The sequence below is a fragment of the Homarus americanus genome, unplaced genomic scaffold, assembly GCF_018991925.1.
Source record: "Homarus americanus isolate GMGI-L3 unplaced genomic scaffold, GMGI_Hamer_2.0 scaffold15611, whole genome shotgun sequence".
Lineage (NCBI taxonomy): Eukaryota > Metazoa > Arthropoda > Malacostraca > Decapoda > Nephropidae > Homarus > Homarus americanus.
The window spans coordinates 356-72444 of record NW_024713033.1 but is presented as its reverse complement, the minus strand read 5'-3'; the positions used below and the strand labels follow the sequence as shown (position 1 = coordinate 72444).

Genomic DNA, 72089 nt, shown 5'->3' with positions numbered 1-72089 from the left:
GGTGGGGAGTGTGGTGTAGTTGTGTTGCTGGTGGTGGGGAGGGTGTAGTTGTGTTGCTGTGGTGGGGAGTGTGGTGTAGTTGTGCTGCTGGTGGTGGGAGGTGGTAGTTGTGTTGCTGGTGGTGGAGAGAGTGGTAGTTGTTGTTGGTGGTGGTGAGTGTGGTGTAGTTGTGTTGCTGGTGGTGGGGAGAGTGGTGTAGTTGTGTTGCTGGTGGTGGGGAGTGTGGTGTAGTTGTGTTGCTGGTGGTGGGGAGGTGGGTGTAGTTGTGTTGCTGGTGGGGAGAGTGGTGTAGTTGTGTTGCTGGTGGTGGGGAGTGTGGTAGTTGTGTTGCTGGTGGTGGGGAGGTGTGTGTGGCTGGTTGTTGGGGGAGGTGGTGTAGTTGTGTTGCTGGTGGTGGGAGTGGTGTAGTTGTGTTGCTGGTGGTGGGGAGTGGTGTAGTTGTGTTGCTGGTGGTGGGGAGGTGGTGTAGTTGTGTTGCTGGTGGTGGGGAGTGTGGTGTAGTTGTGTTGCTGGTGGTGGGGAGTGTGGTGTAGTTGTGTTGCTGGTGGTGGGGAGTGTGGTGTAGTTGTGTTGGTGGTGGGGAGGTGGTGGTTGTGTTGCTGGTGGGGAGTGTGGTGTAGTTGTGTTGCTGTGATGGGAGAGAGTGGTGTAGTTGTGTTGCTGGTGGTGGGGAGTGTGGTGTAGTTGTGTTGCTTGTTGTTGTTTTGAAATGTTGATTGGTTTGTAGTGATGAAGAGCGTTGGTTTAGGTTGTGATGATATGGTAGTGATGATGATAATGATGATCATGTTGATTGTAGTGGAGATGATGGTGATAATAATGATGGTTGTGGTGATAGTGACAATGTTTTTATTATTGGTAGTTTTTGTGAATGATATTACTGCATAGGTAATGGTGGTAGTTGTGGTTGTGGAGATCGTGGTCGCTACTGCTGGTGTTGTTGACGATCATACTTGAGGCTGGTCTAGTGAGGAGCTGATGGTGAAGGTGTCAGGATTAAGAAATAAAGATTATAGTGGCAGTATGGTCGCTACTACACATACATATACTCCTGCCATTCACCTCTACGTCTTCCCCACAACACACATATGTCCCTTTAACTTGCAAATAACATATAGGCTTTCCTCCAGGTGTGAACGAGAAACCTCCATTAGCACTCCACAGGTAACTTCTTGCCCCTTTAAACCACCTATAAAAGTAACATGGCGTCGTTTGTTTTGGTCATGGGACATAAGTGGAGGAAAGTCAAATGTTGGTGTGACAAATGACAGTCTCGTTGATCCCGCTGCGCCGCTACCAGAACCCTCTTATATTCTGCTCCCTGGTATTGATTTCATATTAAGAATATTCGGAAACTTTATCGCAAAGATTGTTTATATAACACAGCCCCCCCGATGGAGAGGGGAAGGAGAGGTATTGTAATCGGTTTTCGTGTGTGAGTTATCGGTGCGTTTGTTACACGCTGCTTGGTATGATTTTCATGTAAAGAGGATTCTGGAACTTTATCATGAGGGTAGAATGTATTGTTCCCATACAGAGAAGGGAGCTTGCGTGCTCAGGGTTATACGTCAATGGGAGCGCACATACTGTGTATGAATTCTTACACTCCCATGCGTCTCCTGCAATAAACATACTCATCGACCCAACACACACACACACACACACACACCCTCTCTCTCTCTCTCTCTCTCTCTCTCTCTCTCTCTCTCAAATGAGGAGAAAATGAACCCCGGTCACAGGATAACATGGAGCAGGGCAGAAGACCTCCGTCAGCACCAACACTCCCAGGCCCCATCTTCTGACCACCCACAACCCCTACACTCACAGGGCTTCATCCTTGAAAAATACGAGACGAGGCGAAAAAAATCCTTTTGATAGACTTGCAAGATATGTTTTATTTCTGAATGCCGGTTTACCAGGCTTTGTCAAGTCCTCGTGGATTTTCCCAGTTTGTGGAAGACTCATATTTTTCCCTGTTATAGTCCAGCTGAAATAAACCGTAATGGACTCAAATAATTCACTTAAGGACTCCGTACGTTAACTTACTGTCATTGAAAACTTAGGACCAGAATTAAGAGTGGTTGAGTTAACAGAATGTCACCTCCCGCCTCACCTGTTGGGCTGTCACACAACACCACCACCCGTATAGGGAAGTGCAGTACGTGGCCTCTGTGTGGTAATGTAGAAGATTCTTCCTCTGGGTCGGTGTCGTCTGCCACACACACACGAGCCAGGTACACAGGCCATCTCCGCTTACCTTTTTAAGCTAGTGGTTTTATTCCGGGTATAAATAGCAACAGGAGCATCAGCCATGAAGCTCTAGTGCCGAGGTGGGACCAGGTCAGGCCAGGGTGATGTGTGCCCTCCATTAGCGACGATTAATGATTTAACATCCATGACGCTGTGACTTATACTCTAATGGTTTATGTACACAATATATGTATATAAAGATGATAATGATATTTATTAATAAACAACTTTGTGTCCAAGTGAGACGACATAAATAATAAACAAAGAAATAATAATATCTATCTAAATATATCTATCTAAAGACATTTCCGAAGTCTCTTCCCTAAAGTATCTTGTCTCCTTCTGCCCGAACACGTGTTCTAAATTTTGGTCATGTTTAGGTGTAGGTGATATAGGCCTTTCGCATGGGCCCAAATCTATTCTAACTTCATGTGATTTGCCCGAACTTAACCATTCTTGCTCTAAATTTATTCAGTGTATTTACAACTTATAAAAAATTGTAAGTGTGTATGTATTTGCCACTCTGATAATATTTGTGGACTTGTATCTATAAAATTTCAGACCTGTTAACCTTTATACAATAATATTGTTACCCTTCATATTGTTACATTTTCTTTGATCAGTAATATTATTGAGAGAAAACGTTACCGTCTGTGATCATCAGAGAAAACGGAAATATATCTAATCCAAGAAGTTCATTACCATTGATTAAAATTATTGACGGTATAGTGATGGCCATTCATGAGGTAATTATTGACCATATGATATAGTGAGGGGCCAGTGATTAGGTGATTATTGACCATATGATTATAGAGGTGACTGTTGATAAGGTGTTTATTGACCGTATGATATAGTGAGGGGCCATTGATACAGAAATCACTGAGGATATGTAGAAGTTTATTTAAGACATTTAGTAGGGAACAGAAACGTATTACAAAGGTCTGGGCTTTATATTTATTTTCTTTAGAAGTAATAAATCGGTTCAAAAAAAAAAAACTTTCTATGTACAACAGTGGACACAATTCCCGAGACACTTGTTGGTATCTGGCAGTGAAAATACTTGATGATTTTTCTTTGCTTTCAGGAGTTTTCTGTTTGTTTATCTTGCGCTTCCGAGATAATGTGTGATCAGCAGCTAATTATATATAACCCAACCATATATGTGACCCGGAAGTAGATGTTGGATATTGCCAAATGTTTAGGAAATTTTGTGGTTAGTGTTCAGGGAATTTTATGATTACAGTGGCATGGTGTACAGTGCTGTAGTACAGTACATAGTGACATAACTCGTATATAATAATGATAATAGTAACAAGAACATAATATCTCGATTCTTATATTTGCGTAGTGTGTGTGTTGACTGGCGCTTTCACTGGTCAAAAAATATCAGGTTTCCTCAGTGTGTGTGTGTGTGTGTGTGTGTGTGTGCGCGCGCGCGCGCGCAGGTGTAGGTAGTGGCGCCAGGATTGTCTGTCGGTAATTGGTCGCAGTTGTGTGATTGTTGATGGTGGCGAACAAGAGTTGTTTTGGCAACATCCGTAATGGATTAAAATGTTTCGGTTATCAGTTTTTATTTGTGTGTGGAATGTTGATAATACTCTCTCTCTCTCTCTCCATTAGTCATACGTTAAGAAATACTGGTAATAAATATATCCTCTTCATCTTAATTATCTGGAATTCTCGCCTAAGGTTTATTTGTGTTATATAAATTACCCCAAATTTGTGTTAATCTTCAAACATATATTTTTTTATATATAAAAGTGTCATCAGTTAAGATAAGTGTCATTAGTAAAAACAGGACGTAAGGAAACAATATTTATAGTAGTAAATGTAACGTGTTTTTTTTTTTACGAGTTACCGCTCCTACGTGCTCTCTCTCTAGATTCGACAAATAAGATTACGTTTTCTGTTACAGATGACGGTGACGAGGTGACGCTGATGTACGCCAAACATGAGGTAAGTCAAGAGCTCATTTTTCTTGTCCGAGAAATTGAGAGCTTCCTTAATTAACCATGATCAATGCCGCCAATATTGGTTTTCAGGAATAAGGTACGAACTGTGGTTTTAGAATTTACCTTTAAGAAAAAATAATTGGGATTTGTTGTCAGCAATACAGGTACCAGAATTGTATACTATTAAGTAAAAGCATTTCAATTCTCTTGAGAAATATAGAACGGTGTGATCGATCGATATAATATGAACATTAACCCATAAATGGAATCAAACGAAAAATTGACGACCACCCTTGGTATCACCCTCTCGGTATACTGTATACATAAGTTATATCTACGAGTTATTACACTTCAATACGTATACAGGGAATGGTAGTGACTTACATGTGTACATTCATATATACAGACATAAACAGAAAAATAAAATCATCCTTAAAGAAATCATAACTGTCATTCAATAGCATTATATTTTACGATTACAACAACAATTAGGAAGAATAGAATAAGTTGAATTGGTATCGACTTGTTCACCTGATCACTACCCCTTACCTGTATTATTTACCTACCTGTCACCTTTATCACGACTTACTCTCGCGTCACTTCATCTCCGTCTTAACATATATCTTTAATTTTACTTATATTCCATCTTTATCACACTTCATTCCGTAAATTCCTCCTTCACATATTTCCAGTCTTTACTCTTGTCATATTTAATATTTACCTTCTCACCCTCAGCCACTTTCCAGCCTTCAGGCGGTTGACTGCTGCCTCCGGGTACCAACTCGCTCTTTCCCTTCCTCTTCTTCTTATACCTTCCTCCTCCTCTGTCCCCCCTCCCTCCTCCTCCTCTTTCCCCCTCCCTCCTTCTCCCCTTCCCCATCCTTCCTCCTCCTTATACCTCCTTCCTCCTACCCTACACCTACTCTACTTCCTCCTCTTACCCCCTCTTCCTCCTATTTCCCTCTCCTCCTCCTAACCCTTCCTCCGTCCTCCTATCCCCTCCTCCCTCCATCCCCCCTCCTTCTCCCTCCTGCTCCTTCACACCCTGAATTTATAGGGATAATTCCTCACTCATGTGTCACTCTACTCCGTGATGTAACTAATGCATCAATAACTCACCTGAATGACGTGATATATGGTCGGTTTGTGCCACTCGTATAAACTCTCCCATGAGGCGAGGATTTTGATTTTACTATTTGTTCCTGGCCGCCACAACACCCGGGGACCTTGACAGCTTCTCGAGTCATGTTTGATTTTCTCCAACACACACACACACACACACACACACACACACACACACACACCACAGGTTCCAGATAAATCGACGTCCTTGGCTGATCTCTTGGTGCCCTCCATTTGTGTTGGCCTGTCCTCGACTCATTTGCCTCAATCACTACAAAACTTCCCCCTCTGAATTCATGTAAGTTTGCCCGATAGTTTGAGAGGGCTGTGAGGTGACGTGAGCCTGGGAGCAGCAGCAGCAGTGTAATAACCTTGTTGTCTACATACACTCTCCTACCATCAACTTAACTTTGCCACTTTTGAGACGGTACATTTGCATATAGTGGAAAGTCACCTGCCTCGTCGACACACACACACACACACACACACACTTTCTCTCTCTCTCTCTCTCTCTCTCTCTCTCTCTCTCTCTCTCTCTCTCTCTCTCTCTCTCTCTCTCTCTCTCTCTCTCTCTCTCCCTCTCTCTCTCTCTCTCTCTCTCTCTCTCTCTCTCTCTCTCTCTCTCTCTCTCTCTCTCTCTCTCTCTCTCTCTCTCTCTCTCTCTCTCTCTCTCTCTCTCTCTCTCTCTCTCTCTCTCTCTCTCTCTCTCTCTCTCTCTCTCTCTCTCTCTCTCTCTCTCTCTCTCTCTCTCTCTCTCTCTCTCTCTCTCTCTCTCTCTCTCTCTCTCTCTCTCTCTCTCTCTCTCTCTCTCTCTCTCTCTCTCTGTACGTCTTCACCAACCGTTGACAGAGGAGTTAGCCTCACGTGCTAGGCCTCGCTGGAGCAGATACCGTACCCATTCCACCCAACACATTCTTACATCACCGACACGTGTCAACAGACTGACACAATCCTACGACGACATGTGTGCGTATATATGTATCTACCACAAGGTGTGCGAGGTAGTAATACATTTACCAAAACCCAGCTATTAGCATGACATTGATTAATTGATTGATAATTATAGTACTCAGATTCATACCTTCATACATCACTCTTGTTTTCCATATGAACAAGGATGGTGTACAATGAAAGACAAAGGTTGTGTCGTGAAATTTGGTGAAAACATATGCCGAAGGGCATATGGTGCGCTCTGCCTTGTGGTTGGAGCTCTCATAATGCTTCGCGAGTTATACTTAATCTTCGGATAAAACCGCGACACTTTTGTCTTTGACTGTACAAGCGGTAACAAACAACACGTTAATTCAAACCATTAATAGTTTAAGTGAGCCATTACACACTTAAGCTTCCACTGTAAGGACACGCTGGCTAGGTGCAGGTGGCATGATTAATCACTTGCAATAAACCAGCAAATTAGATAAATTAATTTATCAGACAAACACTATGTTAAATATACATTACACTCTTAACTGGGTGAGAGAGTTAAGGCTTTCAGTGGTAAAACACAAAATCAGAAATACAACAAGTGTCTTCAAGATTCTGTATAACACACTATGATACAGCGGACGAGGAATTTTAACACCCTACCGAGACAACAGGAGTCAGTGTGTTCATTTTGAAATTTATCGGACCCTCCGTAAAGATATTTTTGGGGCTAGTTATACACCGTGAAAATATCCCGTTATACAACACTTTAACTTGTGATTCGAACTAACATAAAGTAGTTTAAGTTTGGTTTAATTTTGTTTTAAATTTGGAAATTTTTTGACTGAATTGCTATAGATGAAAACGCGCACACGATAGATTACACTTATATAATGTAAATATAATATAATGCAATTTGAATGTTGACGTGATAGTAATATGTTTTACGCTTGTAGAATACTATGGAAAATAAAACAAAAATATCATAACTTACCAGCTTAAAGGAAGTCCTCTGAGAAATACCGTAGTCACCCAGCAAAGCGCTCTACTTCTGCATTTTCTCTGTTGCCTTTAGAAACATTGAGCCGTGTGGGACAAACTCGTATATTTCGTCAAAGTCGATTCTGTAGTCTTGTATTTTATTTATTTTTATCATTTTGACGTTGTTTTGTTTTGTTTTGTTAATGTTATTTCAGTAAGACAACGTATGCAAATTATTCTTGCCGACAAACGTAAGTAACCAATTATAAATTTAAAAGGTTGTTTTTTATCTTGTTAAATTTCCAGTGCATAGGTATTAGATAAGAATAGGACAGCCAGAAGTAATGGAGTCAGTGTCTTATTAACGTTGTGTCGTGCCCAGGTAGAGGACCGCGTAAACTAAGGATAGTCGATTCATTACTTAAGGATGAATTTTAAATTTTTGGTCATATAACTAACCTTCAACCTGTAACCAACGGTAAAACTTAGTATAATTTGCGTAATTGTAGAATAATTGTCAATTTGACTGACCGACCAATCAGTTTAACTTCCTGTAATGGCTGCTGGTTTGATCTTGCGATGGCGATTTCGCTCACATGATTATTCAGTTTGCTTTCATTGTTTAATGATTTGCATATCGTTATATTACCGGAGTTGGAATTCTTCTTATAATAAAATAGACGACATGATTGATAAGAACAGTTCGACTGAGTAGTAGTAGTTGAGCCGCATTTGTAAATTAACCATTATCAAATTATTTTTCGAGTCGTTTATTTACAGTCCCGAGACCGATGTTCAGTCGACCTTTACTTAGAGAGAGAGAGAGAGAGAGAGAGAGAGAGCACACAAACGGGGTGTCTTGCCATGTTACGTAATGACCACCCAAACTACAGGCGGCCATGCTCAGGGAAGGCGAGTGGCCTTTGTAGGATCCCCCCCGTTGTTCTTGATAGTCTTGTCTTGGTTTAATTTGAGGCCCTGTACCATTCTCGACTCCACAACATGAGCTGCTAGACTGTTCAATAGCCTTACCACTCTCTGTATAAAGAAGTATTTCCTTATATTCTTCCTGTGAGCTTGGAGTTATGGCCCCTCGTGGTGCATGACATCACGAGAAAACAAACAAAAGCATTGGATAGTTCACGTTTTCTACCAATTTAAGAGGTCTTGAAAGGAACATTTGTCGTAGTTCAGTGAAGAATTCCCAGTTGAAGATCATACCTGGAGCTGCAAGAGTATACAGGCACTCCAAGATGTGAACCAATCAGGCAAGAAGCGGCATGAGTCTCTCGTTTAAGCTGGGGGAGAGGGTTTTGGCGTTGGGTGGAGGAGAGAAGAGGAGAGAGAATGAGAGATGAGAGAGGAGGAGAGAGAGAGAGAGAAAGAGGGAGGGGAGAGACATATATGCTCTTCCGTGTCGTTTAGAACTTTCAATGTATTACAAATGGCAAACCCGCAGCATTGCTTTAGATTGGACGCATTACTATCAACAAAACGTGTTAATTTTGCTTGCATATTGTAGCAGTTTTCTCGTTCCCGGCGTGGACCTCTCATATCATTTATCCGTTGTTGTCCATTGACTGGTATACTAAATCACCTGTACACCCAGAACTCCGTACATACATATACTTCCACACTACACCCCGAAGCCACACTACTGCTACTACACCCCGAAGCCACACTACTGCTACTACACCCCGAAGCCACACTACTGCTACCTCACCCCGAAGCCACACTACTGCTACTACACCCCGAAGCCACACTACTGCTATTACACCCCGAACCCACACTACTACACCCCATACGAGAAAGATATACACACCCTCCATGAAACATACCAAGTCGAGCCTGAGTGTAATTCATCCACACCAAACGTCCGTATGTCTCTCTTGTACCCATGTATCCTCTTCCCCATTATCCTCACCCATACACCTCCCTAACACAGTCCTCGGCACCCATTTACTATACCCTTAACAACACCAGTACCAACATATATCAGTGTTATATCCCCATAATTCACCCGGAAACACCCACCCAACCACCCACCCATTCAACACTTTCCGGCGCTTGATAGACAAAACATCACCTCTCTCTCTCTCTCTCATGCATCTTCCATCACCGCCCCTCCCACCCATGCATCCTCCAACACCGCCCTCTACATTGCATCATCCAACGCCGCCCCTCCCACCCATGCATCGCCCCTCATACCCATACACCCCCGCCCATCACCACCCCCTCCCATGTACAGCCTCCGGAACACCCCCCCCTCCCCTCCCATTCCTCTCCTTGGTCCCGCCTGGCCGTGGTTTGACACAGTGGCAACCTCTACGTGGGGACTATTGATCTGACCCAGTTCCCGCGGCTGCTGTTTTTGATGTGGGTGACACTGTGGGGCGGGGAGTGAGGGCGACCACGTGGTCTCTCTCTCTCTCTCTCTCTCTCTCTCTCTCTCTCTCTCTCTCTCTCTCCTCTCTCTCTCTCTCTCTCTCTCTCTCTCTCTCTCTCTCTCTCTCTCTCTCTTTTGTGGTATGTGTGCTTGTGTGTACATGTCTCCCGTCTTTTTGTTTTGGTATGAGCGAGTATACGAGATAGTGTACATTCCTGCGTGTCTTATAGCCTATTCTCGTACGCATGTTCTGTTTTCCTTTTCGTGAGTAGACATGCGTAATACGTGTACCTACTGTACTGTGTGTGTGTAGGTTTCCTTAATGCGTAGCGTAAATGCGTGAACAGTATTTCTCGGGCCAGCTTCCCTTTTCCTTGTTAAATGTATGTGGATAAGTTTTTACATTCAACTACATACAGTATATGGGGTGTATTTTCACGCACGTTTGCATCTTTCTCGCATGTATGTATGTATGTATGTATGTATGTATGTATGTATGTATGTATTCTCTTCGAATGTTTTTTGTTTGTTTCATTGTTAATTCTTTCTCTCGTTAACTTCTTTTTATCGTTCCCTCTTCGTTTGTATGACAAGTTTTATAAATCCTTTGAGTGTTGAGTTTTATGAGTTTCGTTTATCGTTGTCATGTACTTGTCTGCTGTTGTGTTTGTTTTGTGTACGTGCTGTTGTGTTTGTTTGTTTGTTCGTGGTATGATGTTTGTGTACGTGTTTGTTGTGTTTGTGGGAGTAGTCCTGTGTGTATCATGCATATGTATATACCCAAGCTAAAGTGTGCATTTGCATGTGTATGTATGTATATGTATTCATGTTCATATATTAGTGAGCCTTATAATGTTGAATTATCTGTTCAGCCTTACAATATCAGGCCATAAACCACTCCTCCCCGTGGTTAGGTTAGGTTAGGTTACATTTACTTTATCAGATCGTTCCTCATGTAAACTCACTCCCACCCGCATGTTACTGATCTTGATAATACTCCCAGCTGGTCACTCCTCTTAACACTCCCAGCTGGTCACTCCTCTTAACACTCCCAGCTGGTCACTCCTCTTGACAACACTCCCAGCTGGTCACTCCTCTTAACACTCCCAGCTGGTCACTCCTCTTGACAACACTCCCAGCTGGTCACTCCTCTTGGCAACACTCCCAGCTGGTCACTCCTCTTGACAACACTCCCAGCTAGTCACTCCTCTTGGCAACACTCCCAGCTGGTCACTCCTCTTGGCAACACTCCCAGCTGGTCACTCCTCTTATCAACACTCCCAGCTGGTCACTCCTCTTGACAGCTGGTAAAATAAACTGAACTTCCGGGGTCCGGTTGGAGAGTGGCAGGCAGTGCGTAGAGAGGCGTTGACCGACCTACACCTCACGTCGACCTTAGGTTAGGTTAGGTTAGGTTAGGTTAGGTTGGGTTAGGTTACTTTAGGTTAGGTTACTTTAGGTTAGGTTAGGTTAGGTTAGGTTAGGTTAGGTTAGGTTAGGTTAGGTTAGGTTTGGTTTGGTTAGGTTAGGTTTGGTTAGGTTTGACACAATTCAGAGGTGTGTGTGTGTGTGTTCGTAATGACCTAACGATTCTGAACCTTCATTTTTAATTAGACTTTCAAATGTTATCCTTTGTAGAAACTTGGATCTACTGTACAGTGGACAAAGCTATATTACCCAGGTTAATTGGAACACCTAAATATAACAACCACAGCACACCCAACCCTACCCCACCCTGCCCTACCCCACACCTATCACCCTGCCCTATCACCTGCCCTACTCCACCCCACCCCACCCCACCCCTACCCTACCCTGCCCTGCCCTACCCCTACCCTCCCTACTACCCTGCAACCAGCCCCCCAGTCCCAAGCCTTTAAATAAAATTATAAGTCAAATGTTTTCTTTATGTAACAGTGATGTTGAGGTGATGGTGAGGTGATTGTTGAGGCGATGGTGATGGTGAGGTGATTGTTGAGCGATGGTGATGGTGGGTGATTGTTGAGGGTGATGGTGATGGTGAGGTGATTGTTAAGGTGATGGTGAGGTGATTGTTGAGGTGATGGTGAGGTGATTGTTGAGGTGATGGTGAGGTGATTGTTGAGGTGATGGTGATGGTGATGTGATTGTTGAGGTGATGGTGAGGTGATGGTGATGGTGAGGTGATGGTGAGGTGATGGTGATGTTGAGGTGATGGTGAGGTGATTGTTGAGGTCACTCATTCAGGTTAAACCACTTGTTGACTGCTCGCTCACTAACCCCATAAGGTTCAGTACAATATTGTAACGTATTAGAGAACTTAGATAACGTATGTGTGTGTGTGTTTTACATGACCAGAGTTAGTGAAACATGGGTGGTAAAGACCGTAGACTTTCTCGATAATATTCTTCGCCTATGCATAGAAGGTTTGTGCGTGTGTGTTTGTGTGTGTGTTTCTTCTCATTTACATATTACTTAATTTCTCTAACATGTTGGTTGACCTCCTTAGTAACTACAAGCAGCAGTTGTACCCATTTGGTTATTAGAAGGGAGGGTGATGGGGGAGTGAAAGAAGGGTGATGGGGGAGATGGAAAGTGATGTGGGAGGTGAGGGAGAGTGATGGGAGGTGAGAGAGATTGAAATGGGTGTGAGGGAAAGTGATAAGGGAGGAGATGGAAAGTGATGGGGCAGATGAGGGAGAAATGCGTGGAGGAAGGCAGGAGGGGAAGGGACGCAGTGGTGAGCGGCGCTGATAGTAACCCACGTCTTTTATACATCACTGGATACACCGTGGGCGTTCTCCTGGCGTGTGGATGGGTGGCTTTGGGCGCTGGGAGGGCTGCAGAAAGATGGGATGGGTAGCTGCGGAGGGGGCGGGCGGGTTTTGGTTTGGGGTGGCGGGAGGAAGAGGCGGGTGGTGAGGGAGGGACCAAGCAGGCGGGCGGGCTGGCGGGCGGGTGGGCGGGCGGGCGGGTGGGCGGGCAGGCGGGCGGGCGGTGGGAGTTGTAGAAAGCCAAAATCTTGTCGATCAGGACCGAGTCGACCCCATTTCCCTCAACTCCCTTCCCCCTCAACTCCCCTTCCCCCTCCACTTCGTCCTCCCTCTACCCTCGCCTGGGAATCACAATGGACTAGGGTTGTCAGCCACGTGTGACCTGTACATGTACGTGGGACCTGGTTTTGTGTGTTCATGTGCCCTGGTATATATGTGCATGTGACCCGGTGTACGCTTACATGTGACCCAGTGTACATGTGCGTATGACCTGGTGTACATATACTGTACAGCCTCTTAAGCAATGTATACACGATCTGGGGGAAGAGTATTCACACCGGTTTCCTTAACTATCACAGCCTGTGTGTGTGTGTGTGTGTGTGTGCACGCGCCACACACACGGTGGGCGGTAACCATCAACACGACCGAGGCGTGTGATCTAACGCGGGTGTCTTGCCTTGTACTGGGGTCCTTCTCTTCCTCGTCTTCCTCCTCGTCTTCGTCTTCTTTCTCCTCCTTTCTTCCTCGTCCTCTTCCTCCTCCCCCTCTCCGCCTCTTTCTTCCTCCTCTCTTCGCCTTCCTTTTCCTCATCCTCCTCTTCCTCCTCCCTCATTACGGCTTTAATTCCAGCAGCTGTGTGGCCTTCCTCCCTCCCTCTCCTGAGGCCTCTACCTACACTGCCTTTCACCTTGTACGTTAACGGAACTTTCCTAACACGCTCGCGTCCACAACCCCGCCCGCTTTTCCACACGCCCTTGTATCACGCCCACCAGCAGCATCCACACCTTAGATCTCACGGTGTTTGATTGAATGGTCAGCCTCTGCCTCTGTTGCTCTCGTTCCTTCCTTTACTCCCGGCGGTGAGGCTGGGGGGAAGAGGGGGGCGGAGAAGAGAGGAGGAGGACGGAGGAGAGAGGAAGAGGACGGAGGAGAGAGGAAGAGGAGGAGGATGAAGACAAAGAGGAAGACAGAAGATGATCATGAGGAGGAAGAGGTTGAGGGTATGGAGGAAGAAGATATGGAAGAGAAGGGAAAGAGGAGGAGGGCAAACTGTCAAGGGGGGGGCGCAACAGCGAAGTGGTTGGGCTATGGGTCCATCCCGCCCACACCACGCCCACGTTAACCCTCCCTACCTCACGCCCATGTAACCCTTCCTACATCACGCCCATGTAACCCTTCCTACATCACGCCCATGTAACCCTTCCTACATCACGCCCATGTAACCCTTCCTACATCATGCCTACCCTCCCTACATCACGCCCATGTAATCCTTCCTACATCACGCCCATGTAACCCTTCCTACATCACGCCCGCGTAACCCTCCTACATCACACCACGTTAACCCTTCACCACATCACGCCCTCGTAACCTTCTTATATCACGCCCACGTAACCCTCCCTACATCACACCCACGTTAACCCTTCCTACATCACGCCCTCGTAACCCTTCTTATATCACGCCCACGTAACCCTCCTACATCACACCCACGTTAACCCTTCCTGCATCACGCCCTCGTAACCCTTCTTATATCACGCCCACGTAACCCACTCCTACATCACACCCACGTTAACCTTCCTACATCACGCCCACGTAACCCTTCCACCATCATTTTCCCTCCCTACATCACGCCCATGTAACCCTTCCTACATCACGCCCTCGTAACCCCTCTGACGGCCCAATAACTTCACCTTAAAAGCTGCCTGGTTTACCCCGCCCACAACCCACCTGTTTGCATTTGCCTACAGCCCCCCATTTTAATCCGCCCACAGCCACGCCCATTTTCAACCGCCCACAGCCCTACTATTTGAGATTGTCAAACTCTCCGTTTTGGCAGTTTGCCCTCTCCTTCTTTTACCTCCTCCTCTTCCCCTTTTTCTCCTTCTCCTCCTCCACCCTCCTCCTCCACCCTCCTCCTCCTCCTCCACCCTCCTTCTCCTCCTCCACCCTCCTTCTCCTCCACCCTCCTTCTCTTCCTCCTCCCCCCCTTTTCTCCTCCCTCCTCCTCCCCTTTCCTCCTCCTCCTCCTCCTTTCCTTCTTCTCCTCCTTTCCTTCTCCTCCTCCCCTCCTTTTCCTTCTCCTTTTCTCCACCTCCTTCTTTCCATCTCCTCCTTCTCTCCTCCTCCTCCTAATTTCCTTCTCCTTTCCCCTCTCTCTAAAACACACAGACACACAGTAATGTCAGGGCTTATATCTAGGGCATTGAGAGGGAGTCCTTGATCATCAACACTCTTACTTACCGACCAATAACGTGCTAAGGATACTAAAACATCATGACGTCACGAGCTATGATTGGTCAGTCATCTGCCTTCCGACCAATGGCGTGCACGATAACATAAACACCTCATGACGTAGCGTGTCACTAGCTATGATGGTCAGTTAGCAGTCAGTGATAAAAGGGAAAGGTATTTATTGTTTATTTTGTGGTACAGAACACCAATTCTTTACTGGTATATTTATTTTTCCTGGGATTATGATGGAGAATAACGGGTATCAGCCGCAGATAATACTGGGAATTCATTGGTCAGTGACGTCATAGATGCTGGAGGATGAGTCAGCGGAGATGAAAGAAAACGTTTGTGAGGGGAAACTTGTCCAAATCTGACTTTTATTTTTGTATCTTGCCCCTGACGTTAGGTTAGGCCACGTTTGGTCAGGTCAGGTCGGGTTGGGTTGGGTTGGGTTAGATTAGATTAGATTAGGTTAGGCCAGGCTGGGTCAGGTTAGTTTTGGTTAGGTTACGTTAGGTTCTTTCTGTCTCCAATTTTCTTTAGGTTAGGTTATGTTACACCAGGTCAGGTTAGGTTAGGTTATGTTACACCAGGTCAGGTTAGGTTAGGTTATGTTACACCAGGTCAGGTTAGGTTATGTTACACCAGGTCAGGTTAGGTTATGTTACACCAGGTCAGGTTAGGTTAGGTTCTTTCTCCCAGTCTCCAATTTTCTTCAGGGAGCGAATTTAAGGCTAGAAGTTTTACGAATCCAAGACCAGATTAATACCGATCTTGTTAACCCTCTGGCCAGGTGAGAGGAAATTTGGGTCTTAGAAACGCTGCGACGATTACCTGTGACGTTAGGTCAGGTCAGGTCAGGTCAGGTCAGGTCAGGTCAGGTCAGGTCTGGTCTCAGGAACGCTGCAAGGAAGAGTAGAAATAAGATAAAGAGATGGAGAAAACTTGGAATAACAGAAGAGGTAACAAAGGACTGATGATTGTGGAGGAAGAGGAGGAAGAGGAAGACCCGGGGGTGACTAGCGAAAAGAGAAGAGAACTGGAATGAGAGAAAGGGGAGAGGGCAGGGTAATGAGGAGAGGGCAAGGTAATGAGGAGAGGGCAAGGTAATGAGGAGAGTGCAAGGTAATGAGGAGAGGGCAAGGTAATAGGAGAGGGGCAGGTAATGAGAGAGGGCAAGGTAATGAGGAGAGTGCAAGGTAATGAGGGAGGTGCAGGTAATGAGGAGGGCAGGTTATGAGAGGGGCAAGGTAATGAGGAGAGGGCAGGTAATGAGGAGGGCAAGGTAATGAGGAGAGTGCAAGGTAATGAGGAGAGGTGCAAGGTTATGAGGAGAGGGCAAGGTTATGAGGAGAGGGCAAGGTAATGAGGAGAGTGCAAGGTAATGAGGAGAGGGCAGGTATGAGGAGAGGGCAGGTAATGAGGAGAGTGCAAGGTAATGAGGAGAGGGCAAGGTAATGAGGAGAGTGCAAGGTAATGAGGAGGGCAAGGTAATGAGGAGAGGGCAAGGTAATGAGGGAGGGAGAGGTAATGAGGGAGAGGGCAAGGTAATGAGGAGAGGGCAAGGTAATGAGGAGAGGGCAAGGTAATGAGGAGAGGGCAAGGTGAGGTGAGGGCAAGGTAATGAGGGAGAGAAAGGTAATGACGAGAGGGAAGGATGGCGTTGAAGAAATGAACAGACTATGGTAATGAAGAGGACGATGACTACAAAGCGGTATTACTCAACAAGCTTCAGAATGAGGTCAGAGCAATAGCCTCGGTGTGTGTGTGTGTGTGTGTGTGTGTGTGTGTGTGTGTGTGTGTGTGTGTGTGTGTGTGAGGGATGAAAACAGACTTAGGAACATAGACTTGGGAAAACACTTGGAAACTTTTAAAGGCATCGTTCAAGGAAGTTATCTCTCTCTCTCTCTCTCTCTCTCTCTCCCTCTCTCTCTCACGCGCACACACACGCACACACAATATAGCTCCGTCACTGGTACAATCTCCCCGTTGTAGGAACAGTCTTGTCCAGGGTTACGGCGGGCTCAAGTTTGTACATTGAAACAGTCGCGAGGGCCGTTTGGAACACAGGTGATGTCCCAAGGCTGTGTTTAGGCTGTGTTTAATGAGGCTCTTGCTTCATGAGTCACTAAGTCTGATCGGGAGTCATTTGGGAGTCGGTCATTTTGAGTTACTTGTGAGGTTATGAGTCACTTGTGAGTTATTCTGTGAGGTTATGAGTCACTTGTGAGTTATTCTATGAATTGCTGTGAGTTACATTGCGAGTCGTTGTGAGTTACTTGCGAGTCGTTGTGAGTTACTTGCGGTCGTTGTGAGTTACTTGCAAGTCGTTGTGAGTTACTTGCGAGTCGTTGTGAGTTTCTTGCGAGTCGTTCCGAGTTACTTACGAGTCGTTCCGAGTTACTGCGAGTCGTTCCGAGTTACGAGTCGTTGCGAGTTACTGGCGAGTCGTTGCGAGTTACTGGCGAGTCGTTCGAGTTACTGGCGAGTCGTTGCGAGTTACTGAGTCGGCGACTGGCGGTCGTTGCGAGTTACTGGCGAGTCGTTGCGAGTTGGCGGCCGGAGTTACTGGCGAGTCGCTCCGAGTTACGGTCGGGTCGCTCCGGAGTTACTGAGTCGCTCCGAGTTTCGCGAGTCGCTCGAGTTACTGGCGAGTCGCTCCCGAGTTACTGGCGAGTCGCTCCAGTTACTGGCGAGTCGCTCCGAGTTACTGGCAGGTCTTCCGAGTTACTCGTGAGTCGTTCCATGAGTCATTGTCAGGCTCAGTCCCTCTCGTGTGTGGGTAGTGAGAAGGTTTATATGACCACCATTTCTGCAGTTCCTGATGTTTATGACACCAGAATATGGCCGGACGAAGAGGGGAATTAAGAGACAGAAGCTAAACTAGAGAGAGAGTAAAGGAAAAGAAACGAGGAATCAATAAAGAAAATATTGAGAGAGAGAGAGTGTAAACACAAGGTACAGAAAGTGATGAACACAAGGGGGGTAGGGAGGATTTTTCTCATTTGCCCTCGGAAGATATACACCTCTATTTACAACGTGTCCTCTTACCTTTCTCCCTCCTCCTATTCTTCCTCCATCTCCTCCTCCTCTTCCTCCTCCTCCCTACTACTCCTCCTCCTGCTCCTCCCTTCTTTTCTCCTCCTCCTCCTCCTCCTCCAACTCCTCCTCCTCCTCCTCCTTAGTTCAACCCTCTTCCATATCTAAATTCACCCACTTTTCTAACCCCTTCTTTTCCTCCTCTTCCTTCTCCTCCTCCTCTCACTTAAATCCTCCATTTCTCTTCTCCTAACCTCTTCCTCCTCTCCGTTTATTATTCCTCCCCCCCTCATCCTCCTTCCTCCTCCTCCTCCTCCTCCTCCCCTCTACCCCTGTGCTCCTCAAAGTTGATAAAAAACCCCAGAACCTCCATTTCTCCACCGCCATTGTTGTGTTGGTTCTGTGGTTTGTTGCTTGTGTTGTGTTGGGTCTCTCTCTCTCTCTCTCTCTCTCTCTCAGTAGGAGAAACGACCCGTCCAACTCAAAAGCAACAAACAGAGCCATCTATACCCAGTGCCACCCGGCCTTCTTCTACTTCTGCATTACGTGTTCTTCCACGCCCCTCGTGACACCAGACCACGCGTGTCACGATACCTCACTTGACACGACACCTCCACACGACACCTCACTTGACACGACACCTCACTTGTCACGACAACCTCAATTGGCGGCACCTATCTGACTTGTCACGACGCCTCACTTGTCACGAAACTGACAGCCCACGCCCTCCACACCTCACGGAACACCTGCTGGACACTTGCCGTGGTTGGACACTCCGCGCAGAACTACACTCACCGTCACGCCACAACAAGAAGAACCACTCACCGTCACGCCACAACAAGAAGAACACTCACCGTCACGCCACAACAACAAGAACACTCACCGTCACGCCACAACAACAAGAACACTCACCGTCACGCCACAACAACAACACCACTCACCGTCACGCCACAACAAGAAGAACACTCACCGTCACGCCACAACAAGAAGAACACTCACCGTCACGCCACAACAAGAACACCTCACCGTCGCCACAACAACAACACTCCCGTCACGCCACAACAACAAAAGAACACTACCGTCACGCCACAACAACAACCTCACCGTCACGCCACAACAACAAGAACACTCACCGTCACGCCAACAACCACCACTCACCGTCACGCCACAACAAGAAGAACACTCACCGTCACGCCACAACAAGAACAACACTCACCGTCACGCCACAACAAGAAGAACACTCACCGTCACGCCACAACAACAAGAACACTCACCGTCACGCCACAACAAGAAGAACACTCCCGTCACGCCACAACAAGAAGAACACTCACCGTCACGCCACAAAAGAAGAACACTCACCGTCACGCCACAACAACAAGAACACTCACCGTCACGCCACAACAACAGAACACTCACCGTCACGCCACAACAAAGAAGAACACTCACCGTCACGCCACAACAAGAAGAACACTCACCGTCACGCCACAACAAGAAGAACACTCACCGTCACGCCACAACAACAACACCACTCACCGTCACGCCACAACAAGAAGAACACTCACCGTCACGCCACAACAACAACACTCACCGTCACGCCACAACAACAACCTCACCGTCACGCCACAACAACAACACTCACCGTCACGCCACAACAACAAGAACACTCACCGTCACGCCACAACAACAACACTCACCGTCGCCACAACAACAACACTCACCGTCACGCCACAACAACAACACTCACCGTCACGCCACAACAACAACACTCACCGTCATCACAACAACAACACTCACCGTCACGCCACAACAACAACACTCACCGTCACGCCACAACAACAACACTCACCGTCACGCCACAACAACAACAACACTCACCGTCACGCCACAACAACAACACTCACCGTCACGCCACAACAACAACACTCACCGTCACGCCACAACAACAACACTCACCGTCACGCCACAACAACAACACTCACCGTCACGCCAACAACAACACTCACCGTCACGCCACAACAACAACACTCACCGTCACGCCACAACAACACTCACCGTCCGCCACAACCTACTCACCGTCACGCCACAACAACCTCACCGTCACGCCACAACAACAACACTCACCGTCACGCCACAACAACAACACTCACCGTCACGCCACAACAACAACACTCACCGTCACGCCACAACAACAACACTCACCGTCACGCCACAACAACAACACTCACCGTCACGCCACAACAACAACACTCACCGTCACGCCACAACAACAACACTCACCGTCACGCCACAACAACAACACTCACCGTCACGCCACAACAACAAGACGACGTTTCATCCTCCACAGTTTTCATGCACGTTCCTCAGCTTGTCATTGTCCTCCCATAGTGTCCGTCAGCCTTGGCCTTCCTCAGGGAAGTAAATAAATTCAAAAGACTTTAACATTTATTCAATAGAAATGGTTCATCTCTCCTCTACCCCACCTCACCCCCTACCCTTCCCCCCACCCCCCTCCCCCTCATCCACCCCTACCCCTCCCCCACCCCCCTACCCCCTCCCCACCCCTACCCCTCCCCCCACCCCTACCCCTCCCCCACCCCTACCCCCTCCCCACCCCCTACCCCTCCCCCCACCCCTACCCCTCCCCACCGTCTCCTTTCATGATTATCTTAAGAGTGTTCGGCTTATGGTGGCAACTATCTGACCTATGTATTCTGGTACGTGTTTTCCAGGTAGTATTATAATCACCTGTCTTAATTACACCTCTCTTGCACCCGCGTCTTCAGTATGCAGAGGTTCATCGTCGCCTCTCACATACACACTCACTCACTCATTCACTCACTCTGGTTATCTTACGGGGTCTCCAGGGGCTTCCCACGCCCTGTAAATGTCTGCAGATATTCGGAACTCCCCGTCAACGACCCGACCTGAGGGTGTCCATCTTGGGTCTCGCAGGTCTTGGCTCACTTCCCACTCAGGATAAAACAATCCCTTTTTTGCTCAAATTATATTATCATTTTAGATATTTCATTATTATGTAGCTGTAATTATTATTGATTTGGTTTAAAACTACTTTGTATCGAGTAGTTTCCCATGTATATTGTTGCTTTGTTTTAGTTTGGGGTAAAATTTGTGGTTATATTATAAATTATTAATTATGTGGTTATTGTTAATTTGGGTTAAAGTGATTTTGTATCCATGTGATTGTTGATTATTTCTGTATAGAGTTGCTTACCGTCATACACACTCGAGACCCCTGACAGTAAACCACCGCTCTCTCCTCAAATACCTGTTTTCATCATTCTCATTTGCACCTTCTCATCCATCACCATAAACTGCTCTCATGTGACGGTGGGGGCAGTCATGGACGTGCGCTGGTACTTATAAACCTCATAATTAGTGTGGGAGTTACTCACAAAGTTACATATGTATACAGCTACCCCCTCGTTAACTCTCCTTAATGAACTTATTAACCTCGCGGGCTCCACTCTACCTGCCCACGCCTGCAAATTTCGGCAATATTCGTCTGTGTACAGTAGTAGGACCCGCCGGCAGGTGTGTATTAGGACCCGCCGGCAGGTGTGTATTAGTACCCAACGGCAGGTGTGTAGTAGGATCCCAAGGCAGGTGTGAATCATTACCCAATGACAGGTGTCTCGGGACCAAATAATAGGTGTGTATACGGACCCAACAACAAGTGTATAAGAGATAAAATAGATGATATTTAAGTTACAATGGATAACGGGAACTTATTGTCAGGTAACCACACAGTACACAACCATCTAAGACCTGTGCAGTGTTTATTGTTGTCTGGGATGTAGTGTAAGATACCTCGATAAAATGTCTCCAGTGTCCGTAATTTGATACCATTACTTTACACATGGTATATCCACCAGGCGGCGTCGGAACAGCGTTAAGAAGAGCGCCACGGAACTGAAACACGATAATAAAACTCCTCTCTCTCTCTCTCCTCTCTCTCTCTCTCTCTCTCTCTCTCTCTCATCCTTTCCACCACCCCACCCCCCTCACCCATCCTTTCCCTCCCCTACCTCCCCATTGTCCCTTCCTGTCTCTCCCTCCTCTCATCCCTACCCCTCTCCCCACTCCCTCACCCCATGATTACCACGAGCTACATTTTATCTACATGTGGTAATGTAATTGGTACCTGGTGGAGGTGAAAATTGCTGAAACTGATGATGGCTCTATTTACACCAACTTTATATTTCTTATTGGAAAATCGTTAATAAAAAAAAGTAACTATTTATTTGTGTTTTTATCCGACTCTAACACTCACAAGACCTGAATTCGCCAGCCAGGTGTTCTTCGTTGGTGATCTCTCTCTCTCTCTCTCTCTCTCTCTCTCCCCCCCCCCCCCCCCCCCCCCCTCTCTCTCTCTCTCTCTCTCTCTCTCTCTCTCTCTCTCTCTCTCCACGAATTCTGATTAACCTCCGCTCCTCCTCACGACCCCTGAGGTGTTTCCTGAAGGAGTTGGGTTTGTGTGTTCTGGATCAAGGTTGGGTTAGCAGCATACGCCAGTTTTTATGTCGGCATGCTCGCCTCGCAAGCGTGCGGACCCAGGTTCGATCCCGGGCAGAGTGAAACTATGGGCAAGTTTCTTTACGCCATTTGCCGCAGTAATTGGGAACCTGGATGTTAATTGATTTGTGGCTCGTATTCCGGTCTCCTCGGACTATTCCTTGACACTGGGTCCTGCAGCTCGTTAACTTAGGGTGTGGTTGTTGTGTTGGCGACAGCTTCTACACCTTAAAAAAATTCACGCCTAGGTGGTCCTTGGGCCGGCCATCCTTGTTACACTTGGGGCAACCATTATTTATTATAGGGTTTAAAGGTGTCGTAGATGGCAGATGACGTGTTGTGTGGAGCAACAGGGATGAAGGATTGATATATGGGGGTGGTGTTGTGGAAGAAGAACACTATTGTAGAGCACATCTGTAACAGCATACGTGTCTCACCTCCAGCACACCCACATTCTACACACTTGTAACTTTCAGACAATGTGAGAAACCACAGCGGGGAACCATGCCGGGCACCACAACTTAACCATGTACATTATGGTGTTCTTGGCCATCTTCTGTAGTACCGTAAACACACTTCTTCCTGAGCGTGCGTGCGTGCGTGCGTGCGTGCGTGCGTGCGTGCGTGCGTGCGTGCGTGTGTGTGTGTCGTAACCAAAGTGTACACACGGCCACACTGTGCATAAGTTGACGTCCCAGACATTGTGACCTCACCTGAGTCCTGACATTCCCTCGTGTTATAACAGTTCAATCTCGGAATGTTAAGTGAAAGGTGTACTCAGGCAGCCACGTACCCTGACACGTGTCCTGCAACAATACTTCCATTTAGACATGGTTCACGGTGGAGCGTCTCTCACCCGGCCATTTTCCACTCCAATTCCGTCTCGACTTTGTATCTAATGCCGCCCCAGAAGCTGCTGCCAGGGGTTGAGATTCTCTTGCCTCCCTCCCTCCCTCCCTCCCTCCTTCCCTCCCTCCTTCCTTCCCTCCCTCCCTTCCCTTCCCTCCCTCCCTTCCCTTCCCTCCCTTCCCTCCTTCCTTCCCTTCCTCCCCCCTTCCGTCCTTCCCTCCCTCCCTCCATCCATCCTTCCCTCACTCCCTCAGAACATCAGAGTATTCTCACACACAGGCATTTCTCACTCCCTTCCTCACACCAACGTCTCCATTAAAGTAATAAAAGTTTCACCTGACTTAACTAACAAACCTTACGTTCCGTAGTACAAACTTATGCTAATGCTGTTATCATGTTTTGTTACGGAGCATTTCAACTTATGATAAAGATTTTGGAAATTTCTTGAAAAATTTTGGTGTTGTCTTAAAGCCGAACCATAAATCCTGGCCAGATTAGTCCTGGTAAGGTCGTTATCCTTTCTTATTTACACCATTACCTGCGAGGAACACGTCTCCCTCGCTCGCACACACACACACACACACACACACACACACACATTGTTTCTAATTCTGTTTCTCAGTCTGTCCATCAACCTCAATTTGGTGATGGATGATAATTTGATCCATATATCAAGTAGCCTCAATGACACTTGTTAAAAATGTCCATCTAATTCTAAATCAAAATCTCGGACGATTTTTGCTGGAGAAAAGTTATTGAACTTGTGTGATGACTCGGAAGTAATCAGAAAATATCGAGAATACTGATGCAGTGGGGACCGCAACCTGATGAAGCGGGAACCTCAGTCTAATGAAACGGGAACCTCAACATGATGAAGCGGGAACCTCAGCCTCATGAAGCGGGAACCTCAGCCTCATGAAGCGGGAACCTCAGCCTCATGAAGCGGGAACCTCAGCCTGATGAAGCGGGAACCTCAGTCTAATGAAACGGGAACCTCAACCTGATGCAGTGGGGACCTCAACCTGATGAAGCGGGAACCTCAGTCTAATGAAACGGGAACCTCAACATGATGAAGCGGGAACCTCAGCCTCATGAAGCGGGAACCTCAGCTTGATGAAGCGGGAACCTCAACCTGATGCAGTGGGGACCTCAACCTGATGAAGCGGGAACCTCAACCTGATGCAGTGGGGACCTCAGCCTGATGAAACAGGGACCTCCTGACGCCTGTGATGAAGCCCAGGGACCTCGGGCTGATGAAAGCGGGACCTCAGGCTGATGAAGCGGGGACCTCAGGGTGATGCAGTGGGAACCTCAACCTGATGAAACGGTAACCTCAGGCAGAAAAGCGGTAACCTCGAGCTGATGACGGAACCTCGGGCTGAGTGAAGCGGGACCTCAGGCTGATGAAGCAGGAACCTCGGGGTGATGCAGTGGGAACCTCAACCTGATGAAACGGTAACCTCGGGCTGATGAAGCAGGAACCTCAGGCTGATGAAGAAAGCGGGAACCTCGGGCTGATGAGCTGGGAGCCTCGAGCTGATGAAGCAGGAGCCTCGGCTGTTGATGACGATGACTGAAAATTAAAATCGTGGTAGTTATTATTATTTTTTTTTTTTTGAAGTTGGGTTACTGTATGATGGTGTGAGATAGAGGCTCCAGTGTGTGTGTGTATTTCTGATCAAAGTGAATGGCGTGATTCGGTTTTATACATACATATACACACACACACACACACACACACACACACACACACACACACACACACCATTCTAACCCCCATCTGTATTCATTCATCCACTCCCTCGACTTCTCTCTCTCTCTCTCTCTCTCTCTCTCTCTCTCTCTCTCTCTCTCTCTCTCACCTCTTTACTCTCATTAATTTTATCTCTCTCTCACCATTTATACTCACTTTTACAGTTCACCCCACTCATGAAAACTTGCCCTACTCCTTCCCTCTCCACCGACTCCCCTTCCTTTCACCCCCACTCCCTTCCTCTCACCCCCACTCCCTTCCTCCTCACCCCACTCCCTTCCTCTCACCCTGCTCCCTTCCTCTCCCCCAAACTCCTTCCTCCTCACCCTCACTCCTTCCCTCTCACCCCCTCTCCGTCCCTCTCACCCCCAAACTCCCCATTTCATCCCACTCATTCCGGTTCAACCCTACTAGACTCCTAACCCACTTCCTCTTCGCCTCACTCCCTCTCACTCCTGCTTCCTCTCACCATACTCCCTTCCTCTCATCCCCACTCCCTCTCACCCCCACTCCCTGCCACTCACCCCACTCTGACAACCTCCCTAATCTAATCATCGCGACAGTGGAGTGGGTAATCAGGCAATCTTTGTCACCAAATTAACGCCGCTATCAAACTTGGAGAAATGTTTAGCTCTCGTTAGCTGGCGTGTAAAGCAGCTAACTTCACCAGAGTCCAGCTAACTTCTGCAGCTATACGCTCTTCCTCGCCCTTGTTGAGACTTGCGTTACTGTATTATGAATTTATATAATGTGACTGTATCGAGATAATTAGTCTTTGTATTACTCTATGTAATCTACAGTATTACCTGCGTGTATTACCTGACTGTATACTTGATTGTATTCTTGACCATTCCTGACTGTGTACTGTATACCTGTCTACAGTATATCTGACTGTGTATACTTGACCTTCTATACATATGACACTTTATACTTGTCTTCATACCCACGTGTGTGTATACTTGTATTTTCGAGTTATGTAAAGTGAATTATCTGTATATGTTCGGAGACAGAATGGAAAAGTTTAAGTTAGTTTTGAGGTGAGTACAGCAGGAGGTGGTGTGGAGAGGACCTAGGTGTTGTGTAGGTAGTGTTCTCGTCCTGGTGGTTGATGGTAGCTGTGTCGTGATACGGGTCCCTCCACCCCTCTTTCCCTTCCTCATTTTCCTTTTCCCTCTTCCTGTTTCCCCTCTTCCTCTTCTCTCTCTCCCCCTCTTCCTCTTCTCTCTCTTCCATCTTCTCCTTTTCCCCGTCCCTTCTCTCTCCCTTCTTCCCCCCCCCATCACCTCCCATACGATGCCCCTACCCAACTGTTGCTGGTATACATACAGTATATGTGTGTGATGTATATACCTGAATATATGTATATGTATACCCGAACACACACAAAACCAACCAACCAACTCATTGTTACACATCAATTTCCTTGTTAATGGCATAATAAAGGGCCTCACCTCACCTAACCCAACCCAACCCAACCCAACCCAACCCAACCCAACCCAACCCAACCCAACCCAAAAGTATGTGTAGTATATATTTTGTCAGGTATTAAAACATCTTGATTACAGGTGAGTCGAGGGTTGGCAGGCGTGTCAAGGGTCGTCACGTCGCTCACTTAACACATGACAGTTTAAAAAGCTCGTAATGTTATATCGGCCACTTAATTACAGTAATTCACAGCGAAAATGGTGGAAAAATGCAATTAATTAAAACTCGAATGACAATTTTTTTTTAGTTCGTTTCAGTCAATGTTTGTTTCAGAAGACTGAGAGGATCACCTGAAGAATCTACACCCCTGCTTATTTGGGTTGGGTTAGGGTTAGGTTAGGTTAGGTTAGGTTAGTGTTAGTGTTAGTGTTAGTGTTAGTGGTAGGTTATGTTGGTTTTAAGGTTAGGTTAGTGTTAGTGGTAGGTTAGGTTAGGTTATGTTATGTTCGTTTCAAGGTTACGATAGGTTAAGTTCGGGTATGTCGGTCTCAAGTTCGTTTGGATTTAAGGTCATTCGGTTTCAAGGTCAATTGGTCTCGGGGTTATTTGGAGTTTGGGTCATTTGGTCACTATCGATGCCGACCGGAAATTCTAGTTATGGTAGGGAGGATTCTGGGGCGGCTTTTCCACTGTGTTTTGTACTTCGGTAAACGCCTTTTTAAAATCACCTATATATCTTCAAATGCATCTTAATCTATATAAATTTCCCTTAATCTATTTAAATATCCTTACTATATATAAATTATATATAAATTTCCCTTAATATATATAAATTTCCCTTAATCTTTATAAATTTATCATAACCTATATATAAATTTACCTTAAACTATGTAAATTCACTTTTTTTAATATTTCTCAATTTTCTTTTTCAAATCTCTATTGCCAACAAGTTACTCCTTCATTGGTCGACGGAGACACGAGTTAGGCTTCACACACTCCGGGGTACACACACGCCACTTCTCGGCTCCTGGGCTGTGTTGTGTTGTGAAGAGTGATTAGTGTGTGTGTGTGTGTGTGTGTGTGTGTGTGTGTGTGTGTGTGTGTGTTTAATAATTACTAATGTGTCTAATCTAAGTATCTTTTTCTGGATTAATTACTTTTATCTGATTATCTGCTTGTTTACTTGTACCTAGCGAACACCTTGAGTCAGATTTAAGGGTTGAGGTCAATTAAAAGGTCATCACATCACCTTTGTCCTCGAGTGACCATTTACAAGCGTATTCTTTATTTGCATTTAATCACTTATTATTATTATTATTATTATTATTATTATTATTATTATTATTATTATTATTATTATTATTATTATTATTATTATTACTTTCTCGAACACAGAATCTTAAGCAAATATTATGGAATAAATGTAATGAGAAAAATGGGTAAATGTTAAAAAAAGACGAAGGTTAAATTTAGAAAGTTTGTGGAGGCTAAATATAGATCTTTATTTTTAGAACACAAACCTCTCTTTGGCGTGCGTGTGTGTGTGTGTGTACCTTTGACCACCAGCCGTGACCTGACCTTGACCTTTAATAAACCTAAAAATACATAGAAGAGCACACGCAAATGTACGTACACACAGACACACGTACATTCAGATGGAAGGGGTTGGGTGAGAGAGAGAAAGAGAGAGAGAGAGAGACAGACAGAGAGAGAGAGAAGTTCCGCACCCACGCACTGTGATGGTTGACGTCATAGTCTTATGTCAGCTTGTGTGTGACGTCACGGTCTTCATCACCTCCCACGCCCACCACCACCCATCCACACCACCACCACCCATCCACACCACCACCTTCTTTGGGGAGTCTTGTTGATGTCTGTGTATGTCTAAATGTTTGAGAATTCGTCTCCATGAGTGGCTAGTAATGTCTGTGTCTGTTTCCATGGCTTTGTATATTTCTATGAATATATCTGCTTTCTTTTTCATTCTTTCCCTCTGGCTGGTGGCTGGCTGTGCAGTTAGCTGGCTGGTGGCTGGCTGTGCAGTTAGCTGGCTGGCTGGCTGGCTGTGCAGTTAGCTGGCTGGTGGCTGTCTGTGCAGTTAGCTGGCTGGTGGCTGTCTGTGCAGTTAGCTGGCTGGTGGCTGTCTGTGCAGTTAGCTGGCTGGTGGCTGTCTGTGCAGTTAGCTGGCTGGTAGCTGTCTGTGCAGTTAGCTGGCTGGTGGCTGTCTGTGCAGTTAGCTGGCTGGTGGCTAATCTGTGCAGTTAGCTGGCTGGTGGCTGTCTGTGCAGTTAGCTGGCTGGTGGCTGTCTGTGCAGTTAGCTGGCTGGTGGCTGGCTGTGCAGTTAGCTGGCTGGTGGCTGTCTGTGCTGTGGCTGGCTGTGTGCAGTTGGCTGCTGGTGGCTGGCTGGTGGCTGTCTGTGCGGTTAGCTGGTGGTGGCTGGCTGTGCAGTTAGCTGGCTGGTGGCTGTGTGCTGTGCTGGTGGCTGGCTGTGCAGTTAGCTGGCTGGTGGCTGTCTGTGCAGTTAGCTGGCTGGCTGGCTGGCTGGCCGGTTACATATCCAGAAAAGCCATAGAAATTCTACTCGTCATTCGATTCCTTTATCATCACAAACATCAAAGGCCTCTTACCTCGTCCACCTGTTGCCTCATCATCCACCACCTCTAATTAAGCCATCCACGTCACAATACACCTGCATATACGACTGCCCTTTAACCATGACTATTTAATTCCTCTTCCTCTTACTGTGGCGACATAGAGAGATGCTTCCAGATCCTCTTTGACGTCAGGTTGTTCCCGGTCTGCCTAAAGGATTTGATCCGATTTGCCGTGAGATTTAGCCATGTTAGTGAAGATCTGATCCTCTGGGGTTTTGGGATCAGAGGCTCTCATAGTCTTAGTGGTGGTTATTGTATGGCAAGAGATACGTTTTACTTAGTCTGAAAAAGGGTGCGTTTGTTTCCGGTTATGCAAATTTATTTTCCGGTTTGGGTTTTCTGGTCCGTTTGATCTACGTCCTGTTTGGGGGGTTTACTTTCGGTTAAATTTTCTTCTGGTTTTATCTATTTCCTGTTTGGTCTACTCCTCAACACTCCTAGCTGGCTGTCTGACCTGGTGAAAATAAAAGTTTTTTTTTTTTTTTTTTGCTTTTTCCCACACAGTAAAATAAGTGAAGACAGTTTGCCCACGTGTCCAAGAAAATGAAATTGATTTAGCTGACTGTGACAGAAATAATAATAATAATAATAATAATAATAATAATAATAATAATAATAATAATAATAGAAATAATAACAATAACAATAATAATAACGATGATAATAAATTGCTGAGGGAGAAAATTATAGAATGAGGAAGAGGAATTGAGAGAATGTAGAATTGATCAGATGGAAGCAAAATACACACACACACACACACACACACACACACACACACACACACACACACACAGAGTTTTCATCGACGTCTCTTTGTTTACATCCTTGTTTGCTTGTTTCTCTGTTTACATCCTCTTTTGTTGACTTGTTTGTGGTAGCGCGTCTCTCGCGTTTACTTCCGCTGTTCTTCTGTTTTGATTTCTCGTCATTTACCTTTTTTCCTCTTCTTCTGAGTCACATCATCATCATATTTCCTCACTTCTCTCTTTCCTCTTAATTCCTTGTTTATTTCCCTTTTTTTCCCCCTCTTTCCTGTGTCTCCATTTCATTTGAGAGAGAGAGAGAGAGAGAGAGAGAGAGAGGGAGAGAGGGAGAGGTCGAATAGAAGAACGAAACGTAGAGGAAGATGAAAGAGAGAGAGAGAGAGGTGAAGGGAGGGAGGAAGGAAGAGAACATGAGATGAAAGGGAATGGGAAAGTTGTGGATGTGGAGTAAAGCGGAAGTCAGGCGGGATGGAGGAAGTGAGGGGGGGGCGGGAGGGGGCAGGCAGCCACCCACGCAGCCGTTATCTTATTGATCACGGGGCGCCGTTACCCCTCCCTCCCGTCTCCCTCCCCTCCCCCCTTTTCCCTCCCACCCTCACTTACTCCCTATCCCTCTTCTCGGCCCTATATCTTTCCTCTCATTACCCCCTTTAATCCTTTATCCCTCCTCCTCATTCCTTCGCCATCTTTCCCTTCCCTCATGCCATTACCACCCACCCCCTCCCCCTTACATATCTTTCCCCTACCTCCCTTCCTCCTCCTCCTCCTTCCATGATCTCCTCCTCACCTTTCACCTATCCTCCCCCCCTATATTCCTACTCTTCACTGCTTCTCATCTTCTCCCCATCTCTCTCCTCCTTCCCATCTCTTTTTCTTTCTTCCCTCGCCCTCCCTCCCTCCCTCCCCATATCGTCCTATTTGATTCCTTTGTCCTTCCTCCTTCCATCTCACCTTTCCTTATCTTTACTTTCTCCCTCACCTACTTTCCCATATCTTGCTCTCATCCTTCTTCATCCCTTCTCACTGTTCCCTCTTTCTCCTTTTCCATTCCTCCACCTTCTACTTCTCCTCCTCCTTCATCTCTAATCTTTCTTTTCCCCCTTTTTTCTTATTCCCTTTATCTCGTTTCATTCTATTTGTTCCTCTCCCATTGTTCATTGCCCCTTGTCTCTCCCATGCCCTTCCCTCCTCCAGCCTCACCTCCATCCACACACTCTCCCATCACTTCCCTTCTCTTTTCCTTTTGTCTTCCCCATTTTACGTCTTTCCTTTCTCTCTCATATGAGATTCCTACCTCTTCTTTCCCACACCCGCAGTGACGGGACCCCCTACCCTTCCTCCCCATCACTGTGGACAATAGGCCTCCCTCCCCATCTCCCCATTTCCATGAACAGTATATCTCTCCCCTTATGCCCCCCTCACCTTCTTCCCCTTCTCACCTCCCTTCCTTCCCCTACCACCACCCCCCTCACCACCTCCCCCCTCCCACCATCTCCCCTCACCATCTCCTCCCCTCACCACCTCCCCCCTCACCACCTCCCCCCCTCCACCACCTCCCCCTCCACCACCTCCCCTCACCACCTCCCCCCTCACCACCTCCCCCCTCACCACCTCCTCCCTCACCCACCTCCCCTCACCCACCTCCCACCCCCTCCACCCCTCCCCCCTCACCCCTCACCCTCCCCCTCCACCACCTCCCCCCTCACCACCTCCTACCCCACCTCTGCCATGTGCTCTCCTACACTGGACTCATGACTCATATTATTAATTAATTATTGGTCATAGTAATGGACGTTTAGTTTAGGTAAAGATATATTAATATTTTTACAACACGTAGAGAGAAGCTGTTGGTGGACACGTGTTATTAGAGTTAACAGTCATGATTCTTTAAGCTTAATTACACAATTGCCTTGTTATGAAGTATGTAATATTACCGTTATTACACATGGGCACGCTGTTATTATGAACCACTGTAGGTAAATAGTTATTACACAGGTACGCACCTTGTTATATTTTTACCAATTTATGTAATGTTAAATATCAGGTATTACACAGGTGTCTGGTTAATTATCACCATTTATAAATAATAGTAAAGTAAAAAAAATGAAAATAAGACCATATCTCGTAATTTTTGAGCAGCAGTTGTGTAGTGTAATGATGAACACCAGGTATTGGAGGAGAGTGCATTGGAGGAGAGTGTATTGGAGGAGAGAGTATTGGAGGAGAGTGTATTGGAGGAGAGAGTATAGGAGGAGAGCGTATTGGAGGAGAGCGTATTGGAGGAGAGCGTATTGGAGGAGAGAGTATTGGAGGAGAGTGTGTGGAGGAGAGGTATTGGAGGAGATGTGTTGGGAGAGGTGTGGAGGGAGAGTGTGTGGAGAGGTGTGTGGATGTGTGGAGAGGTATTGGGGAGAGAGGGTGTGGAGGAGAGGGTGATGGAGAGTGTGTGGAGGAAGAGTATTGGAAGAGTGTGTTGGAGGAGAGCGTGTGGAGGAGAGTGGAGGAGGAGAAATGGAGGAGAGAGGGTATTGGAAAAGGAGAGGTATTGGAGGAGAAAGTATTGAGAGGAGAAGGAAATATTGGAGGAGAGAGAGAGTATTGGAAGAGTGTATTGGAGGAAATGTGGGAGGAGAGTGTATTGGAGGAGAGTGTATTGGAGGAGAGAGTATTGGAGGAGAGTGTATTGGAGGAGAGAGTATAGGAGGAGAGCGTATTGGAGGAAAGTGTATTGGAGGAGAGTGTATTGGAGGAGAGAGTATTGGAGGAGAGTGTATTGGAGGAGAGAGTATTGGAGGAGAGAGTATTGGAGGAGAGAGTATTGGAGGAGAGAGGAGTGTCAGAAGAAAGTATCAGAGAAATATTAAAATTAGAACGCTCTAACACACCAATACAGTAAACAACACACTCTTGTTTTTACATAACAAACATAGACCAGGTGGAAGCAGAGACGACAAGAGGGTAAGCAAATGTTGTGATCGATTTTTTTCCATTCTTCCCACCTCCCTTCCCATCCTGTATCACCTCCTTCCCCCATCTGTCCCCCTCGCCCCATCTGTCCCTCCTTCCCCATCCTGTCTCACCTCCTTTACATCCTGGCCCACCTCGCCCCCATCCCGTCTCACCTCACCCCATCCTGTCCCCACCTCCTTCCATCCTGTCCCACCTCACCCCATCCTGTCCCACCTCCGCCCCATCCGTCTCCTCACCCCATCCTGTCCCCACCTCACCCCCATCCGTCTCATCTCCTTTATCCGTCTCACCTCCTTCCCCCATCATCTCCTCCGCCCATCGTCACCTCCCACCCCATCATGTCCCCACCCCACCCCGTCCCACCTCACCCCATCTGTCCCCACCTCCTTTATCCTGTCCCTCGCCCCCATCCTGTCCCACCTCCTTCCCCCATCCTGTCCCCTCGCCCCATCATGTCCCCCTCACCCCCCATCCTGTCCCACCTCACCCCATCCTGTCCCACCTCACCCCATCTGTCTTACCCCATCACCTGCCCCATCCTCCCTGCCCCACCCAACTCCTCCCTGCCCCACTCTTCCTGTCCCATCCCCTCCTGCCCCATTTCCTCCTTGGGAATGATTGTCTTCAACTTTTACCTCCCCTCCGCCCCCCCCCCTCCGCCCTCCCCTCCGCCCCTCCCCCCAAAAAAAATATATATATGAAGAAGTCGACGGGTGGGAGTTTATCCTTTTCTAGGGGCGTTGAGGTACCCCGTGTGTGTGTGTGTGTGTGTGTGTGTGTGTGTGTGTGTGTGTGTGTGTGTGTGTGTGTGTGTGTGTGTGTGTGTGTGTGTGTGTGTGTGTGTGTGTGTGTGTACTGTAATAACGTATGGAAAAGTCTTATTAAAGTCTTTTGCAGGATATTTCAGATTTGATTACTATTATTTTTCGGGTCGTGGTTAAACTGATGTCTGTACGTATGTTTGTTGTTGTGTGTGTGAGGCCTGTGTCTCTGTGTGTGCGTGTGTGTCTGTGTGTGTGTGTGTGTGTGTGTGTATATATATATAAGGTTAGCCCCCCTTCCAACATTACCACAGGGCTGCTTTAGGGGCTGTTTCACTGTTTGTTTTTCAATTTGTTCGACACCGTATGTCACCCCACACACACTCCTCCACTATCTGTATAATGGTTTATCTCCATAGTTGAGTTAGGTTAGGTTAGGTTGGGATTAGGTTAGGTTAGAGTTAGGTGGAGTTATGATGGCGATTTATTTTTACATTTTGGTTCGTCGCTTTGTACTGAGAATTATGTTTACTAACGTTTAACCTAACCTAACCTAACCCTAACCTAACCTAACCTAACCTAACCTAACCTAACCTAATCTAACCTAACATTACAATTTCACTTCCCCTGTACAAAAAAAAGACATATGAACTATCACCTCCTCTTATACAGTGTTCAAAAGCTCATCCCTTGTCTATAAAGTCTAAAACAGTTTATTCTACATTAAACTTTCAAGAGTTGTGAAGTTTAATATTTTTTGTTTTATATAATTTTTTTTTTTTTTGGATTAGCAGATAAACAAAAAATATATCCAGTACAGAAGAGGAAATTATGTGGGAAAAGTATTAGAGGAGAAAGTATTAGAGGAGAAAGTATAAGTAGGAGAAATATTAGAGGAGATAGTATTAGGGTAAAAGTATTAGAGGAGAAAGTATTAGTTGGAGAAAGTATAAGCGAAGTAATAGAGAAAGTATTAGAGGATAAAGTATTAGTGGAAAAAATATAAGAGAAAGTATTAATACTAGTGAAGAGTTAATTCCTACACAAAAATATATAAAAGCTTACACAATCTACATACAGTATACTTATGGAAGTCAAGCAGAACTTTATTAAACTTAACTCAGTGTAAAGTTCCAAACGTTTCTCTTCCCTATGTCTCTTTTCTCATTGTCAAGCTCTCAAGCTCTCATGGTGATTAAAACTTTCCGTGTAAGTTCAAGTTTTAAGGACAATAAAACGTAGACAAGAATTTCCCCGTTTAAAACTTCCGATACAATTATCGTACTCGTATGAAGTTTATTTTAATTTTTTGAGATAGTTTTTTCGGTATCGTCCAGTGGAGGCGGAGGAGGAGGTGCGTTAAGGTGGGCGTGAGGAAGATAGGAGGTGGGGGGCGTGGTGGAGGGAGGTAGTGGTGGAGGGTGGGCGTGAGGGAGGCAAGTAGTGGAGGGAAGGGGGTGGGCGTGAGGGAGGCAAGTAGTGGAGGGAAGGGGGTGGGCGTGAGGGAGGGAAGGAGGGCGTGAGGGAGGGAGGCAGGCAGTGAGGGAGGGGCTTAGTGATGGAGGAAGGAAGGGAGTGGGGGAGGGAGCGCAGTGATGGAGGGAGGGCAGTACCTGGACTCAACTGGCACACCTCCAATATTGATGAGACATGGAATTGGTGGAGCCGTTAGTACTTGAAATACCCGATTTGATGGTTCATCCGATTATGTCAAGTGTCCACCAGGGTTTTTAATGGTTGTACCGATTTTTTTAAAAGGAACCGATTTGGGTTACTCTTGAATGACTTGCCGATATTAGTGACTTACGATTTTTTGGGGTGTTTGAGTCGATTTTTCTGTCTAACCTAACCTAACCTAACCTAACCTGATATCGATTGATTCTCCCTGAAGCAGATGACGTCCATTAATATTGGTAGACGGTCCGATTGTAATGGAAATCCCACTTGTGATGATTAACGGATCCTCTTGTTAACGGACCCTCTTGTTGACGGGTGCTACTGTTAACGAAACCCTCCCCATTACGGACCCTCCCTTTGACGGAACCCTCCCTTTGACGGAACCCTCCCTTTGACGGAACCCTCCCTTTGACGGAACCCTCCCTTTGACGGAAACCTCCTTTTTACAGAACCTTCCCTTTTACGGACCCTACTGTTAACGGAAACCTTCCCATTACGGTCCCTACTGTTAACGAAACCCTCCCATTAACGGAATCCTCCTATTAACGGAAGCCTTCACTTGCCAGCAGGATCGACCCGCCTCTGGCCTCATTGCACGGGTTCAGGTGGACGATTAGCGGTGGGTTCCACAGGTAGAGCAGTTTGATAGTTTATCTCGTGGTGAATCAACCCTCCGCCTGTTATTATGGGAGAGTGTTAAAGTGGTCGATAATCTGAATTGGTTACAAGAATGACAACAATAACAACGACAACCACCAACACCATTAACAACATCAGTAATAACAACGACAACAGCAATAACTACCTTCATCACTACCACCACCAATAATAAAAATACCAACAAAAACGACAACCACAACTACCACCAACACCGATAACTACCACCACCACCAATAATAAAATAACAATAACAACAACAACCACAACCACAACTACCACCAACACCAATAACTACCACCACCACAATCACCAACACCAATCACCACCACCAACAACAGTCTCTCCATCAGACGGCTTTACCACCCAACCTAACATACTACAGCTCGTTTTTCTTCAATTACAACTTAAAAAAAAAAATCGAGTCACTGTGGTATCAAACTTACTTATCGTCTCGGGAGGCTACACTCACCCCGGGGCAACCATGCAGGAGAGAGGATTAAGACATCTCCTGGAAACCATAATGGTGAATGACTGTGTGTCTTAAGTGAGATTTTCTTCCTTTTTGGCAGGTGAGTGAGTGAGTGAGTGAGTGAATAATGAAAGAAAATTACAGGTGAGTGAAGAGGAGGTGTGGAGGAAAGGTGTTGTTCAGTCTGTAAATACAATAGTTGATCACAGTAATAAAATGATCTTATGCCAAAGGGAAAGTTGTCAAAAGTAAGGATAATAATTCGGTATAAACCACATTAAATCAAATCATATGTATACGAGTATGTATACGAGTATGTATATGTACGAAGGTTACATATTTTTCCTTAAATTAGAAAAGCAATTTTATATAATGAAATTCTACATACGAGTATAAAGCGCTAAACCAAACATTAAATATAGCTAAAAACATCATACGAGTCTTATCATATATCCTACAAAGAGAGAAGTAAATATACAACGAAATACATCAGCTATATGAATTCTTTATAGCATATCGTGTAAATTACATATATTGTTTGTTATATTTACCTGGAGGTGCTTGTGACTCCCTGAGCTGATGTTGGGAGGAAGGGCGGAGGTGGTGAAGGAAGGGTGGAGGTGGTGAAGGAAGGGTGGAGGTGGTGAAGGAAGGGTGGAGGTGGTGAAGGAAGGGTGGAGGTGGTGAAGGAGGGTGGAGGTGGTGAAGGAAGGAAGGGTGGAGGTAGTGAAGGAAGGATGGATATGATGAAGGATGGATGGAGGTGGTGAAGGAAGGATGGAGGTGGTGAAGGAAGGATGGGATATGATGAGGATGGATGGAGGTGGGGGAAGGAAGGGTGAAGGTGGTGAAGGGGTGAAGGTAGAAGGAAGGTGGAGGTGGTGAAGAAGGGTGGAGGTGGTGAAGGAAGGGTGGAGGTAGTGAAGGAAGGATGGAGGTGGTGAAGGAAGGATGGATATGATGAAGGATGGATGGAGGTGGTGAAGGAAGGAAGGAAGGGTGAAGGAAGGGTGGAGGTTGTGAAGGAAGGAAGGATGGAGTTGGTGAAGGAAGGATGGATGGAGGTTGTGAAGGAAGGGTGGAGGTGGAAGGAAGGGTGGAGGTTGTGGAAGGAAGGGTGGAGGTGGGAAGGAAGGATGGATATGATGAAGGATGGATGGAGGTTGTGAAGGAAGGGGGTGGAGGTTGTGAAGGAAGGAAGGTGGAGGTGAAGGAAGGGTGGAGGGTGAAGGAAGGAAGGATGGGTATGATGAAGGATGGATGGAGGTGGTGAAGGAAGGAAGGAGAATGGAGGTGGTGAAGGAGGAAGGAAGGAAGGGTGAAGATGGTGAAGAAAGGAAAGAAGGAAGGCAGGCAGGCAGGCTGGAGGAAGGAAGGAAGGAAGGAAGGAAGGAAGAATGGATGTCCTGCAGTATATAACCCACTGTGGCATCCGTCTTAAAGGGTATGTGTTTGAGCCATTCTTAAAAGGCGGTTGTTGACACCTGTGAGTGACGGATGGCGGTTGTTGACACCTGAGTGAAGGATGGTGGTTGTTGACACCTGTGAGTGACGGATGGCGGTTGTTGACACCTGTGCGTGAAGGGGCGGTTGTGACACCTGTGCGTGGGGATGGCGGTTGTTGACACCTGTGAGTGAAGGATGGCGGTTGACACCTGTGAGTGACGGATGGCGGTTGTTGACACCTGTGCGTGACGGATGGCGGTTGTTGACACCTGTGCGTGACGGATGGCGGTTGTTGACACCTGTGCGTGACGGATGGCGGTTGTTGACACCTGTGTGACGGATGGCGGTTGTTGACACCTGTGGTGACGGCGGTTGTTGGCACCAGGACGGCGGTTGTTGACACCTGTGAGTGAGGACGGCGGTTGTTGACAGGAGGACGGCGGTTGTTGACACCTGTGAGTGGGGGACGGCGGTTGTTGACACCTGTGAGTGGGGGACGGCGGTTGTTGACACCTGTGAGTGGGGGATGGCGGTTGTTGACACCTGTGAGTGGGGGACGGCGGTTGTTGACACCTGTGAGTGGGGGACGGCGGTTGTTGACACCTGTGAGTGGGGGATGGTGGTTGTTGACACCTGTGAGTGAAGGATGGTGGTTGTTGACACCTGTGAGTGAAGGATGGTGGTTGTTGACACCTGTGAGTGAAGGATGGTGGTTGTTGACACCTGTGAGTGAAGGATGGTGGTTGTTTCAGGATCTTGCTTCATATATGACAGGATTATGTGCGTTATTTTTGTTTAAGCTATAACCGAGTTGAGAATTGTTGTTGTTTCAGAAGTTAGAACAAGAATGGTTGTTGTTTCTCCCGGGGGCAAATAGAGCTACATCAAGGCTTTAGATGTTGGTAGTTGTATTGTTGAGTCCCCGCTTGAGTACGATGACAACCCTTGAACACAATGAATTTGCCCACTGAGTAAGATTTCCTGTCCCCTTGAAAACGATGACATTGTACTCAAGAGGGTTAAATCATCGTACTCGAGGGGTTCAGGGTTATGTTTTTCCCTACATTCCCTTTTAACTAAAACTATTAATTAGCTCTACCAAAACAACCTCTTTAATTAATTTTAACCTTTTAGCCTATCTTTACTAGCTTAATTAGCTAGCTCTGTTAACTAGCTCTATTAGATAGCTCTGTTAACTACCTCTAATAGATAGCTCTGTTAACTAGCTCTATTAGATAGCTCTTAATTAATTTACCTGTTTTTATTTTCATTAGCTCTATTAATTAGCTCTTAATTAGTTTCCCTCTTTATCCGATCTTTACTAGCTCTATTAACTAGCTCTGTTAGATAGCTCTGTGAAAAAGTTTTACCTCTGTTAATTTGCTCTGTTAACTAGCACTACCAATATCTGCTACCTGTATTAGAATGTCCGTCAATTAGGTGGATAATCTATATCTGCCAGCCAGGTGGTGCCAGGTGGTCGATGGGCTCAAATGTCCCCTTTCGATTTTACGTACTACACATTCTGTCATTCATCCTACACGGTCCACATTGTCATTCATCCTACACGGTCCACAGTCTGTCATTCATTCTACACGGTCCACATTCTGTCATTCACCCTACACGGTCCACATTCTGTCATTCATCCAACACGGTCCACAGTCTGTCATTCATCCTACACGGTCCACATTCTGTCATTCACCCTACACGGTCCACATTCTGTCATTCATCCTACACGGTCCACATTCTGTCATTCATCCTACACGGGTCCACATTCTGTCATTCATCCTACACGGTCCACAGTCTGTCATTCATCCTACACGGTCCACATTGTCCGTATTATTGCTTTAAATTTTCCTTTTAGAAACATAGAATCAAACCTGCACGCCCACACCTCATCCGCCCACATCTCGCCCACCCACACCTCCACACATTAATACCTCACTTGCTCACACCTTTAACCTTTTAGTAATTATCACATAGGGTTAGGTTAGGTTAGGTGTGGTCAGGTTAGGTTAGGTGAGGTGTGGTTAGGTTAGGTTAGGTTAGGTGTGGTCAGGTTAGGTTAGGTTAGGTTAGGTGTGGTCAGGTTAGGTGAGGTGTGGTTAGGTTAGGTTAGGTGTGGTCAGGTGAGGTGTGGTTAGGTTAGGTTAGGTTAGGTTAGGTGTGGTCAGGTTAGGTGAGGTGTAGTTAGGTTAGGTTACGTGTGATTAGGTTTTGCTGCATGTAACCTGGAGGATAACTAGGATTATTATCATCGTTTGGGTAAAATTGTTTTAGTAATTATCGCGTTAAGTAGTTTTTTTGCGAGTAAAACGTAAAATATTAATAAAGAATTATTATTTGTAGAATTATTATATGCTAGATTATTGTAAATATTAATTAGATTATTATAATTTTTTTAAATATATAACAAGGTTAATGTTAATATGTAGTTAGATAGATTAAGAAAATTCTATCCACACATCTAAAATGTATATATATATTTTTTATTTTTTTTATTCATAAGTAAGTCCTATTTTATACATATATCCTGGAAAATGCTGAATATTTTGTTTTTCACTATTTTGCAATTCGAGTTTAATCTCATATACCGAGGAATTTTTTTACGGTATATTTTTTTTAGTTAATTTTCAAATACCTGTAAGTTGAATTTTTATATTGAATTATAATATTTAAAATTTTTACACGTATAAAACCTGCATAATAATAATGATAATATAAGGAATCTACCTGAGCCGTGTGTGCATGTTTGTATGCGTGTGTATGTGTTTGTATGCATATGTGTGTGTGTATACATGTGTGATGTATCATGTATACGCATGTGTTAACGTATGTTTGTATGTATGTAAAGTATGTAATGTATGTATGGATGGATGGATGGATGGATGGATGGATGGTAACATAAGGTTGTAGCAGATGATAGTTGTGGTTGTGAAGGAGAGAAAGAGAGAGAGAGAGAGAGAGAGAGAGAGAGAGAGAGAGAGAGAGAGAGAGAGAGAGAGAGAGAGAGAGAGAGAGAGAGGCGTATTACTGGAGGACTCTGGAACATGATGTTAAAGGTGGAGTGTTGAGGTGACCTGGAGGGAAGAGAGAGGGAGCTAGGAGGGAAACGAGAGGGAGAGAGAGAGAGATTGAGAGCTAGAAGAGACGTGAGAGAGGGATGGGAGTGACGGGGAGATGAGTGGGAGGGAGAGAAGAGAAAAGGAGCTAGGAGGGAAGTGAAGGGGGATGGGAGTGACGAGGAGCTGAGAGGGAAGGAAATGAAGGGGAGCTGAGAGGGAGGGAGTAGGGAAATTGAGTGTGGCTGAGAGGGAGCTAGGAGAGAAGTAAGAGGGAGGAAGAATATAACATGAAGGTGAACGAAGATATGTCGGGGTTATGTGAGCTGTGTTTGTACTCGCCAGTTACTCTTGAGCTGAGAATGTTTCAATAGATTTACTGTGATAGAATCTTGTACCCTGAGACGAGGAGCTGAGAATTAGCCAATCATCATAGTTTTCCCGTGTTTATCGGTCAGTGGCAGCCATTAATTGGTCAGTATCGATTCGTTTAGCCATGTGGAGCCAATCAATGGTTAGTATCCCTATTTTACGATGGAGAGCCAATCAGCGTTGAGTATCGTAACAATTAGCAATCAGGAGCCAATCGGTGGTCAGTAACCTAATTTGAGGATGGAGAGCCAGTCAGCGTTGAGTATTGTAACATTTAGCCGTCGGGAGCCAATCAGTGATCAGTAAGGTAATAGTTACTCATGGAAATCCTATAATCGGTCAATATAGAAAGAGTTAGCCACACAAGAGCCAGTCTGGGATCAGGGATCAGTATCACGACATTGGCCCATGAAGAGCCAATCAGGGATCAGCATTCCAATTGTTTGCGGAGTGCCATCCACTTGACTAACAGGTCAAGGAGAGAGAGAGAGAGAGAGAGAGAGAGAGAGAGAGAGAGAGAGAGAGAGATGCCCAGTCAATAGCCCTATGAAGAATCGAAAGCTATTAAATAGATTGGTTATACATTCTTGAAGGCTCACCAACCTGTTAGTCAGCCAGCCAGTCAGTCAGTGAGAGAACCAGTCAGCAGCAGAGGGGCCGGTTGGTTCATCCTCACCAAACTATTGTATTCAAATTGAGGCCACATAGTATAGCCTTGGCTGGGACAAAGGCAGGGGTTGGATGACGACTGAACACACTAACACCATTATTGCTACCACCACTACCACCATTATCACTACCGCTACTACCACCATTACCACCACCATCATCATCACCCCCTCCATCATCTTCGCCTCTATCAACACCATTACTAACACCTGGTCGTTCCCATTGGTCATGCTGCAATGGCAATTATTTTAATTTTGTGTAATCTGTCTTGTTCACCTGTCCTGCCTATCCCCCCCTCTCTCTCTCTCTCTCTCTCTCTATTCTCAGCCTCTACTACTGTTTTATCATTCTCTTCTTTTTTCCTCTTCCTCTTTATATCTTCTCATTATTCCTCATTTTCCCTTCTTAGTTTTATTTTTCCTTTTCAACCCATTTTCCTTATTCCATTCTCCTTTCCCTTACATGTCTTCTCACTCTTTATTTTTCTCATTCTCTTTCCTTTGCAGTTTTTATTCCCTCATCCATCCACACACTCGCAATTCTTCTCTCACCTCTCTATCCCTTCCTTCTATCTCCTATCCACTTTTTTTTTTTATCCCCTAACCCTGTGTTACGTCTCTACTTTGAAATATAATCAGGTTTTTAATTCATGTTAGCGGTGTCTTGCAGTTAACGCTACAGAATCTACAGATCGATAATGTAATGTAAGTTTATAGATATTATTTATTTGTGTATCGCCACTGGTCAATGTGTACAGTGAGCAAGAATTAGGTTTGTACATTAAAGGGTTAAAAGATTACCAATCGAGGTTAAAGTTCAGAAGCAAGTTGTTTTTATACCCGTCGGCCATGACTGGTGGTTAATACCTTGATACCTATTGTCTGTCTGTCCATATAATTATTTAAAATTTATGCTTGATTCCTCCCAAACAAAGATAAGTAACCCAAGATACGTATTTTTTTTCTTTAAACCTTTCGAGTCCTGGAGGGTTAAATCATCTTCCTGAAAAGAGCTAAACCATCGTCCTCTAAAGGGTTAAACCATTATCTTCAAAGGGTTAAACCATAGACCTCTAAAGGGCTAAACCATCGACCTCAAAGGGTTAAACCACCACCATCAAAGGGGTTAAACCATCGTGCTCAAAAAGTTAAACCCCCATAGGCTGTAGATGTTCCTTTTGAAGGCAGAAGCTCCTCGGGTTTCCTGTTGATGGTATAATTTCTTGACTCTCTCTGGCTTAAGGTTATGTGTGTGTGTGTCTCAGGGTAATACTTGTCTCTCGGGGGTAATACTTGTCTCTCGGGGGTAATACTTGTCTCTCAGGGGTACTTGTCTCTCAGGGGTCTCTCAGGGGTAATACTTGTCTCTCAGGGGTCTTGTCTCTCAGGGTAACTTGTCTCTCAGTTGTCTCTCGGGGGGGTAATATTTGTCTCTCAGGGTAATACTTGTCTCTCGGGGTAATACTTGTCTCTCACTGTCTCTCACTTGTCTCTCGGGGTAGTCTCTCAGGGAATTGTCTCTCTCGGGCAATACTTGTCTCTCAGGGGTAATATTTGTCTCTTTCTTGTCTCTCAGGTGTAATACTTGTCTCTCAGGTCTGTCTCGGGGTAATACTCGTCTCTCGGGGTAACTACTCTCGTCTCTCAGGGGTAATACTCGTGTAATACTTGTCTCAGGGTAATACTTGTCTCTCGGGGTAATACTTGTCTCTCGGGGTAATACTCTCGTCTCGTCTCTCAGGGAATACTTGTCTCTCATAATACTCGTCTCGGGGTAATACTCGTCTCTCACTCGTCTCTCAGGGGTAATACTTGTCTCTCGGGTCTCTCGTCTCTCAGGGGGTAATACTTTCTCGGGGGTAATACTTGTCTCTCAGGGGTAATACTTGTCTCTCGGGGGTAATACTTGTCTCTCGGGTAATACTTGTCTCTCAGGGGTAATACTTGTCTCTCAGGTAATACTTGTCTCTCGGGGTAATACTCGTCTCTCAGGGGTAATACTTGTCTCTCAGGGGTAATACTTGTCTCTCGGGTAATACTCTCTCTCTCTCGTCTCGGGTAATACTCGTCTCTCAGGGGGACTCGTCTCTCAGGGGGTCTCTCAGGGGTAAATACTTGTCTCTCTAAGGTAATACTTGTCTCTCGGGGGTAAGAGTCATTATTTACAGTACTAGACCAGTTCTCTCCTATTTCATTATATTCCATTAAGAATTCTACCTTCCGGAACACAGGAGGCAATCCTACCTTGCCTCACCCTCTCACCACCCCTTGCCCCCACCTTACCTCCTCAGCACATCCTCCTCACCTCACCTCCCCTTACCCTCCTCACTTCCCCGGTTCCCCTTCACCTCTCATCACATCTCCTCCCACCCCCTCACCTCCCATGACCTCTAATCTCCTCCTCATATCCCCCCTCGCCCTCTTCCCCCTCACATCCCGTCATTCTCTCACCTCCCTTGCACCCCCCCCTCATTTCCATATACAGGGTCAGGGAAAAAGAATGCCCAGATTTGAATATATATATAATCATTTGGGTATTCTATTTTTCGATGACCCTGTAGATGTCTGGAGTACTCTGGGCTCTCGCTACTGATGCCTTGACCCGACAATTGTCTCTTAGATATAATAATGCAGCTCTTAATTAACTGGAATCGATTTGTTTTTCTTGTAGTCGTCACCGTCTACCTTCTTCCATCACCTCCTGGAAACTGGCTAGGAATTAGTCCATTTGTTAAGGGAAAAAAGGACAAATTAAAAAAGTTGATTTTTTTTCTTTCATCTCTTTCTTTATTTTTCTCTCTCTCTCTCTCTATTCTTCTTCTCTTTTTTCTCCTCTAATCCCCATACTCCTCTTCTTGTTCTTCCCCATCCTCCTTCCCCCCCCCCTCCACCCCCATCTTTCCTATCCCTCCGCCCTCCTCTCCTCCCTTCATCCCTTCAATTCCCCCTTCTCCTCCTCCTTTCGCCTCTTTCTTCTTTTACTCCCCTTCCTCTTCCTTCTTTACCTCCTCCCCATCACACTACAGAACCATAGATCTTATATCAGTAATCCCTTCAAAGTTATTAAGATTATCTCCAACAGACAACTTTGTGTGTGTGTGTGTGTGTGTGTGTGTGTGTGTGTGTGTGCGTGCGTGCGTGCGTGCGTGCGTTTCTCCATCAGCCTTCTTGTCTCCTCTTACTATGTGGCAGCTCGTGACCCTTATTATTATTATTATTGTTTTTGTTATTGTTGATTCATTTGTTGTTGTTATATGGCTTCAGAATAATCTTTCACGTCTCATTTATTTATTTATTTATTCAGTTTGTGTTTATGGAATCTTTTGTATAACTCGGCGGTCGTCTCTATAGGGTCATGTACAAACAGTTAAATCACACTCATTGTTTACTTTCTTGTCAAGGATTGGCATACATGGCTCTATCGCTCATTTGTTGGTGTTAGTGAGTTCATTACCCTCATTTTTATAGTAATGATGACCTCTCCTTAGCTTCATACCCTTATTTTTATGTTTATGACCTCTCAGTGACCTCATACCCTCATGATCTCTCAGCATCACCATGATCTCTCAGCACCCCCATGATCTCTCAGCACCCCCATGATCTCTCAGCACCCTCATGATCTCTCAGCGCCCTCATGATCTCTCAGTAATCAGACACTCCAGACACTCATCTCTCAAAACCTCGTCTTTGATGTCTGTGTCACAAGAACCTGAAGAAGATTCAATCAAGCAATGTATTCTGTATTCTTTGAACTAAATATCCCTCTCAAATGTCCCTCTCAAACTCCTCCTTCCCTCTCTCTTCTCCATCCATCTCTCCCTCCTTTCTCTCAATCCTGCCCTGCCCTGCCCTCCCTCCTCTCCATCCCTCTCCCTCCTCTCCATCCCTCTCCCTCCTCTCTTTCCCTCCTTCTCCATCTCCTTACCCTGCATTATTCCCTCTAGCTTAATGGTAATTGGTGAAGCTTAAAACCATTACACCACCACCACCACACATTGGCTCACTTCTCAACAATAAGTCCCCAGGAACAGTCATGAATTTAATAATGATATTTAATTGATAGCGAAGATAAATATTACATGTTGCAGGGTAATATTTAACCCAAGGGAGAATATTACAATTAAAATGGAGAATAGTTACAGCCACGAGATGTAATATTTTTTAGGAAAGTTGGAGTAGAGGTTTGAGGTCTCGATACAATAGTGTTGAAGAGAAGTTGTAAAAAAAAAAAGAAGGAAAATTCACTAATAAAAAAAAGATGGAGGAGTGGTCGTGGTCTTGTTAACATTACGTTCAGGTTTAGTTCCGGTTTGTGAAGAGGACGTGTGTGTGTGGGGAGTCTCTCTCTCTCTCTCTCTCTCTCTCTCTCTCTCTCTCTCTCTCTCTCTCTCTCTCTCCTTTAAACTATTTATAATATATTAGTTCATCGTCACGAAAAACGATAATAATTAGCAGGTGAGAATAAATTACTTAGTTGTGTCCCCGAGCCGAGTAATCATCATCAACAACTTCCTAATCACCTCTAACGAGTTATTAAATTGTTAAGTGCTGTTTAATGGCCATTGAATGAGTGAGCAATTATCTGTTGCTTAGAAAAAATAAAATAAAGAAGATTTTTTGCGTTATCTTTCATTAGTGTGATTTTAGTTTATATAATGAAGTATTTTTCGATATCTGGCTATCCTATCAACTTACAGGGTCCCTTGGTGCTTGTGTTTACAGGGTCCCTTGGTGCTTGTGTTTACAGGGTCCCTTGGTGCTTGTGTTTACTGGGTCCCTCGGTGCTTGTGTTTACAGGGTCCCTTGGTGCTTGTGTTTACAGGGTCCCTTGGTGCTTGTGTTTACAGGGTCCCTTGGTGCTTGTGTTTACTGGATCCCTCGGTGCTTGTGTTTGCCGAGTCCCTCGGTGCTTGTGTTTGCAGAGTCCCTCGGTGCTTGTGTTTGCAGAGTCCTTCGGTGCTTGTGTCTGCAGAGCCCCTCGGTGCTTGTGTTTGCAGAGTCCCTCGATGTTTGTGTTTACATAGTTAAGAGCGTCACACCTTCAAAACTTGAGCAAGTATTCCATCACCTTGAGCACGCCACTGTTCTATAAACCACGTTCACCCTGATTCAGACTGGCAGGTGGAATTGTAAAGGACGGGTGGTGGACGGCCGTGATGCGTCATTTTACAATTCCACCCGAGGGAGGTGTTGCAGAGGACGTGGTGAAGAATACTGATGTGTCTCCTGTAGGGTTGACGGAGTACAGTACATCCCAGTGTTTTGAAGGTGTAACGCCCTTAAGAAATTCTGTAAACCCATACATTAAGGAACTGTAAATACGAGCATCGAGGGACTCTGTAAACACATACATTAAGGAACTCTGTAAACACATGCATTAAGGAACTGTAATTACGAGCATCAAGGCACTCTGTAAACACATACATTAAGGAACTGTAAATACGAACAGTAAGAAACTCTGAAAACACACCAAGAAAATGTAAACACAAACATCAAGTGAATGTAAATATGAACAGTAAGGGACTCTGTAAACACGAACATCAAGGGGTTCTGTAAACACCGTTATACACAGTGCCTGCCTTTCCGGTTTCCAGATATCAGCAAGTTTGCTCGTTCACCCGGACAGGAGCGAGCTGACGTTGATAACTACTGGTATAGATATTCACAAAGGGAATTATTGATATTTTTTGTCATAGGTCGTGTTGGTATAGATAGCCGGAAGGGAGGAAGGGAATGCTACAATACATAATTTTTTTGTAAATATTGCACGTATGAATGTCTGTCACAATGGATATAATACATGCTATTTCATCCAGTCTGGCCTGAAGATGAAAACATTTCCATATGTATAGAATAAGTTAAAACTCCATCAGAAGGGTTTTTGAACATTTGCCACAGAAAAAGATTATCGATTGATCTCCCCAAAAAAACTTTCTTCTTTTCAGGGAACTAACGGGAGGGACAGCTAAAGACCCTCACAAACCTCACCTCACGATACTCAATGTTTACACACACACACACACAGATGCACATAGTTACACATAGATACACATAGATACACACATACACAAGTACCATAAACAGTATTGTGCTCACATGTGAAACTGTGGTATAGCGCCTAACTACGTCTGCTTAATCTTCCTCGAGTAAGACCTTCCATTCTTCAGGCGTCGATACATGTAATAGGTTGACTAATTTATGCATTTATGGCTTTGATAGTTAAGGAAGCTCTCAATAGTTAAGTGTTTCAAGGGTCATGTTTTTGCTCTTGTGTTGTTCCTCTTGTATAAGTTCCTCTTGTGTTGAAATATTTTAGTGATCTTGTCCTTGTTGATATATGTCTAAGGTTTAATATAATGTTTTAATATGAGCAATAATATAAATGTTTGTGTAATATTAAATGATATATTGATATGACTTGGCTAACAGTTAATACCTTTTTTTATGGAATGTTGTATTATTGATGGTCCTCCTCCTCCTCCTCCTCCTCCTCCTCCTTTCGTTTCTGCCCTGCTCTCCCCTCCCCCCTTCCCCTCCCCACCTGCCCGTCATGCCTCCTATTGCACTGTGAGGACGAGGTAGTCAGCCGGCGGGAGGAGGTCATGTGTAAAAGGTCACCGAGGCGAAAGGTCAAATCCAAAGGTCAACTACACGACCACTCAAGCTCAAAAATTCACCTGGAGAAGAACAAGCTTACAGGTTGAACTGATCGAGGTCACTTGAATGACGTCAGATCTAAGAGACAGACAGGTGGATAAGAGGTCACATGCCTAAGGAAGTTGGTCAAGGGGTGCCACTTAGTTCCGCGAGGTCAAAGGTCGTGTTCTCATCGGGAAATCTGAACACCTTGATGACTTCTAAGAATGACCTTGTTGTGATTACCGGTAGACTGTGTGCATGCGTGTGCGTGTGTGAGGATGGTGACTTACCGGGAGGAGTTGTCGTGTTGTATGTAGATATGCAGTTTATAATTGTAATACCTGGAAAGAGAGAAGCAAAGATGAAACACTCACTCACTCACTCACTCACTCACTCACTCACTCACATGCTTACTGTGGTTGTGATTCCGAGATATAAAGAAATTGTTTACTACTCTTGAGTGTAATCCGTGCTAACTGATGAACCAAGCCGTGAGCACCTGTATTGTCGTCACTAATGATGTGTTAAGTTTTAATGACGTGTGTTTGTGGTTTTATGAAGTGGGTGTATTGATCGACCTGGTTGTGGAGTGTGGCTGGGTGGATGACTGAGTGGTTCCCATGCAGAGTGGGGGCGGGGAGGAGGATACCAGAGTGTGTGGGGAGGTTACTGTGGGAGGAATACCAGAGTGTGTGGGGAGGTTACTGGGGAGAATACCAGTGTGTGTGGGAGGGATACCATTGTGGGGAGGTTACTGTGGGAGGGATACCAGAGTGTGTAGGGAGGTTACTGGGGAAAATACCAGAGTGTGGGGGAGGGATACCATTGTGGAGAGGTTACTGTGGGAGGGATACCAGAGTGTGTAGGGAGGTTACTGGGGAAAAATACCAGTGTGGGGGGAGGGATACCATTGTGAGAGTGTTACTGTGGGAGGGATACCAGTGAGTGTGTAGGGAGGTTACTGGGGAAAATACCAGAGTGTGGGAGGGATACCATTGTGAGAGGTTACTGGGTGGGTGCATACCAGAGTGTGTGGGGAGGATACTCAGGAGTATGTGGGGAGGTTACTGAAGAGGGATACCAGAGTGTGTGGGAGGTTACTGGGGATACCAGAGTGCAGGAGTGCTTGCCTGCAAGGGTGTATGGAGGAGGCAGGCAGGTGGTGGAGGTGAGGGTGGAGGTGAGGGTGGTGGTGAGAGGTGAGGGTGTGGTAGAGGTGAGGCAAGTGTGAGGGTGGAGGTGAGGGTGGTGGTAGAGGTGGAGAGTGGTGGTGGTGAGGGTGGTGGTAGAGGTGAGGGTGGTGGTAGAGGTGGAGGCAGGGTGGAGTGTGAGGGTGGAGGTGAGGTGGTGGTAGAGGTGAGAAAGTGTGTGCGGGAGGGTGAAGGTGGAGGTGAGGGTGGTGGTAGAGGTGAGGGTGGTGGTGGTGAGGGTGAAGGTGGAGGTGAGGGTGGTGAAGGCGGCGGCGGCGGCGGCGGCGGTGGTGGTGGTGGTGGTGGTGGTGGTGGTGGTGATGGTGGTAGTGGTGGTGACCGTGCGCGACCCGCCTTGTGAATGAGCCGCCTTAATTGTGCGGTTGTTCTGGGTGGAATATGGGTCATTATAACCATGGTTTAGGTTGGATGGTATGACAGTGTGGTGATTGAGAAGGGGGGTTGAATGGGTTGCGGGAATGCGTGCAGAAATGCGTGAGGAGCGTGCGCGAGGGATGGGTGCGCGAGAGGGAGGGTGCGAGGGTCAGTGTGGTGGCGAGTGCGGCGCGAGAAGGATGTTGTGGGGCGCGGACGGGCGATGAGGACGGCGTGGCCAGAGTGCGACAGTGATGCTGCCGTGTGGCGTCCTGATGGAGAGCGTCGTGCCGCCAGACACCATGTCCACCCCAGACCCCGCTCCTCCCTGCAAGCGACCCGCCAATAACAGCGCCGCCCGTGGCACACCAGACTCTACCCGGACAGTGCCCACCCACGGTGCCGGGGGTCCCAGCTTGCCTCTTCCTACTTCTGCTTCCTCTCAGCCCCGAGGGGCACCTAAGAGCAGCATCTCACCCATGTCATCCCCACGCCCACAGAAGAGTACACCACCGATTTGTGTCTCCCCAACTCCAAAGTTGCCACCACCACCCGCCAGCCCCAGTGGTGGGCGGAGGTCCCCCATTAGGGGCTCTCCAACGAAGGCTCCGAGCCCCGGCAGTCCTCTGCTGGCCAGAGACCAAAGTTCCCCGGCCAAGGGCACGGGCGCCGCTAAAGGTGGTCAGGCCAAGACCTCCCCGGTTCCTGCCACCACCATTTCCCAGGCGCCTGCCACCAAGACCTCCCCGGTTCCTGCCACCACCATTTCCCAGGCGCCTGCCACCAAGACCTCCCCGGTTCCTGCCACCAAAACTTTCCAGGCACCTGCCACCAAGATCTCCCCGGCTCCTGCCACTACCATTTCCCAGGCGCCTGCCACCACCATTTCCCAGGCGCCTGCCACCACCATTTCCCAGGCGCCTGCCACCACCATTTCCCAGGCGCCTGCCATCAAGACCTCCTGGTTCCTGACATCAAGACCTCCCCTGGTTCCTGACACTAAAACTTCCCAGGCCCCTGCCACCAAAACTTCCCAGGCCCCCTGCCACTAAAACTTCCCAGGCCTGCCACCAAAACTTCCCAGGCCCCTGCCACCAAAACTTCCCAGGCCCCTGCCACCAAAACTCCCAGGCCCCTGCCACCAAGACCTCCCCCGTTCCTGCCACCAAATTTTCCAGGCACCTGCCACTCAAGATCTCCCCGGCTCCCTGCCACTGCCTCATTTCCCCAGGCGTCTGCCACCACCATTTCCCAGGCCCCTGCCACCTCCAAAACTCTCAGGCCCCCTCACACCAAAAACTCCCAGGCCCCTGCCACCAAAACTCCTCCCAGGCCCCTGCCACCAAACTCCCAGGCCCCCTGCCACCAAAACTCCCAGGCCCCTGCCAATTAAACTTCCCCAGGCCCCTGCCACCAAACTCCCAGGCCCCCAAGCCACCAAAACTTCCCAGGCCCCTGCCACCAAAACTTCCCAGGCCCCTGCCACCAAAACTTCCCAGGCCCCTGCCACCAAAACTTCCCAGGCCCCTGCCACCAAAACCTCCCAGGCGCCTGCCAACGCACCCGTGACCTCCAGTACACCTGTGAGCGTCACCGTCAGCGGCAGCACCACCACCGGCGGCGCAATGACCAAGTTCTTGTCTTCTACCGGAGGGGCGAAGAGCGGCCAAGGGAACTCGCGTAGCCCACGGGTGCCGCCCCCGCACCGCCTTATCCGTCAGCACTCGCTGGCGGCGGTGCTGGGGCTCTTTCGTGGGCGGGATGAGCGTGGTGTTGGTCTTTCCGAAATACCAGATGACTGGCACACCGTCAGGGAGGAGCCGGAGGATCTGGAAAGATCTTCAGGCAGCAACAACTCTCGCTCACACTCGATCCCGTCCACTTCGGTGCCGCACCTGCCGCAAGATGCTCGCCGCAAGCGACGCAGCTCCTGCCATACCGATATTTCAGGGATGACACAGATTATTCCCATCATCCCACCTCACGCTATCAAAAAGAAACCTCTGACCAGCGAGGTAGCAGCAGCGGCTGTGACGACTCGTCGGTGTTCCCTGACGCTGCCGTATGCGAGGCTGTATGGGTCGTGGCAGAGCACTGTGTCTGCCCCTGGTAGCCGCCATGGTAGTAACGAGATGCCTCCTTCGGCTGGTGTCTTACCTCGCCGAGGACCATCTGTACAGGTGGAGATGACCCATATAGGGGGAGGCGCCCCCGCCCTCCCTAACAGCTGCACTTCTGCCCAGGCGACATCGACGATGACCGTTACGTCGTCGACTATTGTTACCACCTCCTCCATGACAACCTCCTCCTCGACAGCCCCTCTCCTTCCCTCCACCCCCCATGACCTCCTGTGTGACACTGGTCTTGTTACCCTGAATGAGGCTATCACTCAACTCCTCGCTTGCACCTTACAGAAAGTTCCCATGAAGGACTTCGGGTCGGAGGTGCGTGCCTCCATGGACATCGCGCACTTCCTGTCCCAGGCGACGCTGGCGCTGGACATTGTGGAGACCTCCCTGGAGGGCATCTGTGACATGCTCCTCACAAAGTTGTTGGAGCAGGACGAGCCTCTCTGCTCTGTAGCTGAGGCCAAGTCCATACTCTTCACCCACGACACATGTGAGTACTCATATCCTTGTAGTATGATGCGGGGGACACACCCACCGGCCCACACATAGGTGTCTCGTTGTGTTCAGTGACCGTGTGACTCAGCGTCCACGTGTGTCACTGAGTGCCCATGTGTGTCCCTGAGTGCCCATGTGTGTCCCTGAGTGCCCACGCATAAGGGAGCAGAGGGCAGATGGGTGTTGTGCTGCAGTAATGATTAAGGTGTGTGTGTCCCCTCCCACAGGTGTTTAGGCTCATCATCACGTCTTTTTGTCCCAGGATGAAGTACCGTATTGGAGTGCGGTTCACAACTTCCATCAGCTCTTCTCTTAAACTTGTTGTGTCGTGTTCACCGGCGTTTAGTTAAGAGTTGTCAAAAACTGTCATCGTAAATTAACTGATAGAATATTACAGTGTCAACGAAACTATACGGCATAAACTAACATTTATTATATAACGTCAGCAAAATTATACGACTTAAACTTCCGATTTATTTTAATTCAACGTCGATGAATTTCTTACAGATAGCTTTACTGAACAAATTAATGTTGCATGGCTTGTAAATTTGTCGATCGGTTCAGCCATTTTTATAGTTCCGAGCGCATTGTGGTGAGTCAACGTGGAATCTGTGGTCACTTTACTGTCCATTGCCCATACCCTTTCCTCAACATTGTCGTCCTAACAGGGTTAATACAGCGTATGCAAAAGGGTTAAGCCGTCATCTTGAAAAGGTTAAACCATATCCCTGAAATGATTAAAACTATTATTCAAAGGGCTAATTTATTGTTCTCTAAGGGGTTAAACAACTATCGTCTTCAAAGATTAAACTATGTTCCTCAAAGGGTTTAAACCATTGCCTAAAGGTGATTAAACTATCATCTTCAAAGAGTTAAACCATTACCCTCAAAAGGTTAAACCATCATTTTAAAAGGGTTAACATTGAAGCCAAAAGTTAACATCGTGCGAGTGGTTTAGTTGAAGTATAGCCACCATGCAGCGTCTCTCCAGTTATTGTGTTGTAAATCAAGTGTTTGGACAAGTTAAACCTAATCTATAAACACAATAACGTATGATACATTGACTCTAATAACGCGTGAGATATTTTATGTATGAAAATCTGGTTATTATGTATCGATTAATCTGTGTATATATATATAATGTTTACTTTCAGGTCTTAGAGGGAGAAGAGGTGGTGTTGGAGCAATGTATAACTCTTTAAAATTTTTAGAATATTAATAGTTATGTTTGTTTGTAAATATACCGAGAGTTTAAAAGGAAGTATTGTAAAGAGGGTAAACATATCACTGTAAACAGACCTAGGCTTTTAAACGTGACTGGGGAAGATAGCTTGTAACCTACTCTCCGTGACACACACACACACACACACACACACACACACAATTTAACTTAAGCCTCAAAACAACAACTAAACCTGATACTGAAATTTATTCCATGTGGTCGTTCTTTGATGATCTGCCGTCAGCTGTCGACTCCAGGGATAAGCTGCCGTGAAGGAATTTTGTCGAATTTTTCTTGGTATCCATCGAATGAGGGCAACCAACCGTGAAAGCATTGTGTCGACGGTCTTTCATCGTCCTTTTTCTGCCGATAAACAGAGTATTCAACTAGCTAAAACCAGATTGAGGCATCTGTCGACTTCAAGCCATTGTGTGACCTTTTTCGATGTCGATCTGCCAGCCGTCAATACTTTCAACAACCGTGAAGGCTCTCGTGTCGAACTATCTACCTACCGGCATTCGTCGACTCAAAACCACTGTGCGTGCGTATGAATGATATACTGTCATCAGTCGAATGAGGGCCTCGTATCACCCTGACATATGTGGTCATGTTCTCACACGCCTCTACTGTTGACCGTGCAGAACCATCCACCGTCAGTGGACGATAAAGGGGAAGGGAACACACACACACACACACACCCCACACCCCACACAAACACACACAACCCACACCCACACACACACACCCACACCACACACACACACACACACACACCACACACCCACCCACACACACCCACACACACACAAACGAGTCGAATTTACGTAACTATCGCCATTATTCATTGTAAAACGCTGTGTAATAATTCTTCAAACTTTTTATCTCATTCGTCAAATATATTCCCGAAGTTTCATCCCAAATCCCTCCTACCCAACGGAACACCCTTAAGAAATCGATCGGATGCTTTGACATTTTCATTAATCCCTTAAAATACGAGACTTGATTCCTCATAGGCCAAGAACACTTCCATTAATGTTGTTGTTGTTGGTGGCCATAGTAACAAGCTATTAGGCGAAATACAAAACATTAGCCTTTTCAGTTGGTCCGATAATTCACCAGGTAGCCTGTCGAGTTACCATGGTGAGTGTGAGAGATGTAATAATAATAATAATAATAATAATAATAATAATAATAATAATAATAATAATAAACGGTTTATTAATAGAGTTACAGCTGAAAATATACAGACTTAATTTGATTTAGACATAATGATATGCATTGAATACATTTACAGGGCTGTACAGTACATAAATCAGGAGTTGTTTATTATTTTAGCAATAGATGGGATGGTGTGAGAGGTGGGGGTTTAAGTTGGAGGAGTGAGTGTGTGAGAGGTGGGGGTGGGAAGTTGAGGAGGAGGTGTGAGGTGGGGGTAGTTGGAGGAGGAGGTGAGAGGTGGGGTGGAAGTTGGAGGAGTGAGTGTGTGAGGGGGGTAGTTGAGGAGTGAGGTGTGAGAGGTGGGGTGGAAGTTGGAGGAGTGAGTGTGTGAGAGGTGGGGTGTAAGTTGGAGGAGGAGTGTGTGTGAGAGGTGGGGTGTAAGTTGGAGGAGTGTGAGAAGGAGGTGTGAGAGATGGGTATGAGAGGTGGGATGTGAGAGGGAGGAGTGTGTGAGAGGGAGGATGTGAGAAGGAGAGTGTGAGAGGTAATCCTAAGTTTATCTTAATAGTGAGAGGAGGTCTGTTACTCTTGTAGATGAGAGAGAGAGAGAGAGAGAGAGAGAGAGAGAGAGAGAGAGAGAGAATTCTAATCTATAGCGGGGGAAGAGTAAGTTAAAGGTGAATGACATTAACCACATTTAGAGAAGGAGATGAATTGATTATTTCCGACTTGGTTAAAAAAATATGGGGGGGAAATTTGATCAGGTATAAATAGTAAGATGGAAGTGGGGCAATATGAAGTTCCTGGGAAGATGTTAGGGTAATTGTAAGAAAATAATGATAAAGAGAGGAATAATGCTGAACGTAAGAGTCAAGAGAGACCTGAAAGAGTAAGAGGTGTAGAGGAGGAAGGAAGGAAGAAAGAGTAACAGGTGTAGAGGAGGAGGAGGAGGAGGGAAGAGTAAGAGGTAGAGGGAGGAGGAAGGAAGGAAGAGTAACAGGTGTAGAGGAGGAGGAAGGAAGAAGAAAGAGTAACAGGTGTAGAGGAGGAGGAAGGAAGGAAGAGTAAGAGGTGTAGAGGAGGAGGAAGGAAGGAAGAAAGAGTAAGAGGTGTCGAGGAGGAGGAGGAAGGAAGAAGAAAGAGTAAGAGGTGTGAGGGGAGGAGAGGGAAGGAAGAGTAAGAGGTGTAGAGGAGGAGGAACGAAGAAAGAGTAAGAGGTGTAGAGGAGGAGGAAGGAAGAGTAAGGAGTAGAGGAGGAGGAGGAAGGAAGAGTAAGAGGTGTAGAGGAGGAAGGAGAAAGAGGTGGAGGAGTAGGGAAGGAAGAGTAAGAGGTGTGGAGGAGGAGGAAGGAAGAGAAGAGGGTAGAGGAGGAGGAAGGGAAGAGTAAGAGGTGTGGAGGAGTAGGAAGGAAGAGAAAGAGTGGAGGAGAAGGAAGGAAGAGTAAGAGGTGTGGAGGAGATGAAGGAAGAGAAGGCAGGAAGAGTAGGAGGTGGGAGGAGAAGGAAGGAAGAGAAAGATTCGTGGAGGAGAAGGAAGGAAGAGTAAGAGGGTGTGGAGGAAGAGGGAAGAAAAACTGATGATGCGCGGAGGAAGAGGGAGAGGAGGGAAGAGTAAGAGGTGTTGAGAAGGAAGGAAGGAAGAGCGAGAGGCGTGGAGAAGGAGGGATAGGGAGAGGCGTAGAGAAGGAGAGAGAGAGGAATGAAGACGAAGAGGTGTGTAAGAGAGGGAAGGAAGAGTAAGAGGCGAGGAGGAGGGGGGAGAAAGATTCATTCTCTGTTAAACTGTAGGAGGGGTGTTTGTAGGAGGGGTGCCTGTGGGTGGGGTGCGTAGGAGGGGTGCCTGTAGGAGGGGTGCTTGTGGGTGGGGTGCCTGTAGGAGGGTGCCTAGAGGGTGTGCCTGTGGGTGGGGTGCCTGTAGGAGGGGTGCCTGTGGGAGGAGGGTGCCTATAGGGGTGTGCCTGTGGGTGGGGTGTCTGTAGGGGGTGTGCCTGTAGGAGGGGTGCCTGTGGGTGGGGTGCCTGTAGGTGGGGTGTCTGTAGGGATGTGCCGAGAGGCTGTGATGTAGTGATTGAGGCTTCAGGTGCTCTATAAATACGGGTTATGAATCAGTTTATTTACTATTGGGAAAATAAGAAGCTGTATTTAACAGACATGACAATGGGTAACAGAAGCTTGAAGATGACGTATAATAAGAATAACAGGAAATAGGAAATGATTTAATAAAGATGGTAACAGAGTAATGTTAGAGTATTATTGAGTAAATTGAAACACATTACTTCGCCATACTGTACACAAGAGATGAAAGAGCCCCTGACACACACACACACACACACACACACACACACACACACACATGTACTCTACTGCAGGGGAAGGAGTAACCGTCTCGACTGTTCTCCGTCAAAGTTAAGGCAGTAGGATATCACGTATGGCTGGTTGAAAGAGTAGTCAGAGGCGGGAAGGAATAATAACTCGCGTATTATGAAGGAACGAGTGATAACAGGATAAAAGAGAAGATGGAAGAAAGACGAGGAGAGCGTGGCAGGGGATAAAATAGATAGGGTAAAAAGGTGAGAAAGAAAAAGGAGAATAATGTGTGTGTGTGTGGCGAAGGAGACGATAGCAACAAGATAGATGGGTGGACAAGAGGGAGGGTGATATGGGCAGCAGCTAGAGGGACACGCCTGTAATAATAAGATGTGGATGTAGGACATACGAAGAATGATGTGATGACAAGTAAAGGTTATGTAATTAAAATATGACCATTTAGGACACGTAAAGAATATAATCTTGTGGATACGTGGAGGACATGGGAGAAAATAACACAACAGAAGTGATATTGGATGAATTACTAAGTACAAGATACACCCAAAATATTTTAATGAAACACCTGCCCCGCCCTTAAAAAAAAAAAAGAAAAAATTACCGAAATCACAAAAATAAATGAATTAGGCAAATAACTACGTCCACTCTAAAAAAAACTGCCAATTAATATCGTGTTTTTCCAACAACCCCCCACCCTCTCCACCCAACCCTCTCCCCCACCTTCTCCCCCACTTCTCCCCCACCCACCCCCCAAAAATATCTAAAGGGCCCCAAATGTGCCAAATACACTACACTACTTCCACAGGTAAATTTTACTCACCAAACTCTACCTGTGTAAAAATTAGTGCTTGTTCACTCAAATTGGCCCCACTCTCAGGGAAGGTTAACCAAACCATTGAAACATAATGCCTCAAACAAACAATTTTTTTTTCAGTCTTGTTTTCACCTCAATTTTTGGGCAAACATTTGAGCACTGGGTGGAGAGGGAACACGGGGTGAGCTCTCATTACACTCTTAAGAAAAGGCGAGGAACACTCTCTCTCTCTCTCTCTCTCTCTCTCCCTATGAGTTTCTGGCTTCCTTCCACTAATATTTCTAGATTCCTCCATAACACTCCATTATTTAGAGTTGTGTCTTTACCACTTGCCTATTCTCTAGGTTTTCTTGTGAGCGTTGTCTTCTTGTCGAACAGGCTCACTCCTGGGGGTGGAAGGTAACCCTTGGTAGTCACAGAAACACACTATAGTCATTGATGTATCTTTTGAGTGTCGTGTTTGCCTGTGTGTCGTGTTTGCCTGTGTGTCGTGTTTAACTGTGTGTCGTGTTTGCCTGCGTGTCGTGTTTGCCTGCGTGTCGTGTTTGCCTGTGCGTCGTGTTTTCTGTGCGTCGTGTTTGGTCTGTGCGTCGTGTTTGCCTGTGCGTCGTGTTTGCCTGTGTGTCGTGTTTGCCTGTGCGTCTGTTTGCCTGTGCGTCGTGTTTGCCTGTGCGTCGTGTTTGCCTGTGCGTCGTGTTTGCCTGCGTCTCTGTTTGCCTGCGTCTCTGTGTTTGCCTGCGTGTCGTTTGCCTGCGTGTCGTGTTTGCCTCGTGTGTCTGTTTGCCTGTGTGTCGTGTTTGCCTGTGTGTCGTGTTTGCCTGTGTGTCGTTTGCCTGTGTGTCGTGTTTGCCTGTGTGTCGTGTTTGCCTGTGTGTCGTGTTTGCTCATGCGTGTCGTGTTTGCCTGCGTGTCGGGTTTGCCTGCGGTGTCGTGTTTGCCTGCGCGTCGTGTTTTGCTTGTGCCGGTTTGCCTGTGCGTCGTTTGCCTGTGCGTCGTGTTTGCCTGTGTCGTGTTTGCCTGTGCGTCGTGTTTGCCTGTGCGTCGTTTTTGCCTGTGCGTCGTGTTTGCCTGTGCTCGTTTGCCTGTGCGTCGTGTTTGCCTGTGCGTCGTGTTTGCCTGTGCGTCGTTGGTTTCGTGCGTCGTTTGCCTGTGCGTCGTGTTTGCCTGTGCGTCGTGTTTCTGCGTCTCGTGTTTGCTGCTGCTCTCGTGTTTGCCGTGTCTCGTGTTTGCCTGCGTGTCGTGTTTGCCTGCGTGTCGTGTTTGCCTGCGTGTCGTGTTTGCCTGCGTGTCGTGTTTGCCTGTGTGTCGTGTTTGCCTGTGTGTCGTGTTTGCCTGTGTGTCGTGTTTGCCTGTGTGTCGTTTGCTGTGTGTGTTTTGCTCGTGTCGTTTGCCTGTGCGTCTGTTTGCCCGCGTCGTGTTGCCTGTGCGTCGTGTTTGCCTGTGGTCGTGTTTGCTGTGCGTCGTGTTTGCCTGTGCGTCGTGTTTGCCTGTGCGTCGTGTTTGCCTGTGCGTCGTGTTTGCTCTGCGTCGTGTTTTGCTCGTGTTTGCCTGTGCGTCGTGTTTGCCTGTGCGTCGTGTTTGCCTGTGCGTCGTGTTTGCCTGTGCGTCGTGTTTGTGCGTCGTGTTTGCCTGTGTCGTGTTTTGCTGTGCGTCGTTTGCCTGTGCGTCGTCTTCGCTGTGTGTCGTGGTTTGCTCCGTGTCGTTGCCTGCGTGTCGTGTTTGCTCCTGTGTGTCGTGTTTGCCTGCGTGTCGTTTGCCTGTGTGTCGTGTTTGCCTGTGTGTCGTGTTGGTGTGATCTAACTCGCGCCTTTTGTTTTTATACACCAGATGTATTCATTTCCGGTTCAGAAGTGGATAATCGATTTTTGTTTGTTTTGTTCATAATATACTACACATTTTTTGGTGTGTTTGTACCGTTTGTGTTTGTACATTCATACTGATCTTCACTACATCTCTCATTTCCCTTTTGAGTTGTCTACGAAGTGTCTTTAAACTCCTACTGTCACCTGTGTGTGTTCCTGTCATTCTGTCACCTGTGTGTGTTCCTGTCATTACCTATCACCAGTGTTTCAACCTGTCACCTGTGTGTGTTTCTGTCATTACCTGTCACCAGTGTGTGTTCCCTGTCATTACCTGTCACCTGTGTGTGTTCCTGTCATTACCTGTCACCTGGTGTTTCTGTCATTACCTGTCACCAGTGTGTGTTCCTGTCATTACCTATCACCAGTGTGTTCTTGTCATTACCTGTCACCTGTGTGTATTTCTGTCATTACCTGTCACCAGTGTGTGTTCCTGTCATTACCTGTCACCTGTGTGTGTTCCATTACCTGTCACCTGTGTGTTCCTGTCATTACCTGTCACCTGTGTGTGTTCCCACACACCGTCACCTGTGTGTGTCACACATCTGTCACCAGTGTGTCCCCACATACCTGTCACCTGTGTGTGCTCACACACCACTGTGTGTCCCCACACATGTGTGTGTTCCTGTCATTACCTTCACCGTGGTTCTTGTCTTTACCTGTCACCACAGTGTGTCTTTCACATCTGTCACCGTGTGTGTTCTGTCACATCCTGTCACCTGTGTGTGTCTGTCATTACCTGTCACCTGTGTCTCTCACACCTGTCACCTGTGTGTGTTCCTGTCATTACTCACCTGTGTGTGTTCCTGTCATTACCTGTCACCTTGTGTTCCTGTCATTACCTGTCACCTGTGTGTGTTCCTGGTCACCTGGTGTTCTTGTCATTACCTGCCCAGTGTGTTCTTGTCATTACTTCACCTGTGTGTGTTTCTTCATTACCTGTCACCAGTGTGTTCTTGTCATTACTGTCACCTGTGTGTTTTGTCATTATGTTCACCTGTGTGTGTTCCTGTCATTACCTGTCACCTGTGTGTGTTCCCATTACCTGTCACCTGTGTGTGTTCTTGTCATTACCTGTCACCTGTGTGTTTCATTACCTGTCACCTGTGTGTGTTCCTGTCATTACCTGTCACCTGTGTGTCTGTCATTACCTGTCACCTGTGTGTGTCCCTGTCATTACCTGTCACCTGTGTGTGTCTTGTCATGTTTTTATTACATTACCTGTCACCAGTGTGTTCTTGTCATTACCTGTCACCTGTGTGTTTCTGTCATTACCTGTCGCCTGTGTGTTCTTGTCATTACCTGTCACCTGTGTGTGTTTCTGTCATTACCTGTCACCTGTGTTCTGTCACATTACCTGTCACCTGTGTGTGTCCTGTCATTACCTGTCACCTGTGTGTGTTCCTGTCATTACCTGTCACCTGTGTTCCTTACCTGTCACTGTGTTCCTGTCATTACCTGTCACCTGTGTGTCTTCATTACCTGTCACCTGTGTGTTCTTGTCATTACCTGTCACCAGTGTTCTTGTCATTACCTGTCACCTGTGTGTGTTTCTGTCATTACCTGTCACCTGTGTGTGTTCCTTGCATTACCTGTCACCTGTGTGTGTTCCTGTCATTACCTGTCACCGTGTTTCCTGTCATTACCTGTCACTGTGTGTGTTCCTGTCATTACCTGTCACCTGTGTGTGTTCCTGTCATTACCTGTCACCAGTGTGTGTTCCTGTCATTGCCTGTCACCTGTGTTCTGTCATTGCCTGTCACCTGTGTGTTCCACCCATTTTCCATGCCAAGTTTGGTCCAGATCGTGAAGTAGTTTCCGAGTTTCCGTGACACACGCAGACAAACAGACAGACACAGACAGACAGATAGACTTTTTGTTTTTATATACACTAGAAGAATCGACGCCCTCCTATCATCTGCTAGGCATCCTCCGGGAGCTCCACATTGTCTCACTGTTCAGTCCCCAAAACTTCTTTCACTAAGTTTTTTCACGCAAATTTGTTTAGCATTAAACTGATATTATTTTATTGTCTAATCATTACTACATATAACACCACCCATCATCACTACATATAAACACCCATCACTCCATCATCACATATAACACCACCCATCAACATATGACAACATCATCACTACATATACCATCCATCATCACTACATAAACACCATCCATCATCACTACATAAACATCCATCATCACTATAACACCACCCATCATCACTACATATAACACCACCCATCATCACTACATATAACACCACCATCATCACCACATATAACACCATCCATCATTACTACATATAACACCATCCATCATTACTACATATAACACCATCCATCATCACTACATATAACACCATCCATCATCACAACATATAACACCATCCATCATCACTACATATAACACCATCCATCATCACTACATATAACACCATCCATCATCACTACATATAACACCAACCATCATCAATACATATAGCACCACCCATCATCACTACATATAACGCCATCCATCATCACTACATATAATGCCATCCATCATCGCTACATATAACCACCCATCATCACTACATATGACAACATCCATCATCACTACATATAACACCATCCATCATCACTACATATAACACCATCCATCATCACTACATATAACACCATCCATCATCACTACATATAACACCACCCATCATCACTACATATTACGCCATCCATCATCACTACATATAATGCCATCCATCATCGCTACATATAACCACCCATCATCACTACATATGACAACATCCATCATCACTACATATAACACCATCCATCATCACTACATATAACACCATCCATCATCACTACATATAACAACAGTCATCATCACTACATATAATATCATCCATCATCACTACATATAACACCATCCATCATCACTACATAACACCATCCATCATCACTACATATAACACCATCCATCATCACTACATATAACACCATCCATCATCACTACATATAACACCATCCATCACTACATATAACACCATCCATCATCATACATATAACACCATCCATCATCACTATAACAACAGCCATCATCACTACATATAACATCATCCATCATCACTACATATAACACCATCCATCATCACTACATATAACACCATCCATCATCACTACATATAACAACAGTCATCATCACTACATATAATATCATCCATCATCACTACACATAACAATCATCATCACTACATATAACACCATCCATCATCACTATAACAACAGCCATCATCATCACATATAACACCATCCATCATCATACATATAACACCATCCATCATCACTATAACAACAGTCATCATCACTACATATAATATCATCCCATCATCACTACATACAACACCATCCATCATCATATAACACCATCCATCATCACTACATATAACACCATCCATCAATACATATAATATCATCCATCATCCATCACTACATATAACACCATCCATCACCACCATCCATCATCAACATATAACACCATCCATCATCACTGCATATAACACCATCCATCATCACTACATATAACACCATCCATCATCACTATAACAACAGCCATCATCGCTACATATAACATCATCCACACATCATTACATATAACACCATCCATCATCACTACATATAACACCATCCTTCATCATCACTACATATAACACCATCCATCATCACTACATATAACACTACCCATCATCACTACATATAACACCATCCATCATCACTACATATAACACCATCCATCATCACTACAATAACATCTCACATATAACACCATCCATCATCACTACATATAACACCACCCATCATCACTACATATAACACCATCCATCATCACGACATAAAACGCCATCCATCATCACTATAACAACAAATCATCACAACATATAACACCATCTATCAACACTACATATAACACCATCCATCATCACTACATATACCATCCATCATCACTACATATAACACCATCCATCAGCATCACATACAACTCCATCCATCATTACTACATATAACACCATCCATCATCACTGACAACATCCATCATCACTATAAAACACCATCCATCATCACTTATAACAACAGTCATCATCATCATATAACACCATCCATCATCACATATAACAAACATCAATACATATAACATCAGCCATCATCACTATATAACACCATCCATCATCACTACATATAACACCGTCCATCATCACCATATAACACCATATCATCACTACATATAACACCATCCATCATCACTACATATAACACCATCCATCATCACTACATAACACCATCCATCATCACTACATAACACCATCCATCATCACTACACATAACTCCATCCATCATCACCACATAACCCATCCATCATCACTACATATAACACCATCCATCATCACTACATATACCATCCATCATCACTACATATAACACCATATATCATCACGACATATAATACCATCCATCATCACTACATATAACACCATCCATCATCACTACATATAACACCATCCATCATCACTACATATAACACCACCCATCATCACAACAGATCGGTAAAGTAGTTTCCGAGATTCATATACATTGCATCACCACTATACACACATCATCACCATACTCTTTGTATCACCACTATACACACATTATCACCTTACACTTTGTAATACCACTATACACACATCATCACCATACTCTTTGTATCACCACTATACACACATTATCACCATACACTTTGTATCACCACTATACACTCATCATCACCATACTCTTTGTATCATCACTATACACATCATCACCATACTCTTTGTATCACCACTAGACACTCATCATCACCATACTCTTTGTATCATCACTATACACACATCATCACCATACTCTTGCACCTCACTAGACACACATCACCACAATCTTTGCATCACCACCATACACACATGATCACCACACTTGCATCACCACTATACACACATAATCACCATTCTTTGTAATTAATACACACACATGATCACCATACTCTTTGTATCACCACTACACACACATGATCACCATACGCTTTGTATCACCACTATACACACATCATCACCACACACTTTGTATCACCATCATACACACATCACCATACTTTTGTGTATCACCACTATACACACATCATCACCACACTCTGTATCACCACCATACACACATCATCACCACACACTTTGTATCACCACTATACACACATGATCACCATACACTTTGTATCACCACTATACACACATCATCACCATACACTTTGTATCACCACTATACACTCAACACCATACTCTTTGTATCACCACTATACACACATCATCACCACACACATGATCAATATACACTTTGTATCACCACCATACACACATCACACTCATAATTTTGTGTATCACCACCATACACACACCATCACCATAATTTTGTATCACCACCATACACTCATCATCACCATACTTCTGTATCATCACCACTATACACACATCACCATACACTTTGCATCATCACCACTATACACACATGATCACCATACACTTTGTATCACCACCATACACAATATCATCACCATACTTGTGCATCACCACTATACACACATCATCACCATATCACTCTGTATCACCACTATGCACACATCATCACCATACACTTTGTATCACCACTATACACATGATCACCATACACTTGTATCACCACTCATACACACATCATCACCATACACTTTGTATCACCACTATACACATCATCATCATACTTTTGTATCACCACTATACACACACGTCACCATAATTTTGTATCACCAATTATACACACATGATCACCATACTCTCTGTATCACCACTATACACACATGATCACCATACTCTTTGTATCACCACTATACACACATGATCACCATACTTTTGTATCACCACTATACACACATCATCACCATACACTTTGTATCACCACTATGTACATTACATAACACCACACAAATAATACAGTTTGTTTACGTTTGTACTGTATCTAAGCTCACTTTATCTTGCTACAATAATTGGAGACGTTGGTAGGTGTTTGATGGTATGTTATAAAAAAGATTTGTCCTTCGATCTTTAAAATGGAAACAAAATTTATGAAATCGATCGATTTCTAAGGAAATCTAATGTAGATTAAACAAGAAATGTAAGTTCTAATTTACATTACTTTGCAAGGGCCGGTTGTCGACAACCGTTTTGGTCAAAGAAATCGACCTTGGTGAGAATACTGCTAAAGGATAAGGATGCTGTCCTTGTGAGCTACTTCAAACTGTATAAGGAGAAGTTTACCGAAAATTTAATTATATTGCCACACGAAGAAACCTTAATATAAAGGTGTAAAATTAATGAGAGGCATTCGACCCTGTCAAAGTAAAGATCCCGGCCTCTGACTTACTACAAGGAGAAGTGATTTTCCTTCCTCAGACAACATTACTCCTACGGCAATAATATATCACGTGACCGAGGAGGCCTCAGGACGAGGAGGCCTGAGACCGCGGAGGCCTCAGACCGACGAAGCTCTCCGTGATCGAGGACGCCCCCGGCTGAGGACGCCTCCGTGGCCGAGGAGGCCTCCAGACCGAGAGGAGGCCTCTGTGACCGAGGAGGCCTCCGTGACGAGGACGCCTCCGTGATCGAGGACGCCTCTGCGACCGAGGACGCCTCCGTGACCGAGGACGCCTCCGTGACCGAGGACGCCTTCCGTGACCGAGGACGCGCCTCTGTGACTGAGGACGCCTGTGACCGTGGACGCCTCCAGGCCGAGGACGCCTCTGTGACCGTGGACGCCTCCGTCACCCAGGAAGTCTCAGTCTTTAACGGACGCCGAGTTTGGTTTCAATCTTCAGGGGACTCCTGTATCTCGGGGACGACTCATTCTTCGAGAATGACTATCCGGAGGACGCCTCAGTGATGGCTATTACAGAAATGAGCTTATCGGCAGGTCTGGTTTCGAAGGTTTGGTGTAAATATGCTATTAGTAAAATGTATCTATGCGCTTGATGCCCCAGATGAATGCTTTGTGGGCTAGTTTCTTATTCTGTTGTGTTAGTGTGCCTTATAATGATGTTTTTTATAAAATGGTGTTTGAAACGTTCCCTATGAAAATGAGTTTCAAAAAACAATGAAAAAGGCAAATGATTTTTTTCTTGTTTAATTATTCACTTATCCACTACACCGTTATCTACATTCACTAATAATTATCAACACCTACATGACAACCAATGCACTATTATCTACACTCACAACCAATGCACTATTATTCCATAATTCTACAACCACGCAATTATTATCTACACTCACAACTAATGCACTATTATCTAATTCCCACAACTAATGCACTATTATCTACACTACAACCAATGCACTATTATCTACACTTTAACTAATTTTAACTATTATCTACACTACAACCAATGCACCATTATCTGCACTACAACCAATGCACTATCTACACTACAACTAATGCACTATTATCTACACTCACAACTAATGCACTATCATCTACACTACAACCAATGCACTATTATTCACACTACAACCAATGCACTATTATCTACACTAACCAATGCACTATTATCTACACTACAACCAATGCACTATTGTCTACTACAACCAATGCACCATCACTCACACTACAAGTAATGCACCATTATTCACACTACAACCAATGCACTATTATCTACACCATCTAATGCACTATCACCTACACTCACATCTAATGCACTATCACCTACACTACAAAACTAATGCACTATTATCTACACTACAACCAATGCACTATTATCTACACTACAACTAATGCACTATCACCTACACTACAAGTAATGCACTATTATCTACACTACAACAATGCACTATTATCTACATCATATCTAATGCACTATCACTACACTACATCTAATGCACTATCACCCACACTACAAGTAATGCACTATTATCTACACTACAACCAATGCACATTATCACCTACACTCATCTAATGCACTATCATTTACACCACACTAATGCACTATTATTTACACCTTTACCTAATGCACTATTATTCACACAGCACACTTCACATTCACACTACAATGCACTATTATGCCACTACACTCACACGCATTATCTACACTGCACTACATCTACACTACACTAATGCATTCCACATACACTACACTACCTGCACCACATTCACACTCACACTGGTACTCACTTGCCAACTCAATGCATTATTACCTACACTACAACTACACTCAATGCCATTCACACTAATGCACTTAATTCACACTACAACTAACACATCTACACACTAATGCACTATTCACATTCATACTAATGCACCATTATCTACACTACAACCAATGCACCATTCACACTACAACCAATGCACTATCTACACACCACGCACTATTATCACACTACAACCAATGCACTATTCATGACTGCAACCAATGCACTATCTACACCACAACTAATGCACATCATCACACCAACCAATGCACTATTCACACTCCAACTAATGCACACTGTTATCTACTCTACACCACGTCATTATTCACACTGTGTTCAATGCATTATTATCTACACTCAACTAATGCACTACAGTCTACACTGACCACGCACTATTATTACCTCAACCAATGCACTATTATTCATTGCACTAATGCATAATTACATTGTTAATTATTCTGCACTTCATAATTCACCATTCACACTCATCGCACTATTAGTGCCAATTACAATTAATGAACTATTATATAATTACAATTAATGCATTATCTATTACTATAAACTCAATGCATTCATTATCTACATTGCATTAATGCATTCACACTACAATCATTATTGCACTATTCATACCACAACCAATGCACTAGTTGGGTGTAGATAATAGTGCATTAGTTGTGTGCAGATAATCGCATAGTTGTAGTGTAGATACAGTTCATTAGTTGTGTGTGTGTGATAGTGCATTAGTTGTAGTGTAGATAATAGTGCATTAGTTGGTGTAGGTGATAGTATTAGTTGTAGTAGATAATAGTACATTAGTTGTAGAGTAGATAATAGTGCATTATTGTAGTGTAGATAATAGTGCACAGTTGTAGGTGTAGAAATATTAAGGTAGATAATAGTGCATTAGTTGTAGTGTAGATATAGCATTAGTTGTAGTGTAGATAATAGTGCATTAGTTGTAGTGTAGATAATAGCATTAGTTGAAGTGCAGATAATAGTGCATTAGTGTGAGTGTAGATAATAGTGCATTAGTTGTGTGCAGATAATAGTGCATTAGTTGTTGCGTAGATAATAGCATTAGTTGTAGTGTAGATAATAGTGCATTAGTTGTAGTGTAGATAATAGCATTAGTTGTAGTGTAGATAATAGTGCATTATTGTTGTGTAGATAATAGTGCATTAGTTGTAGTAGATAATAAGTGCATAATAGTGTGTAGATAAGCGCATTAGTTGTAGCAGATAAGTGCATTAGTTGTGTGTAGATAATAGCATTAGAAAGTGTAGATAATAGTGCATTAGTTGTGTGTAGGTGATAGTGCATTAGTTGTAGTGTAGATAATAGTGCATTAGTTGTAGTGTAGATAATAGTGCATTAGTTGTAGTGTAGATATAGTGCAATAGCTGTAGTGTAGATACAGTGCATTAGTTGTAGTAGATAATAGTGCATTAGTTGTAGGTGTAGATAATAGTGCATTAGTTGTAGTGCAGATAATAGTGCATTAGTTGTAGTGTAGATATAGTGCATTAGTTGTAGTGTAGATACAGTGCATTAGTTGTAGTGTGATAATAGTGCAAGGTAGTGTAAATAATAGCAATATTGTGTGAGGTGATAGCATTTAGATGTGAGTATAGTGATAGTTGTGTAGATAATAGCATTAGTTGTAGTGTAGGTGATAGTGCATTAGATGTAGTGTAGGTGATAGTGCATTAGATATAGTGTAGATAATAGTGCATTAGTTGTAGTGTAGATAATAGTGCATTAATGGTGTAGGTGATAGTGCATTAGTTGTAGTGTAGAATAGTGCATTAGTTGTGAGGGATAATAGTGCATTAGTTGCAGTGTAGATAATAGTGCATTAGTTGTAGTGTAGATAATAGCATTAGTTGTAGGTAGGTAATAGTATTAGCAGTAGTGTGATAAGTGCATTAGTTGTAGTGTAGATAATAGTGCATTAGTTGTAGTGCAGATAATAGTGCATTAGTTGTAGTGTAGATATAGTGCATTAGTTAAAGTGTAGATAATAGTGCATTAGTTGTAGTGTAGATAATAAAATAGTTGCATGGTAGATAATAGCATTAGTTGTAGTGAGATAAGGCATAGTTGTAGTAGATAATAGTGCATTAGTTGTAGTGTAGATAATAGTGCATTAGTTGTCATGTAGGTGATAGTGTAGTGAATGTAGATAACAGTGTAGTGGATAGAGTGAATAATCTAAACAAGAAAAATCATTTGCCCTTTTTTCATTATTTTTAAGGCTCATTTCCTTATGAACGTTTCAAACACCACATTTTATAAAAAAACATCATTATGAGGCACACTAACACAACAGAATAAGAAACTAGCCCACAAAAGCATTCATCTGGGGCATCAAGCGCATAGATACATTTTACTAATAACATATTTACACCAAACAGCCCGAGGAAACAGACCACCGATAAACTCATTTCTGTTAATAACGCCATCACTGAGGCGTCCCTGGATAAGTCATTCTCGAAGAATGAGTCGTCCCCGAGGATACAGGAGTCCCTGAAGATTGAGGCAAACTCGGCGTCCGTTAAGACTGAGACTTCCTGGGTGACGGAGGCGTCCACGGTCACGGAGGCGTCCTCGGCCACGGAGGCGTCCACGGTCACGGAGGCGTCCTCGGTCACGGAGGCGTCCTCGGTCACGGAGGCGTCCTCGGTCACGGAGGCGTCCTCGATCACGGAGGCGTCCTCGGTCACGGAGGCGTCCTCGATCACGGAGGCGTCCTCGATCACGGAGGCCTCCTCGGTCACGGAGGCCTCCTCGGTCACGGAGGCCTCCTCGGCCACGGAGGCGTCCTCGGCCACGGAGGCGTCCTCGATCACGGAGGCTTCGTCGGTCACTGAGGCCTCCTCGGTCTCGGAGGCCTCCTCGGTCACTGAGGCCTCCTCGGTCACGTGATATATTATTCTGCCGTAGGAGTAATGTTGTCTGAGGGAAGGAAAAATCACTTCCTCTCCTTGTAGTAAGTCAGAGGCCGGGATCTTTACTTTTGACAGGGTCCGAATGCCTCTCATTAATTTTACCTTTATATTAAGGTTTTCTTCGTGTGGCAATATAATTAAATTTTCGGTAAACTTCTCCTTATACAGTTTGAAGTAGCTCACAAGGACGGCATCCTTATCAGCAGCAGTATTCTCACCAAGGTCAAGTTTCTTTGACCAAAACGGTTGTCGACAACCGGCCTTACCCAAAGTAATGTAAGTGGGAGGCTTACATTTCTTGTTTAATGTACATTAGATTTCCCTTAGAGAAATCGATCGATTTTGTAAATTTTTGTTTTCCATTTTAAAGATCGAAGGACAAATCTTTTTATAACTTACATACCTACATCAAACACCTACCAACGTCTCCAATTATTGTAGCAAGATAAAAGTGAGCTTAGATACAGTACAAACGTAACAAAACTGTATTATTGTGTGGTGTTATGTAATGTACATAGTGGTGATACAAAGTGTATGGTGATGATGTGTGTATAGTGGTGATACAAGAGTATGGTGACCATGTGTGTATAGTGGTGATACAAAGAGTATGGTGATCATGTGTGTATAGTGGTGACAGAGAGTATGGTGACTATGTGTATAGTGGTGATACAAAGAGTATGGTGACGTGTGTATAGTGGTGATAAAAGAGTATGGTGATGATGTGTGTATAGGTGATAAGTGTATGTGATGATGTGTGTAT

The 72089-nt window shown here is 45.4% G+C and overlaps 3 protein-coding genes across 3 annotated transcripts; 2 read left to right on the top strand and 1 right to left on the bottom strand.

Annotated features, from left to right (window-relative positions):
* Positions 1-50374: 50374 nt before the first annotated feature.
* Positions 50375-51172, top strand: LOC121865563 (proteoglycan 4-like). The gene has a single exon (XM_042365083.1). It carries the CDS (start codon positions 50375-50377, stop codon positions 51170-51172), a length of 798 nt encoding a protein of 265 aa, XP_042221017.1.
* A 375-nt stretch (positions 51173-51547) lies between these two features.
* On the top strand, positions 51548-52798 carry LOC121865555. Its single transcript, XM_042365073.1, has one exon. The coding sequence runs from the start codon at positions 51746-51748 to the stop codon at positions 52796-52798; it is 1053 nt and encodes a 350-aa protein (XP_042221007.1). The 5' UTR covers positions 51548-51745.
* A 1374-nt stretch (positions 52799-54172) lies between these two features.
* On the bottom strand, positions 54173-71254 carry LOC121865545 (flocculation protein FLO11-like; the record flags this gene model as incomplete). The annotated part of the gene is made up of 3 exons (XM_042365065.1): positions 54173-54329; positions 66631-66980; positions 70787-71254. Coding segments are annotated over 3 exons (975 nt in total), but the record flags the coding sequence as incomplete, so codon positions are not given.
* Positions 71255-72089: the final 835 nt, after the last annotated feature.

Excerpts from the sequence above, each read along its gene's own strand:
- LOC121865563 (XM_042365083.1), top strand. The coding sequence starts at position 50,375 with ATGCTGCCGTGTGGCGTCCTGATGGAGAGCGTCGTGCCGCCAGACACC.
- LOC121865555 (XM_042365073.1), top strand. The coding sequence starts at position 51,746 with ATGACCAAGTTCTTGTCTTCTACCGGAGGGGCGAAGAGCGGCCAAGGG.